Here is a 72089-nt window from a genome sequence, read left to right as displayed (position 1 = left end):
GATGGAGGGCTGTGCTGTCAGAGGGACAACAGTACTGAAAGTGTGGCTGCAGAGTCGACAGTCAGCACTGAGAGGGCTCCATACTGTTGGAGGGTCAGCACCAAGGGAGTACTGTACTGTCGAGGGTCAGCACTGATGGAGTGCCATACTGTCGTAGCTTCATTACTGTGAGAGTGCCACACTATCATAGGGTCTGTACTGAGGGAGTGTCGCACTGTCAGAGGGTCAGTACTGAAGGAGTACTGCACTGTAGGGCAGTCAGTACTGAGGGAGTGTCACACTGTCAGAGGGCCAGTACTGAGGGAGTGCCAGCACTGTTGGAGGGTCATTACTGAGGGAGCACTGCATTGTTGGAGGGTGAGTACCAAGGGAGTACTGCACTGTTGGAAGGTCAGTACTGAAGGAGTGCCACATTGTTGGAGGGTCAATACTGAGGGAGCACTGCATTGTTGGATAGTCATTACTGAAGGAGTGCCGCACTGCTGGAGGGTCAGTACTGAAGGAATGCCGCACTGTTGGAGGTGCTGTCTTTCACTTGAGACGTTAAACCCACCGGCCCTCTCAGATGGTCATGAAGGATCCCACAGCCACTATTTTGAAAGACAGGGATGCTCTCCCCAGTGTCCTGGGCCAATGCTTATCCATCAAGCAACTTCATTAACATATTATTTGATCAATATCACTTTGCTGTTTATGGGAATTTACTGTGTACAAATTAAAATGTTTGCATCTTAATAGTCACAAATTGTGTTTTAGGCACTAAAGGTAAAGGGAAAACTAAAAGATGTAAAGTTATTAAACTAGGAAATAGGAAACACATGAGTAAAACATTAGAGTTGAAGGACAGGTTAGTGTACGTGGCCTAAATCAGTGTTCTCCATACAAACACAGAGAATAAGGGACAAACTGAATGAATTGCAGGTGCAAATTTAACTTTTAGGGTGTGGCAATTACAGTGGCAGCAAACAGTTCTCGTGTTCCTATGCATAGGAGTTTAAGGTGCAGAAACAGGCCATTCGGCCCAACTGTTCTGTGCTGGTGTTTATGCTCCACATGAGCTTCCTTCCATCCATTTTCCCCTTACCCCATCTCAACTTACCTAGCAAATATGTTTTTCAAATTTTACTCCCTCCTGTAGTTCTTCACCCATCTGATTAAAATACAAAAGGCAATTGAAGTTCTCTGCAGGAAAGTATAATCTATCAGCACACTGCAAACTGTCTTGCATCGATTTTCTCTCCTTCTCAAGACCCTCAAACTGTTACATTCCTCAGTTCCCCCTGTCTTCCTTTGCTCCTACGACCTACAATCTTTCCCGTCTTTCTCTCTACTCCTAAGTTGATCTCATTTCCTCTTCAGTCTTGACAGTGCCCTGTTCTCTGGTTAGGGTTGTCAATCATAAAAAGATATAGAGAGCTGTTGCAAAAATAATGGAGTGTTGCCTACTGTAGTGAACATGACTCCAGTGAACAACTATCATTGTTTCATTGTCAAACATTGAAAGAGTCATGACTTACAATTAGCTTTGAGGTGAAAGACCTTTAGAATATCAACATGGAGCATTCTCCATTAGGCTATTGAGTTTACAAATCTTTATTGTGCCCATGGAGAGAGCCTCTGCATAAATATTCTCACAATCCATTATCAGAGTGTGCTAAGCCTCATTCGAATGCCGGTGACCCTGTAGGTCGAGAGTTAGAAAGAAAGGCCTTCCACTTCTGCAGCACCTTTCCTGACGTCAGGATGTTCCAAACTGTTTACAGGCATTGAAGTACTTTTTGAAGTGTAGTCACTGTTGTAAGAAACACATCAGCCAATTTACACACTGCAAGATCCCACAAACAGCAGTGTGAAAATGACTAGATAATCCGTTTTTTTTTTAAGTGATGTGTGTTGAGCGATAAATATTGGCAAGAATTCTCCTGCTCTCAAAATAATATCGAAGTCTTTTAGAACACTTCTCCTCATCTCCCACCCTGGTACCTCAGCCAAGATAGTAAAACTTCCCACATAGTTTTATTGATCAAGCTTTGACATTGAGCCACATAAAGGAATGTTAAGACAGGCAATCGAAAGCTTGATCAGAGAGATAGGTTTTGAGGGTGTAGTAATTATGGTTTTGTTAAATGTTGGACTGTACCTTTAAGAATAGTCCTGTGATGTAAGATCACATGATCTCTGTAATCCAATGTGTGAACAGCGCGGGCTATCTCCACAGTCAGTGTGGAGCTAGAGATGGAGTTGAGAGTACGCATGTGGTTGCTGCTGGCTGTATTGTAAATAAACTTAACCTTTCCACTTAGAAAATTGTCTACAGATCAACTCTAGTACAAATAAGTGACTAGGCCGCACTTCAACAGTCTTAAAGGGTCTTAAAGGAACTTGTCTCCAGAACTTGCCATGCCCCTAGCCAAGCTGTTCCTGTACGGTTACAATACCGACATCTACCCGGTTATGTGGAAAATTACCCAGGTACATCCTGTACACAAAAAGCAGGACAAATCCAACCCAGCCAATTCATGCTCAATCAGTCTACTTGTGTCATCAGTAAAGTATTGGAAGGTATCATCAACGGTGCTATCAAGCTGCACTTGCTTAGTAATAACCTTCTCAATGACGCTCAGTTTGGGTTCCACTAGGGTCACTCAGCTCCTGACCTCTTTACAGCCTTCGTTCAAACATGGACAAAAGAGCTGAACTCCTGAGGTGAGGTTAGAGTGACTGCCCTTGACATCAAGGCAGCATTTGACTGAGTGTGGCATCAAGGAGCCCTAGCAAAACTGGAGTCCAAGGGAATCAGAGGGAAAATTCTCCACTGGTTGAAGTCACACTTAGCACAAAGGAAGATGGTTGTGGTTGTTGGAGATCAGTCATCTCAGTTCCAAGACATCACTGCAAGAGTTCCTCAGGGTAGTGTCTTCAGCCCAACCATCTTCAGCTGCTTCATCAATGATCTTCTTTCCATCATAAGGTTAGAAGTGGGGATGTTCGCTGATGATTGCACAATGTTCAGCACCATTCACGACTCTTCATATACTGAAGCAGTCCATGTGCAAATGCAGCAAGACCTGGACAATATCCAGGCTTGGGCTGACAAGTGGCAAGTATCATTCGCACCACACAAGTGCCAGGCAATGACCATCTCCAATAAGAGAAAATCTAGCCTTTGCCCTTGGACATTCAATGGCATTCTCATCACTGAATCCCCCACTATCAACATCCTGGGGGTTACCATTGACCAGAAAATGAACTGGACTCAGCCATATAAATACTGTGGCTGCAAGAGCAGGTCAGAGGTTGGGAATTCTGTGGTGAGTAACTCACCTCCTGTCTCTCCAAAGCCTGTCCACCATCTACAAAACACAAGTCAGGAGTGTGATGGAATACTCCAAGTGCCTGGATGAGTGCAGCTCCAACAACACTCAAGAAGCTTGACACCATCCAGGACAAAGCAGCCCACTTGATTGGCACCCCATCTGCAAACATTCACTCCCTCCACCACCGACGCACAATGGCAGCAGTGTGTACCATCTACAAGATGCACTGCAGGAACTCATCAAGCCTCCTTTAACAGCACCTTCCAAAACCATGACCACTCCCATCTAGAAGGACAAAGGTAGCAGACACATGGGAACACCACGACCTGGAAGTTCCCCTCCAAGTCACTCTCTATCCTGACTTGGAAATATATTGCTGTTCCTTCACTGTCGCTGGGTCAAAATCCTGCAATTCCCTCCCTAACAGCACTGTGGGTGTACCTACACCACATGGACTGCAGCAGTTCAAGAAGGCAGCTCACCACCACCTTCTCAAGGGCAATTAGAGATGGGCAATAAATGCTGGCCTAGACAGTGATATCCACATTCCGTGAATGAATGGCCCTCTGAAGAAACAATTCACTTAGTCTCACTCCCCTGCCTTTTCCCCGTAGCCCTGAAAATTTTTCTTTTTCAGATAATGATCCCTGTGAATTCCCTTGTGAAAGCCTCAATTGACCCTGTCAAATGCTCAGGCAGCACCTTCCAGATCCTGAACACTCACTGTGTAAAAAGGTCTTTCCTAATGTCACCATTGCTTCTTTGGCAATTACCTAAAATCTGAAGAAGGGTCATACGGATTCGAAACGTTAACCCTGTCTTTCTGTCCACAGATGCTGTCAGACCTGCTGAGTTTTTCCAGCAATTTTTGTTTTCATACCTAAAATCTGTGCCCTCTGGCTCACAGATGACCCATTAATGGGAACAGTTTCTCCAAGTCTACTCTGTCCAGACCCCTCACGATTCTGAATACTTCTATCAAATCTCCTCTCAACCTTCTCTTCTCCAAGGAAAGCAGTCACAATTTCTCCAAATTATCCACGTAACCCAGAACCATCCTCATGATCCTTTTCTGCACCTTATCTAATGCCTTCACATTCTTCCTAAAATATGGCACCCAGAACTGGATGCAATACTCCAGTTGAATCTGAACCAGTGTTTCATATGGTTTTAACACAACTTCCTTGCTTTTGTAATGTTTTATTAACCATGCCTTCGACCTGCTGTGCCACCTTCAAGGATTTATACACATGTACACCCAGGTCCCTCTGCTCCTGCACCCACTTTGGGATTGTATCCTTTATTTTATATTGTCTCTCCACGTTCTTCCTACCAGAATGAATCATTTTGCAATATTTTTCATTGAGTTTCATCTGCCACTTGTCCGCCCATTTCACTTACCTGTCTATGTCCTTTTGAAGTTCTACACTATCCCCCTCATGGTTCACAATACTTCCAAGTTTCATATCATTCTCAAATTTTGAAATTGTGCCCTGTACACCAAGGTCTAGGTCACTGATAGATATCAGGAACAGCAGAAACCCTAAGACCAACTCCTGAGGAACTCTGCTACAAGCCTTCCTCCAGTCCAAAAAACAGCTGTTCACCACGTCTTTGTTTCTTGTCACTCAGCCAATTTTGTATCCACGTTGCTACTGTACCTTTTATTCCATGAGCGCTAATTTTCCTCACAAGTCTGTTGTGTGGCACTTTATTAAATGCCTTTTGGAAGTCCATGTACACCCCATCAACAGTGTTACCCTCATCAACAATCTCCAATACCTCATCTAAAAATTCAAACAAGTTAGTTAAATATGATTTGCCCTTAACAAATCTGTGCTGGTTTTCCTTAATTAACCCACATTTCCCCAAGTGATTGCTAATTAAGTCCCGAATTATACACTCTAAAAGTTTCCCCACCACTGAAGTTAAACTGACTGGCCTGTAGTTACTGGGCTTATCTTTGCAGTCACTTTTGAACAAGGATGTAACATTTGCAATTCTCCAGTCCTTTGACACCATCCGAGTCTAAGAAAGATTGGAAGATTTTGGCCATTGCCTCCGCAATTTCCACTCTCACCTCCTTCGGTATCCTTGGATGCATCTCATCCAATCCTGGTGCCTTATCAACTTTAAGCACAGACAGCCTATCTAATACATCTCACTTATTAATTTTAAATCCTTCTGGTGTCTGAATTCCCCCTTTTTCACCATGAGCAGGGTTAGCATTTTCTTCTTTGGTAACGATAGGTACAAAGCATTCATTTAATATCTCAGCCATGACCCCCACCTCCACATGTAAATCCCTTTTTTGGTTTCAATCGGCCCTACTCCTCCTTTTACCACCCTTTTACTATTTATATACCTATAAAATTTTTGGATTCCCTTTTATATTAGCTGCCAGTCTCTTCTCATACTCTCTCTTAACTTCTCTTACCTGCTTTCTCAATTCCTGAACTTTCTATATTCAGCTGGGTTCTCCATTGTGTTATCCTTCTGAAATCTGTTATAAACATGTTTTTTCTGCTTCATCTTCATCTCTATCTCTTTCATCATCCAGTGAGCTCTCAATTTGTTTGCCCTACCTTTCCCCTTTGTAGGAATATACCTTGACTGTACTTGAACTGTCTCTTTTTTTAGAGACATCAAGAGATCATCAGTGACAAAAGAATCTCTACCCTTAATGCTAATCAATCTTTTCTGTCTTTATGTGTTCACATGGCTACTTTATATTTCTAGCATTTTATGTTTTGTTCCCTGTTTTGTCTGGTCATGGGGGTCACCTCCATTTGTCCTGTACAGAGTACAATCTCCACCAGCCCATGAACTGCCACACAGTGTGGGAGGAGGTTTAATGACCTCACAAGATTGAGCAAGGTAAGGGAAGGCAATGAAACCTGAATTCACTGAAAACATGTGACATAGTACAAAGCATACAAACTACAAAGACCAATTGTATCCAAGAAAGTGTATCAACAATCTTTCTTCCTGCAGTGGAACAAACTGCCAAAGGAAATAATCATAGCCCCATCACTTGAAATCTTCAAGGCCCATCTTCATATTATTTCCATTTAGAAGTTTTCATTATCAGGGCCTAAATTTTTCATTCGGCGTGTGGGGGGTGGGCCCGACATGCCGGCATGTAAAATGATACGCGACGACATTGGGCGTGCATCCTGACATCATCGCGCTGTCTCGTGATGTTTCATTCGGCGGGCACACACCAGAGTCGGCTGTGCACCCGCCGATATATAAACAGCCTATTCAGGCCATTAACCAAGTGATTAAGGTCGTTGTTTACGCTGCCCATTCAACCTTACAGTTGACGGGCAGACGAAAAGGTCAAGCGGCCTTCCCGTTTTTTAGGAAACCTCATCCACAGGCGGGATAAGTTTTCTTAAAGTTTTACTACTGAAAAAAAAATTTCAGAAATATAAAAATTTGTCCCATCTCATGTGACACAGTCACATGAGGAGACATATTTAAATAGATGTTCAAACCATTTATTTATTTCAAAAGCACTTCAATCCCCCTGAGGCAGCTCCGTGTCTCGGGGAGATTGAAGCGCTCTTTGGTGTGCATACGCGAAAGAGCGCAGGCCCCGACTCTCCCTCCTCCCTCCTCCCTCTCCACCCTAACCGTGCCTGCGCTGGTAGCGCTGAGTGCTATGGCTTGCATCTTACGCTGGGTGGGCCTTAATTGGCCCGTCCACGTAAAATGGTAGCGCGGAGCCAATCGAGGGGGGTGGTCGGCTCTGCCCCTGCCAAGCCCAACCGCTGACTGAAAAATTCAGGCCCAGGACTACCATCTCAGCAAGTCATGCCTGGTTTAGCTAGCGCTACTCACATAAATGTTGGCGGAATATGGATATTCGACACAGCTAATGCAAAAACAGAAGGTATACCTATGCCATTCCTATGGTGCAGGAAATTATAGTGACTTTTCCCATTCCCTACCCTATATTTTTTTGGGAATTTTGCACTCTTCCAAAGGGATCTTCAGCGAGAAAGTTGAACAGTTAATTACCCCAATTCTGTCCCCTATTAAAATCTGTGGTGAGATCTGGTTTGTTGAATTAGAAAGAGAGAAGACTTGAATTTATATTGCACCTTTCACAAACTCAGGGTATTCCCCAAGTATTATGACCAATAAATCACTTCTGAAGTATAGTCACTGTTGTAATGTAGGAAATGCAGCAGTCAATTTGTGCACAGCAAGCTCCCAGAAACAGCGATGTGATAATGACTAGATAATCTGTTTTATTGTGATGTTAGTTGAGGGATAAATATTGATCAGGACAACAGGGAGAACTCCCCAGTTCTCCTTCAAAATACCGGCCACAGGATCTTTTGCATCCACCTGGGAGGGAAGATGGGGCATCAGTTTAACATTTCACCTGGAAGACTGCACCTCTGACAGTGCAGCACCCCTTCAATACTCGCACTGGGAGTGTCATCCTGAATTGAAGCCACTGTGATCACCACAGCCATTTAGACAGTTACAGGAAAGTGTAGGAAGGCTCAGGATCAGTATTAAATCAAGTAACAGGTTGCTAACTTGCTCCAGAAATGTCATTGAAGCCTTAAACCTCAATTAATTAATGACGTAAATGTTTTGACAGCCAGGCATGTGCTGCTTTTCCTGGAGCTGACGCTATTTTTATGTCAATGTTTACTGAATCTATGCACTAAGCATGGATTAAACCCAAGCATGGCTTGTGATCACACACAGTTTGGGAGATAACCATATGGATCCCTTCTTAATGCCACTTTCTGCATTTTAAACCCCATCAATTAAATTAATTCCTGATCCATACTGCCATTCTTGAAAACCCCTGTAGAAATAAGAAACCACTTTGTAAATCTAAGCCACCATGAGAACTCCAATTGCCAGTCACAGTGAATTATATTAATATTGAAGGCGAGGTATTTAAATGGAGCATTCACTTGCCCGTCTGATAAGTGTGGAATGCACTCAGGATATGGGTGATAAGATATATCTTTAAGGCACATTCCTTTAACTCTGTATTTTTGTGTTACCAAGGAACAGGTAGCAAATAAAACAAAACAAAAAACTGAAACTGGAATGGAGAATTTAATCATGAAGGTTTTATAGAGTTACATAGATTATCTAGCTTCCCCTTTGAATGTGGCAGCCTTCGGTCTCATTAAAGGCAATGGTTTATGCAGTGGTGGTCACCTCTATATTAAGTATTGCCTGACATGGCTCAGCAGCCCCATGCTGGCATGGCAGTCCCTGCCACATTAGCTGCAGAGGAAGGCACTGGGTCAAGAAGGTGCACGATACGCTGGCCTCTGTTTTCTCTGGGCCCTCTTCTTGGCCAGCTGAGCTTTTTGTTTCTGCTCATCTCCTCCAAGGTCCTTCCAAACTGTCAGCCTCCAGAGGTCATGGCCATCAGTGACCGTCTCCCTGCTGCCAGTGTCAATGAACACCCTCTTCATACCTCACTTGCAGGTGTCCTTGTAGCGAAGGTATGGATGCCCAAGAGGTCGTGACCCAGTGACAAATTCACCATACGGAAAGTCTTTGGGTACATCACCGTCATACATCCAGTGACTGTTGCTTCTCACTCTCTGTGGAGGAACAGTATTTTGCAGGTCCTCATGCTCACTAAGTACTTCCTTCTGGGTTGATATGTCTGGCCTGGTGATGGGGCAGATATTAGGTCATGATGGAATTGTTGGGAATGAGATTAGAATTGTAAATCTTGGTAAGCCTAGCTATTCGTCTGTGCAATTAACCTCTTTCATCAGGTCACTTCCCTAGAAGGTTATGCTGAAAGGTTGAAATGAAGTATGTGGGAGGAGTTCATGTGCAGCTCAGAACTATATTGCCGTTCCTTCACTGTCACTGGGTCAGAATCCTGGAACTCCCTCCCTAATAGCACTGTGGGTGTAGCTACACTACATGGACTGTAGTGGTTCAAGAAGGCAGCTCACCACCACCTTCTCAAGGGGCATTTAGGGATGTGTAATAAATTCTGGCCTAGTTAGCAATGCCCACATCCCATGAATGAATTTTTAAAAAGCATAAACACCAGCCTGGATCAGTTGGGCTGAATGGCCTGTGTCTGTATTAGAAAGCTCTATGTCAGTGGTCTCAACTTCCAGAAGCTGGTTTTAGTTTTTCAAATACTTATGACCCCTTGAGGATATTATGAGAGAGCACATAGCAGTTCTGATACTTTAATAATCCACCTAATCGGGAATTGACCCTGACTTCCACCATTGCTATGCCTTGACCAGCCTGACCTTACCATTTTGCTTCCTATTTCTCCCATTTCTTGGTTGACTTTCTATGAGTTGCAAATGCTGCTTCCCTGTGCAGTCTTGGCATTTTCACCATCAGGAAAGAACAGGCTCCTTCCTCTAGAAAAGAGAAGATGGAGGGGGTGACCTGATATAAGCCTGTAAAATTAAGCAAGTGTTTCAATAGCGTAAATTTGGAGTTGATATTTCCAAATATGGACAAGAACTAGGGGCCATAATTAAGCAACTGCCTTCTGCACCCTACACTCGTTGGCCTACACTGGCTCCTGGCCCAGTAGTGTCTCAAATTTAATATGTTCTTCGCTGCATTCAAATTCCTCCAAATGCCCTTGGCCCACTCTATTTTCGTAACCTCCTCCAGCCCTACAACTCTGAGATATCTGCATTCCTCCAATTCTGAACTTTTGTCTAACACCCACTCTGTTTGGTCCACCATTGGCAACTGTGGTTACATTAGAACACAAGGATGTGAAATATAATTTCAACTTAGAGAGACAGACAGGTTTAGGGAGAGAATTCCAGAGCTTAGGGTTCAGGCAGCCAAATCACAACCCATTAATTTTGCATTTGTATTTTTGAATTTTTCTTGGATTTCCTTTTTAATATTTAACCAGATTAAATCTGCCAACTGTGGTTACTTAAAAAGGCCGTTGCCTTTATCAAAAAATCCAGTTGGCAACAATTAAATAATTTGCTCTAATTAATGTTTTGAATAAAATCAAGGTGGTGATAAAAACCAGTCTAGTGAAACTAGCCAAGATTTTCACAAGACATGGAGCATGGGCAATAAGCTGTATTGTGAAGTGGTGACAGGTGATATCAGATAGGTCAATGCATCAGCAGAAGAGTGAATCAGCAGATAAGTACATTTAGAAAGCTGGCTGCAAAGATACTAAAATGGCCTAGTTGACTTGTGGAGGTAGGAGAGGAGGTTACTTATTTTATGTTAATGTACAGTTAACCCTTTGAGCTGACTAATTTGCATTCACGATTCCACACACAGAAGGGAGAGCTTCTTTCAGAGCAGGAACACCACATAAAGAAATTCTTACGACACGTGCAAATGGAGGAAATTTTCCTAACATGGGCTGATTAGTCTGAACCATACCATTGCAGAGCCGGCCTGGGTGGGGATCAGATATGCTGCCCTCACAAAGGAGGTCACTCATGGTTGGCCTTGCCCTCCTGCTAGGAGCAACACATACATCAGAGAGGAATGGGGTCCCACGACTGCCTTTCTGAGCCGGAGATAGTAAATGATGAGGGAAATAGCGAGAAGAGAGATGGAGCAAAGCAATGGTGGATGGAATATCCGCTGGGTTTTTTCCTGACTTCGCTGCTGCAAATTTGCCAGAACACTGATGAAGATGGCCTGGAGAAACTGCGCAAACGGGCATTCACACCAAGGTTTCCATGCAACTTACGAAGGGAGATTACACCGCATGTACAACATGTTGAAAAGGTCATTCAACCCAATATGCCTTTTAGGGATAGCAGCATGAAATCACTAGAATGGAAATGTGTCATGTGATCCAGTCATAGTTGCACATTTGCTTTCATCAGAACACACGCACACAGCTCTGATACCTTCAAGCTTTGTACCTATATATAACTGTTCTCATGTGCCTAGTCTTAATAAATGAACCTACAACATGATTACCCAATCCCTTATGAGAGATTGGTGCCTTGTGTCTTATACAATAAATAAGCCCGAGGTATTATATCAGTATAATATCACAATAGTCTATATTGGTATTTATGTTCCACAGGAGTCTTCCCCCACAACTCTTCTTCTCACCCTATCAACACACCCTTATTCCTTTCATTCCCATGTACTTATCCAGCTTCCCATTAAACACTTCTTTTTTGAAAGACCTGAATTTATTTAGCATCTTTCATGACCTCAGGATATCCCAAAATGCTGAGCAGCTAATGAAGTATTTCTTCTGATGTGTAATCACTGTTGGAATGTAGGATGCACAGGAGCCAATTTGTGCACAATAGTTCCCAAAAACAACAAAGCAATAATGACTGGACAATCTGTGTCAGTAGTGTTGGTGAGGGATAAATATTGGCTAGAACTGCTGGGGGTGAATGGCCTCCACATGTTTCCATGTTCCTGTGGCACTACTTGTCATGAAGACCTGCAGTGTCCCAGTTCTAATCATTCCATACCGTAAACATCTGACTTTCTGGCCTGATTTTACATTGTTCAAACATCACTGCAACCCAACTCTAAACCCATGTTCACCCATTTTGTAGATGCTCAAGTTTCTAGGCTAAAAGTTATTAACAAAAGTATACTGATGTTAGCAAGCATATACATCCAAGTAATTGTTGCTAGCAGACATTAGCGGGTGTAACCTGGCATTGATTGGTGTGCTGGCATCTAATGCAGGAAATTATCCCACAAATCAGGTACAGGGAACAGAACAAACATTTGTTCCAGTTACCACATATAAGCAGCATTGTCTATTAGAAGGTGCTGGAGACACAGGTGAGGTTACAAAACACTGCTTTAGCCACAAGCACTAAGTTTAGTAGAAAACAGCTCACACACAGTACAGGTAAAGTACTTCACACATATGTACTTATTGAGCAAACAACTACCTGTATTCAGTGACCAAATCAGTCTAGCGCTCACAGTGTTCAAAAAAACATGGCATTTTAAGCAAGAATCAGTCAAAAAGGTAAATGTTCCCATGTACACACCATACAAATTGGAGGATTGAGATCACATGCTGAATGATAGCATCTCGTCATCAGAAATGCAATTCCACACATTTGGATTCCCAATTCACCACATGTGTTGAGTGGTTCATGCACATTGTCAATAAACAACCTACACATAAACAATACCATGTGGCGCATGATACCCGGAAGTCCAAGGTTTTAATACTAACATATGTCAAATATCATGAAGCTGTTGCTACTGATGCTATCAGCCATCATATGGTGGAGGGCTGAATGGCCTACTCTTGTTCCTATGTCTCAGGTTTGTTTTTCATGATCCTTCTTTTAATGTTCTCATTTTTATTGATTTTGAAGGCAGTGGGAATTGACAGAGACTTAGCAATCAGTCCAGCAACTTACTTTAACAGTTTCCGCAATAAGTTGGTGTATCTCAAATTTGCGAAATGTTGGTTATTCCCCAAATTGCACCAAGTCCTATTCATGCATCACACCCTGTGTTTGCTTACTTATGTTGGTTCCTAGTCCAGCAGGCCCTCTGTTTTAAAATTCTCATCCTTGTTTTCAAATCCCTCCATGGCCTCACCTCTCCTTGTGTCTGTAACGTCTTCCAGCTTCCAATTCTGGCCTCTAGTGAATCCCCGGTTTTAATCACTTGACCATTGGCAGCCGTGGCTTCAGCTGCCTGGAGCCTAAGTTCTGGAATTCCCTCCCTAAGCCTCTCTGACCCTCTGTCTCCTTTTCAGACACTCCTTGAAAACTACCTCTTTGACCAAGTTTTTGGTCACTGTCCGGAATCTACTTATGAGGTTCAGTGTCAAATCTTGTTCAATAATAGCTCATGCCAAGTGTCTTCAGAGCTCTCACTGTGTTAAAGATGCTGCATAAATGCAAGTTATTGTTATTGTTCAAAATCTGAGGAGAATATGAGCATATACCAGTAAATAAAAAACATTCGAGTACACTGTTTAACAGCAACCTCTTTACTTGCTTAAAGGAACGTTTAGGCTCCAGTCCTTAATATTCAAAGTATTCAACACTAAAAATGCAAATGTAAAATTAAAACCAGCACATTTACTCATTTTTGATGCTTGTCTTCCAGTTAAAAGTTTGTTGCAAGAATGAAGTCAACAACTATTTCAAATAAATCTGACAAATACTTTCTAACGTCCATGTAACATTGTCAAAATGGCAATTAGTTTAAAAAAATAGTTGGTGTTTGGAGTGATACAGGCTGTGAGTAAATAGCCAATAATTCCTCACAGTGTAGCCTAATTTTGTAATCTAAGCCATTTGCACTGGCTCCTCTTTATATTCCAGACTGGGATGTTGGTTTAATAAGAGAGTAATCCATTGCTTTCACCAAACATTCACGAGCAATGTTGATAATGTCTTGGTTTTTTACATTATTTTCCAGTTTTCCAATCACAGTCAGGACTTCCAGCAATTCACTCTCAATGAGCTTTTTGGCAATTTCCACGTCCGCCTCCATCAAGTTAAAAGCAATGACCAGGCCTCGGTGTTGAACTTCCATGTTGTCATGGATACAGAGTCGCTGAAGAATTTCCAGCCACTGAGCAGTCTGTGAACAAAGACAGAGATTAAAATCCAATCAAATTTCCTTCAAAAATCCCACTCCAATCTGTTAACGGCAACTGCTGTGAGATACCACAGTGACGGGAACAATGGGAGAATCTGGGAGAAACAAAATGGAGTCATGGCCATATAAGGGCAATAGAGTTTCCAGTGCCACTGATTGACTGAAGAGTGGATTACGTCATTAGTGATGTGAATGTTAGAGACATGGTGGAGAGAGGTAAGGCCATGGAGGGATTTGAAAACAAGGATGAGAATTTTAAATTTGTTCATTGCCGGGTGCCAATATAGGTCAACACAGGGGTGATGGGGAATACAACCTGGTGCGAGTAATGATATGGGCAGCAGATTTTTGGATGAACTCAAATTGATGGAAATTAGAGGATCATTGGAATAGTGGTCTTGGTAATAGAGGCATAAGCAAGGGTTTCAGCAGCAGATGAACTGAGGTAGGGGTGGAATTGGGTGATGTTATGAAGGTGGAAATAGGCGATCCTAGTGATGCTGCAGATATGTGCTCTGAAGCTCATCTCCGGATCAAACATGACACCAAGATTATGAACAGTCTAGTTCAACCTCAACAGCTGACAGTGAGAAGAGAATAGGGATCAGGGTTTGCAGTGGGGACCAAAGACAATGGCTTCAGTCTTCCCTATATTTAATTGGAGAAAATTTGGAGACAGTGAGAGCCAGGGGCGGGAGTGGTCAAGGGAGGTGGTGATGAGGTAAAGTTGTGTAATCAGCATTCATTTGCTACAAGTAAATCATGTTTTGGTGAGACAACACCTGGAGCACTGTGCACAGTTTTGGACTCCACATCCAAGGATAGATATATTTGCCTTGCAAGCCGTACAGCAAATATTCTTCAGATTGGCTCCTGGATTGAGGGGTTTGTCCTTGGGTGAGAGGCTGAGTAAATTGGGCCTATACTCTCTGGAGTTTTGAAGAATGAGGGGCGATCTCATTGAAATATGCAATATTCTGCAGGGGTTTGAAAGGGTGGACGGTAGGAGATTGTTTCCACTGGTCAGGGAATCTTGAACACGGGGGCACAGTCTCAGGATAAAGGTGTCAATCATTTAGGACTGAGATGAGGAGAAATTTCTTCATTCAAAGGGTTGTGAATCTTTGGAATTATCTACCCCAGAGGGTTGTGGATGCTCTATTTAGGGGAGATGGTGAAGAGTGGCACTGTCACTAAACTAGTAATCAAGAAACCCAAGCTAATGCTCTGGAGACATGGGTTCAAATCCCAACAGGGCAGCTGTTGGAATTGATTTTTTTTAAATTCTGGAATTATAAAGCTAGTCTCAGTAATGGTCACCATGAAACTTCACTGATTGTTGTAAAAACCCATCTGGTTCACTAATGTCCTTTAGGGAAGGATATCTACCATCCTTACCTGGTCTGGCCTACATGTGACTCCAGACCCACAGCAATGTGGTTGACTCTTAACTGGCCTAGCAAGCCACTCAGTTCAAGGGCAATTAGGGATGGGCAACAAATGCTGGCCTGACCAGTATACCCACATACCATGAAAGAATAAAGAAAAAAATTAAGGCTGGGATCATTAAATTTTTCATCTTACAGGGAATTAAGGAATATGGGGAGTGGGCAGGAAAGTGGAGTCCAGATAGAAGACCAGCCAAAAACATACCGAATGGCCGAGCAGATGCGAAGGCCAAATGATCTACTCATGCCCCTATTTCTTTTGTTCTTAATTCTTATGTAGACGTGGAAAGTAATGTTGTGTTTTCGGATGATGTCGCCAAGGGGCACATGTAGATGAGAGAAAGGAAGGGGTTAGAGTAGTTCTGTGCAAAACTTCAGAGATAATGGTGAGTGAATGAGAAGAGAAGCTATTGAAGATGATTCCTTGGCTATGTTTGGTTAAGAAGGAACCAGGCAAGAGCCATCGCACCCGGCTGGACGATATTGGAAAGGTATTAGACGGGGATGATGTAGCTTGAGTGTCAAAGGATACAGATAAGTCAAGGATGAAGAGCAATAGTTTACCAAGGGCACATGAGTTTAGTGCCTTTTACTGATGGCACATTTAATGACATTATCATATGCAGAAGTACTGACCGGCTTGCATTTCTATAGCACCTTTCAGGATGTCCCAAAGTTCTTTCTAGCGAATATGGTACTTTTGAAATGTAGTCCCTGTTGTAATGTAGCAAATGAGGAAGTCAATTTGTGCACAGTAAGATCCCAGGCAGTTTATTTTAGTTATGCTGATCGAGGATTAAATATCAGCCAGGACATGCTACCTATTCCTCTTTGAATAGCGACTGTGGGATCTTTTACATCCACCTGAGAGGGAAGATGAGATCTTCTCAGTGTTAGTCACATTTCCCTACATTACAACAACACCTACACATCAGAAGTTCTTCACTGGTTGTAAAGCATATATGCCGTCCTGTGAAAGATGCTATATAAATGCCAGCTCTTTCTTTTGTTCAGAATTACAGCATTGAGCTGGTCTTGCAGCTGTCAATTGGTGGCACTCACCACTCTTGTCATCTTGTGGCAGAGCTCCTTCCGGCTCGCGGTAAGCATGGCAACAGCTCCTGCAGCTGCCCGCTGGACCTTTACGTCATCTTCACCACAGAGCAGCACCAGCAGCTTCAATCGGTCATTTCCTTCAGCCACAAAGCGTTCTTGAACCTTAGCAAAAATAAGAGGACTTCAGGGCTCTAACAACTGAAGTACTTGACTCAACCGTAACCTTGTTTGACACTATCGACAATATTCATCACTTCGATAACACAGTAGGACAGACCTTCCTGAAATGGTAATGATGTGTTAATGATGCACCCTGTTATTAATGAGCAAATTGCCAATGCAGTGAGTTCAGGGGATGGAGATACACTGAGTTGTAAATCTCCAGAACTTGCTGCTTGATTTACTCCAATCCTCCAATGGCTTCACACAAACTGAATGTCACCCTTAGCCTCCCTGTTATTTTTAAGCATTTGCTGGTGCAAATTCACAGTCATTCCTCTTGTTTGCTTCTGAATCCTTTAATCTCATTGGTTAAGGAGAGAGGTTGTTAGTGTTGTCATTTTGTGAGGTCCGAGATGTCCTGTTGCCCTCAGTGTGTCGTTATCAGCTCACACTCTCAGCAAGTTACGGTGCAAAAAAGTTCATGCTCAAGAGTGTGGAAAATGCTGTAACCAATAGGGCAGGCAGTGTGATATCTCGTTGCAACAAGATCAGGCCCAATGTTGGAGCATTGATTGTGGCTCAAGTTAATTTGAATCCCTATATTGATGACTTTCTGTTGGACAGAAGGATTTTATCTCCTTCCCATTAAAGTTATATTTCTAAAGCTGTTCACAGTTGATGAAGAAAATAAGCCATTTCCCCAAAATGTTTAATAAAGGTTGTATTGACTCTTTCTGTGTTGGATTTTCACTTACTTCCTTGCAGACGACCATATTGCACATACACTCAGTGGCTGCTTGTCGAATTTGGTCATGTTCCTCAAACATGTAACATTCAATCTCAGGCAACGCCTTCTCCTTGATTATTTTTTGCCTAAAAACAGGAAGACTTGCATTTATATTGCACTCCACAATTGTAGGACATCCCAAAGCACTTTACATCCAATGAAGTACTTCTGAAGTGTAATCACTGTTGTAGTGTAGGGAACAAAGAAGCCAATTTGCACACAGCAAGCTCTGAAGAAGAGTCACACGGACTCAAAACATTAACTCTGTTTCTCTCTCCACAGATGTTGCCAGACCTGCTGAGTTTTTCCAACATTTTCTGTTTTTATTGCACACAGCATGCTCCCACAAGCAGCAATGAGGGAAATGACTAAATAATCTGTTTTTTTAATGATGTTGACTGAATGATAGCCAGGGCACCAGCAATAACTCCCCTGCTCTTCAAAATAGTGCCATCAGATCTATTATGCTCAATTGAGAACACAGACAAGTCCTCAGTTTAATGCTCACCTGAAAGACAGTAAATATGAGGGTAAACTAGCCAGTAATATAAAAGGAGATTGCAAGAGTTTTTTTTTAGATATATAAAGTGTAAGAGAAAGGCAAAAGTGGAGATTGGGCTGCTGGAAAATGATGCTGGAGAAGTAGTAGTGGGGAACAAAGAAATGGCGGAGGAACTGAATAGGTACTTTGCGTCAGTCTTCACAGTGGAAGACATGAGTGACACCCCCAAAGTTCAAGAGAGTCGGGGGGCAGAGGTGAGTATGGTGGCCATTACCAAGGAGAAGGTGCTAGGAAAACTGAAAGGTCTGAACGTGGATAAATCACCTGGACCAGATGGATTACAACCCAGAGTTCTAAAGAAGATAGCTGAAGAGATAGTAGAGGCGTTAGTGGTGATCTTTCAGGAATCACTGGAGTCAGGGAGGGTCCCACAGGACTGGAAAATCGCTAATTTAACCTCCCGGTTTAAGAAGGGAGTGAGGCAAAAGATGGGAAATTACAGGCCGATTAGCCTGACCTCGGTCGTTGGTAAGATTTTAGAGTCCATTATTAAGGATGAGATTTCAGAATACTTGGAAGTTCATAGTAAAATTGGGCAAAGTCAGCATGGTTTCATCAAGTGGAGGTCATGCCTGACAAATCTGTTAGAATTCTTTGAGGAGGTAACGAGTAGGTTAGACAAAGGAAAGCCAATGGATGTTATCTACTTGGACTTCCAGAGGCCTTTGACAAGGTGCCGCACAGGAGGCTGCTCAGTAAGATAAGAGCCCATGGTGTTAGAGGCAAGGTATTAGCATGGATAGAAGATTGGCTGTCTGGCAGGAGGCAAAGAGTGGGGATAAGGGGTCCTTCTCAGGATGGCGGCCGGTGACTAGTGGAGTTCTGCAGGGGTCAGTGTTGGAACCACAACTTTTCACTTTATACATTAATGATCTAGATGAAGGAACTGAGGTAATCCTGGCTAAGTTTGCAGATGATACAAAGATAGGTGGAGGGACAGGTAGTATTGAGGAGGTGGGGAGGCTGCAGAAGGATTTGGACAGGTTAGGAGAATGGGCAAAGAAGTGGCAGATGGAATACAACTTGGGGAAGCGTGAGGTCATGCACTTTCGTAGGAAGAATAGAAGCATAGACTATTTTCTAAATGGGGAGAGAATTCAAAAATCTGGAGTGCAAAGGGACTTGGGAGTCCTAGTCCAGGATTCTCTTAAGGTTAACTTGCAGGTTGAGTCGGTAGTTAGGAAGGCAAATGCAATGTTGGCATTTATTTCGAGAGGACTAGAATATAAAAGCAGGGATGTGCTGCTGAGGCTTTAGAAGGCTCTGGTCAGACAACAAGTAGAATATTGTGAGCAATTTTGGGCCCCATATGTCAGGAAGGATGTGCTGGCCCTGGAGAGGGTCCAGAGGAGGTTCACGAGAATGATTCCGGGAATGAAAGGCTTAACATATGAGGAACGTTTGAGGACTCTGGGTCTATACTCGATGGAGTTTAGAAGGATGAGGGGCGATCTGATTGAAACTTACAGAATACTGAAAGGCCTGGATAGAGTGGACCTGGGGAAGATGTTTCCATTAGTAGGAAAGACTAGGACCTGAGGGCACAGCCTCAGAGTAAAGGGAAGACCTTTTAGGACAGAGATGAGGGGAAACTTCTTTAGCCAGAGAGTGGTGAATCTATGGAATTCATTGCCACAGAAGGTTGTGGAGGCCAGGCCATTGAGTGTATTTAAGACTGAGATAGATAGGTTCTTGATTGGTAGGGGGATCAAAGGTTACGGGGAGAAGGCGGGAGAATGGGGTTGAGAAACTTATCAGCCAAGATTGAATGGCGGAGCAGACTCGATGGGCTGAATGGCCTAATTTTTGCTCCTATGTCTTATGGTCTCCAATAGCACAGCACTCCCTCAGTACTACACTGGAGTATCAAGTTAGATTTAGTGTTCAAGTCTCCGGTGTGGGACCTGAACCCATAAGCTTCTGACTCAGGGACAAGATTGTTACCAACTGAGCCACAAGTGACACACAAAAATATATCAGAAAATAGGACAATGTTAGTAATTGAACTATAAACAGATGGGGTGTGAGGCCCACTACCTGTACTTAGCCTTTGGAGTCGCCTATAACTCTGGAGTGTCCCCGTGTTTCTCTGCTACAAGAACCTTCCCTTTATCAGATTTGCCATCTTTCCTTGGTCTCTGCTTTTCTGCTGTAACCATTTATACCATCTTGTCTCATATACTTTGTCTCATTACCTCTCACCTTTGCCTTGCACCATCATTCATTTTCTCATTTAATTTCCCCTGCCTTCCACCATATCATGGGCCTTCTCTTTTGCTCTCCTCCCTCTCCTCCCTCCTATGTTACAGTTCCCTCAGAGAGTCTGAGTTGCTGTGGCAACCTGCGCTTTTCCATGCATGTTGTAGTCTGGAGCTATGGATAGTGATGGTAGAGGATCCAACTTTCTTTCCATCATATGGCTGACCAGGAATCTCGCCTTCTCTTACCACCTGCCATTGGAGTGTGTTGGAAGGATTTGCAGGTTGATACTCAACCTGTTTGGCTGCGTTATGAAAGCGCTTTGCTTGGCCATCAAGTCCTGGGGTAGGACTCGAGACCAGAGCTTCTGCCTCAGGGGCAGGGATGCCACAAGGTGTTCATTAATATAAGATAGTGCCTAATAAATCCCATAGGGAATTAAGGAGAAACTTAAGGAGTGGTGAGAATGTAGAAGTCATTGTCACAGGGAGTAATTGAGATGAAAAGCATAGATAGATATAAGGTGAATCTAGATAAACACGTGAGGGGGAAAGTAATAGAAGAGTATGCTGTTAGAGTGAGATGAAGAGGGTGAGAGCTAGGTTTGCAGGGAGCATAAACACCAGTAAATTATGAGCAGAATTTTGCCTTGTCAGGTGGGCTCTGGGGTGGGTGGGGGCAGATGAGAAGCTGACTGCCACCCACAATCAGGGCTGAACCACGATTTCACACTGTCAGGCCGATTGAGGCCTGTCCAGCATGAAACACGAGCTGCAGCGCTCAGCGCTACCTGTGCTGTGGGTGGGAGGGGAGGTGGGGCAAGAGCGTCAGTTCATGCATGTGCTCAAGTACATGCTGGAAAAGGGAGAAGGACAGTTTTCAAAATAAAAAATAAAGCTGTTAAAAACGTTACAACCGTAAGGTTGGACAGGCAGTGAAAACCCGACGAGCTAAAAAAATTCAGCCCTATATGTAACTGGCATTGATCTTCTGGTCAGTTAATGTCTATTGGCCCGGCATAGAACATGTGTGTCATGTGATCCAATAATGCATTGAACCTTTGTGAAATAAGAGGGGAGAAATGGGTAATTTAAATTCTAAATCAAAAGTAGATCAACTGCTTTCAATATTTTAGTTAAAACACTGAAAATGAGGGTTTTCTGAACATTTCTCTGGGGCTGGACTAGATTCATTTTGATGAGAAAGAAATATATGTCACAAATTTCACGTACAAAAATGTTTTGCATATTTTGAAATTAAAAAAAGCATTTAGGCTTTTTTTAAAATTCTTTCATGGGGTGTCGGTGTCACTGGAGGAATTACTGTCGAGGCGTTCAAAATTGTGAAGGGTTTTTGGAAGAGTTGATAAGGAGAAATTGTTATCACTAGTGGGTGTGTCTGTAACCAGAGCACAGGGATTTAAGGTAATTGGCAAATGAGCTAGAGGGGAGATGAGGAGAATCTTTTTTTAAGCAGCGAGTTGTTGTGATCTGGGATGTGCTGCCTGAAAGGGCATTTGAAGAAGATTCAATAATAACTTGCAAAAGTCTAGCACAGGCTTGTTGTGCCGAAGGACGTCCATCTGTGCTGTCAGATTCAACACACAGACACACACACACACACACACACACACACACAGACACACACACACACACGTAAAATTCCAAAACAGCGATTGGCAAAACCTTATTTGCGTAATTTAAGAAACAATAATGAACGTGCCTTAGCTTCTCACTTTTTGCTGAAAGGTTTGTGAGACTCATTAGGGCTTCATAGTTTTGTAGACCATCAAGCTCTGTGTTCAACAAACTGACGAGTGGCCTCACAACTTCATAGATCTGAAAGGAAAGTGCCAAAACATGCATTTTCTAAGACAAATTTTACACAGTTAGATGGTTTTTTTTATATGTTCTAATCACATGGTTATTTTTAAGATGCCTACACACCCCATAATGAATGAAGCAACCTTATGGGGCTCTGCTATTGTGCCGAGTTAATTTATTCAGAATGACTCCAATTCAGAACATTCTCCTTGCTGGGCATTTCAGGCTGGATTTTGCTCCCTGTGTGACTTGACAATGCCAACCTTTCATTACACTTGCACTCACCCATTGACTTTTTATGGGCTTTTGCACTGGGAGTTGCTGTCTGCCCACTATCCAAAAATCTCAGCACCCTTTAGAGGGCGTCTCAAACCTCTGTGAACAGGACAAGCAACATTGTATCTCCACAACCAACCAGACTTTAATGAGCAGCACAGAGTCTAAACCAGGAAGTGAGTTAAAATAGTTAATACAACAGCAAATCAAGTACAGAAAGCAAAATAAAGAGAGAGAAAAAGGATGCAATTTAAAGACAGCGAGACAAAATTAAAAAGTTAAAAAAACACACTTCAAAAAATTTCCAACAATAAAGAAAAGCTGAAGGCATGCTCTCCACACTTGTTAAACGTAATTTTCAGTGCCAGAGAGTTTGTTTAGCCATGGTTAAGATATATCATTCTATTAAAGATTCACTAACACTCGAATCAGCAAGTCCTAACTTCCTGTTGACTTCAGTGAGTATCTATCAATCAAATATAGCAACTTTATGCTGTTCCATGCCTTTCAATGTCGAGTCTCACAATAAGACACCAATGTAACGAAGCTTGTGGAGGAGTAAGGCAACTCAGATGGCAACTTCTGATTTCCATGTTTAATTGCCCATGTGAAACTGCTTAAATGTGCTGTCCGATTTACTTCTTAATAGAATGACAGCCGATAGTCTCACCTTACTTTTACAACTAAATCTGGCCACTGTATGAACATAATTTGCCTGCTACCTGCAATGGCCTTTTTGGAGATAATCTTCATCCACCATTTCTGCACTTGCTGCTCTGTCAAAATGCCCCAGTAATGTTCCAATTAGGAGACAGAGAGAGAGAGATCGTGCTCTGTTCAGTTTTACCTGTCATGGTGCAGCAGCACTTTAATCAGATGTAAACAGCTGCTTCAACTGCCTGAAATGGCAGGAGCGTCCTACGATTCAAGTGACACCTTTGTAAGTGACCCCTATGGTTATGCAAAATGGTCAGCGTCAATCGTCCAGTACATACAGCTGCATGGAATGGGCAGGAATGGTACATGTAGTGGAGGTTGCATTTAGAAAAATGGTTACATGTTGGCCTAGTTTCTCTCCTGAAATCGCCCATATTTCATGGAGTAATGCCTAGCCCCAAGAACCAACAGATGCTCAGGCTACTCTCCAGAATGATACTCTAGGACATTGACCTGAATTCAGCTTATCCTGCATTTATTTTGAGTGTGGAAACTAATCTTCTCAGGGTTGTGCAGCTGATTAAATGTGCCTCAAGGCTTGATAACAAATTCATTCTTTTAATTGTATTAATTACATAGGAGCCCTTCTGTGACAGGGAACCTGAAGAAAGCAGAGGATTAATTTGTTAAAAACTTAGCAACAAGCTGGACCTACTGTGACAAAAGACTTCCAAAGGACTCACCCCAAAGCTGCCTTCTTTCCCAAAGTTTGTTCAGTTTAAAAATGCTTCCACTAAGCCCAAACAGTTTCCAACACTACTGAGTACCAGTGAGACTACTTTTCACAGAATCACACAGTGCAAAAGAGGCCCTTCGGCCCAACGAGTCTGCACCCGGGAGCCTGGCTCTTAATGTGCAAAGAAAAAACTTCAACGTTAACTTAGCTGCACCCTTCTCATTTGGGCTTTCAATGGGTTATGAACAAGATGAGACAAGCTAAGTAAAAGATTTAAAGTAAAATAGAATAGTGCGGATGCTGGAAATCTGAAATAACAACAGAAAATGCTGGAAATGCTCAGCAGACCAGGCAGCATCCGTAGAGAAAGAAACAGAGTTAACGGGCAGAATCATGTGCTCTCGCTGGCGGCCTCGCCACTGTCTGATCGGCTTGTGCTTGAGCGGGACTTCCTGAAAAGAGGCAGCGGGGGTCTCTCACCTGCTCTCCAGCCAGGAGGTGAGGCCCCGGTGCATCAGCAAGATTCCGCCTAGCATTTCAAATCTGGGACCTCTCATCTGAACCAGGAGAAGTTAGAAATGTAGCAGGATTTGAGCAAGAAGCAAAAGGAATGTCTGTGATACAGTGAAAGGCAGGAGAGATTGAATGACAAAAAAGTTAAACGCATATATGGACAAGTGAAATGTCAACAACTTGGTGACCTCACTCGAAATCTTCAGGAGACTTCAGTTGCCCGTTAATTAATTTTAGTTCTCAAAAACATTTTTGAGCTTTTTTTTTAAACACATTAATTAATATAAGGCAGCAGAAGGTAAGAATGAGAAGTGGTAACTCAGTCCATCCCATTCTTTAAGTTAAAACAGAATTACCTGGAAAAACTCAGCAGGTCTGGCAGCATCGGCGGAGAAGAAAAGAGTTGACGTTTCGAGTCCTCATGACCCTTCGACAGAACTTGCGTTCAAGTCCAAGAAAGAGTTGAAATATTTCAACTCTTTCTTGGACTCGAACGCAAGTTCTGTCGAAGGGTCATGAGGACTCGAAACGTCAACTCTTTTCTTCTCCGCCGATGCTGCCAGACCTGCTGAGTTTTTCCAGGTAATTCTGTTTTTGTTTTGGATTTCCAGCATCTGCAGTTTTTTTGTTCTTAACCCATTCTTTAAGTTCAAGCTTACACATTTCCGCATCTCATTCTTACAGAAATTCCCTCTTTAATTTTTCACAATATTACACCATATTCTCTAAACCATCTATAAATAATGATATTACCATTACAAAATGTTATATCATTATTGATAAGGGAAAAAGTAAATTCCAAATAATTGCTGAATATTGCACGCGAGGGTTCTCTCGAAGGGTCACAGGTGAAATATTAAATTCTTTGACCTTGATTTTGCAGTCAGAGGGTGAAGCAAGGGCACTAGTCGCTGACCTCGAAGAAAGTTGCCCACAAAGATTTAGTGATTTCTGTGGCGTGGATCCCGATGCCAGTTTAGCACCCAAAAAAAGAGAAAGACCTGCATTTATATAGCACCTTCCATGACCATTGGACGTCTTAAAGCATTTTACAACTAATGAAGCATTTTAAAGGAAACACTGCAGCCATTTGCACACAGCAAGCTCCCAGAAACAGCAATGTAATAATGACCAGATAATTTGCCATTGTGATTTTGATTGAGGGAGAAAGATTGGCCAGGACACTAGGGAGTTCCATCCCTCATGTTTCGAACCCACCCAGGATTACAGGTATCTCCGGGACATACAACGCTCCTTGGACTGCTGTTCTCGTTGCATCCTGAGATCCACACTCAGTGCCATGTGCCACCATATGAACTCGACCTCTCCCTCCAGCAGCACCGCCACATCCTATTTCTAAGCTGCCCGCGTCCCCAGTTTCATTTTATTCTTCGTCTCATCCGCGCCTCAACAAGAAACTTTGTCTCTTTCATTTAGGTGCTAAGGAACGCAAGCTCCAACAACTCATTGATACCAATGCCCATCCAGGACCCTCCACCCTTGCCTGTCCCTCTGTCCCCAGCCCCGGCCGTGTATTCACCATACCATGACCTTCCCCTCTCCAACGCTGAACGTTCAGTGCTCAGCAAAGGACTTAGTTTCATACACTTGTGCCCTCATCTCAATGAATTTCGGGCTCGGCATGATGCTGAACTCTTCTTCTGCCACCTTCGACTCCGTGCTCACTTCTTTAGGCAGGAGTCCTCTCCCCGTTCAACGGATCCTTTTACCCACCTCCAATATTCTCCCTCCATCTGGACCCCTCCCTCTGGATCCTTACCTTCTCTTGATATTTTCATTGAGAACTGTCGGCGTGACATCAGTCATCTCAATTTCTCTGCTCCTCTCACCCACTCTAACCAGAGAGTTCTCTCTCTGAACTTGCTGCACTCTGTTCTCTCAGGTCCAACCCTGACATTGTCATTAAACCTGCTGACAAGGGTGATGCTGTTGTTGCCTGGCGCACTGACTGCTACCTCGCAGAGGCTGAGCATCAACTCGCAGACACTTCCTTCTACCTCCCCCCCGGACCATGACCCCACCACTGAACATCAAGCCGTTGTTTCCAGGACTGTTACTGACCTCATCTCCTCTGGAGATCTTCCTTCCACAGCTTCCAACCTCATAGTCTCCCAACCTCGGATAGCCCGCTTCTACCTCCTACCCAAAATCCACAAATGGGACTGTCCCAGCAGACCGATCGTGTCAACCTGTTCCTGCCCCACGGAACTCATTTCTTGCTATCTTGACTCCATTCTCTCTCCCCTTGTCCAGTCCCTTCCCACCTACATCCGTGATTCCTCTGACACCCTACATCATTTCAACAATTTCCAGTTCCCTCGCCCCAACCGCTTCCTCTTCACCATGGACGTCCAATCCCTCTACACCTCCATCCCCCACCGGGATGGTCTGATCGCTCTCCATCTCTTCCTCGAACAGAGGCCTGAGCAACCCCCATCCATCGCTTTGGACCTCCGTCTGGCTGAACTTGTTCTCTCACTGAACAATTTCTCCTTAAACTCCTCTCACTTTCTCCAAATAAAAGGTGTGGCTATGGGTACCCGCATGGGTCCCAGTTATGGTTGTCTCTTTATGGGGTATGTGGAACATTCCTTGTTCCGGTCCTACTCCGGCCCCCTCTCACAACTCTTTCTCCGGTACATCAATGATTGCTTTGGTGCTGCTTCATGCTCTCGTCTGGACCTGGAAAAATTTATTAATTTTGCTTCCAATTTCCACCCCTCCATCATTTTCACATGGTCCATCTCTGACACTTTCCTTCCCTTCCTTGACCTCTCTGTCTCAATTTCTGGTGAAAGACTGTCCACCAATATCCATTACAAGCCTACCGACTCCCACAGCTACCTCGACTACAGCTCCTCACATGCCGCTTCCTGTAAGGAGTCCATCCCATTCTCTCAGTTTCTTCACCTCCGTCACATCTGTTCTGATGATGTCACTTTCAAAAACAGTTCCTCTGACATGTCTTCCTTCTTCCTTAACCAAGGTTTTCCACCCTCGGTGGTTTACAGGGCCTTCAACCATGTCCAGCCCATCTCCCGCCCAACCACCCTCACACCTTCCTCTCCCTCCCAGAAACATGATAGGTTCCCCTTGTCCTCACTTATCACCCCACCAGCCTCCGTATTCAAATTATCATCCTCCGTCATTTCCGCCAACTCCAGCATGATGCCACCAGCAAGCACATCTTCCCTTCACCCCCCACCCCCCCTTCTACCCCCCCCCACCACCACCCCCCACCCCCCCAACCCCACCGGCACCCCCCCCCGCCCCCCCCCCCCCACCCACCCCCCGCCCCAGCGGCATTCCACAGGGATCGTTGCCTCCGGGACACCCTGGTCCACTCCTCCATCACCCCCTACACCTCAACCCCCTCCCACGGCATCTTCCCATGCAACCACAGAAGATGCAACACCTGTCCCTTCACTTCCCCTCTCCTCACCATCCAAGGGCCCAAACACTCATTTCAAGTGAAGCAGCATTTCACTTGCACTTCCCTCAACTTAGTCTACTGCATTCTTTGCTCCCAGTGCAGTTTCCTCTTCATTGGAGAGACCAAACGCAGACTGGGTGACTGCTTTGCAGAACACCTTCGGTCTGTCTGCAAGCATTACCCAGACCTCCCTGTCGCTTGCCATTTCAACACTCCACCCTGCTCTCAAGCCCACATGTCCATCCTTGGCTCACTGCATTGTTCCAGTGAAGCTCAACGCAAACTGGAGGAACAGCACCTCATCTTCCGATTAGGCACTTTATAGCCTTCCAGACTGAATATTGAGTTCAACAATTTTAGATCATGAACTCTCTCCTCCAGTTAGAAAAGGTGATTTTTTTTCCTATTGTATTAAAGAAATTTGACATTCCACAAATATAAAATTAGTTTTTCAGGGTCAGTGAGGCTGTTCCGCAGTAATTATGTTAAAAAGCCAGTTACTCCTCTTTCAGCAAGGTGTAACTTTTTCAAATGATTTTTACAGAAAGACGAGCAGCATAAGAATGGAGGTCCTCATCAGTTTAGTGATTTCCAATTGATTGTAGACTGTGGTGACCTCAGCAGCACATCCTGTGGAGAAGCATGGAATCACTGAGAGCAACTTTGGGATTTCAACATTTAACTGCACATGTATGAACTCCAGAAATTCCTGTTAGCTTCCGAACAGTAGCCATGGCAAATACTAACAGCTTCACATCATTACCGCTACAGAATCTGGGTTTTCCTCTCTCAGAGGCAGCCTACCCGGTTGTATATTCCTGGCATGATTTACTCACATTCAAAGCTCATTTCTTCAGAGGAATGAACTGTATTTTGAATTGCGTTAGGACTCTGCTCAACTCAGTACCATGCAATGATCTAACTAACCAATACTGTTTTTGTGAAAATGAGAAAAGCAATCAAGGTTTTATAAAATTCCTTAAGCATGAAGTATTGAGCTACAATGTGCTACCAATCAAATCATTGAGATAATTCCTCTTCATGTATTATTGACTTTATTTTCAATTCAGGCCTTCTGACTGAAAAATGATAAGAAAAACTTATATTTATTCAGTGCCTTTCACGTAGTAAAATGTCTCAGGCACTATAACAATAATATCTATGCTCATCTGATACATAAAATTATAAAGTGAATGAAACTACAGCATGGTTCAAATCTCCACAAGCCTCGCCAATTTGACTGGGCCGGAAATTAACCAGGGTTCCTTTAAAGTAAGTTCTCGCTCAGTTTATCAAGAAATCTGAATCAAGGCTGGTGCATTGATCCCTGACCATCACTCAACATTTACTTCACTCAGTTACTGTAAAAGTATATTTTCACTTACCCTTTCGCCAGGGAAGGCTATTTCTGGGTCAGCGACAGCAGCAATCTTAGCAAGAGCGTGGGACGCCTTAGTTTTACCAATGTCAGTGCCGTGTATGGCAAGAGGCAGTAAAGTCTGCATAAGCGAAAGAACAAAGTGAGAAGAAGCAGCTTGTCGAGAGATGATGAAATCTTAAAAAGTTACAGCACAGGTGGAGGCCAGTCAGCCCATCACACCTATGCTGGCTCTCTGAAGAAGCTATTTTCCTAAACCCTATTTCCAAACCCTTTACACAAAACCTTTGAAATGTTTCTTTTTCATTGATTTCATAATGACAAAATGATATCTTTCACTTTGATTATTATCCCTAGTAATCCTCTAATACGACGTTCATGACCAAAGGCGTCTGTTTAAGCAATTCTAGAGCAGGCTGAGGGAATGCAGAGTATTGCATAGATCCAAGACTTTTTCTCTTTTTTAAACATTTTTTGCATTTCCCTTCCCTGGCATTTTAAGCCCATTGCGCTTTATGCCTCCCATTGTCTCATTTCATCCTGTAGCTAATGGGTTGGGAAATTCTGCTCCATGAATTTCACAAGATAATGGAGATAGCTTTGGATGAAAAGGATTTTCCCTTTTATATTTCAGCAGAACAAAGAAAATTCGATTCAATAATGGCTGGGCAGGAGCTATCCAGACTGCCCAATAATTACTCAACACTGCATTGTGGAGCATAATATACCCCCATGTCTCCCAAAGCAGTCCTTTATTAATTGTGGGGTGAGCTGAAATATCAGACTGTGTGTGCGCACTGATTATTAAAGTTAAGGTGAAAATATGGCATTAACCGTACTTAGCCACGGTGTATTGCATCAAAGATTTAACCACATATATTGTAATTATCAATTATTTCATTTGTAATTAACTATTGATTACTAATTACTTCACCAATTAATTATTAATTGCCACTGATATACATGAACAACCCAATCTGGTTACCCACTCACTATCATGATTGTGAACATGTACAGATATCATTGAAGGTCTTGTGGCACAGGAGGTAGTGTCCCTGCCTCTGCACTAGAAGCTATGAGTTCAAGTCTTACCCCTGGACTTGATTGCCATGGAAGGTATGTTCATGATGTGGCCAAACAGGTTGAATGTCAAGCAGCAAATCCTTCCAACACTCACCAATGACAGGCAGTAAGAGTGGGAGGGATTCCTGGTCAGCCATTTGATGGAAAGAAAGTTGGAGCTTCTACCATCACTAGTCATAGCTCCAGATAATAACATGCATGGAAAAGTGTGTGTTGCCAAAGCAACTTGGAATCTCAATGAACTATAACACACCATCACAACAGCTATCATTGGTGTAACTCCTTTCAATTCTAGTTAGCTGCAATGCAATGCCCAACTTCAAGTATTAACGCCACACGCAAGGATGGTTTCAGAACTGGGGAATTATACTTAGCAGAAAAGATTGAATAAGTTGAGATTCTTTTCTCTCGGAAATAATTACAATATACGTAGTACATGACCTCGTAAAGAAAGGTCTTTAAAATAATTTTTAGATGTAGAGGAGATGTTCCCACTTGAGGAAGAAGCCAAAACGACGGCCATCAATATGAGATAGTCACTAATAAATCCGATCGGGAATTGAGGAGAAATGTCTGAGCGCTGAGAATATGGAGCTCGCTACCGCAGGGAGTGGTTGAAGTGATACTTTTAAGGGGAAGCTGGATAAACACATGAGGGAGAAAGGGATAGAAGGGTAAGCTGATAGGAAGAGATGAAGTAGGTGTAGGAGGAGACTCTTGTGGAACATAAACACCAGCATGGACCAGCTGGGCTGAATGGCCTGTTTCTGTGCTGTTAAATTCAATGTGATTCTATGTAATTACCTTTCCACCACCTTGTGCCACAATCTTACCACGATCTCTAACATCCTCAACCAAAGCAAGGAACACCCTAAAGAATCAAAGAGAAATTAGATTCAGAAACAGCTTAGAAAAGGGTACAAACCCTAAGAGTTCCTTTTTAAGTGAAAATGATATTCAATTATACAACAATATGGTACAATGCTTTAAATGATGCACATTACACAAGATACAGCGTGACAGTTGCATATTGTTGAGATGTTGCCTGTAGCTCAGTAGGTAGTACCCTCACCTTGGAGTCAGAAGGTTATGGGTTCAAGCCCCACTCCAGAGACTTCAGTAGGAAATCCAGGCTGACACTCCCTATGCAGTTGTGATTGAGCCAAACCAAAGCTCTGTCCACCCTCTCAGGTAGGTGTGAATAATCCCAGGGCCACTATTTAGAAGAGGAGCTGGGGAGTTCTCCCTGGTGTCTTGGCTAATGTGTATCCCTCAAGAAAATCATAAAAATGCTTTGGCATGTCCTGAAGTTGTGATAGATGCTAAATAAATGTAAGTCTTTTTCTAAGAGAATGTCCCTGGTAATTGGTAGTTGTACCTGTTTGTAGGCTATGTTGATGAATAGTATTAATGTGCCAGCCTGGCACACCTTGCCTCTAAGCCAAAAGGCCATGTATTGACACCTCACTGCAGTATTTGGACACATATCCTGACTGGTCAATGCAGTATTGAGGGAGTGCTGTATTGTCAGAGGTGCCGTCTTTCAGGACCGACATCAAATTGAGGCCCAAACTGCATGTTCAGGTTTAATTGTGCATCCAATTCCCTTTGAAACTTTGGCCAAACAGAAACATACATCTTACCTAGCCATAAGCTCCTTGGTCTGGTCTGTCAGAATAGCACTATCTGCCTTCAGCATAACAGCAAGGGCTGAGACAACACCAACCTTGATCAAACGTTTGATACGCAGCATCACAAAGTCTTTTTTATCCTGTAAAAACAAGAGAGGCCATCAGTTCACATTTACAATAATCTCACATTTTCATATTTCCTCTCGCTTTCAACCATTATGTGTAAAAAAAATGTGTGTGCATGTTTGTGTGTATGTGTGTGGGTATGGGTGTGTTTACGTGAGCGAGTGTATTTGTGTGCGTGGGTGTGGGTGTATGTGCGCGTGCGTGTTTGTGTGTGTGTGTGTGTGTGGGGGTGTGTGTGTGTGTGTGTGGGGGGGTGTGTTTGGGTGTGTGTTTGTGGGCATGCGTGTTTGTGTGTATATGTGTGTGTGTTTGGGTGTGTGTGCACGTGTGTGTTTGTGTGTGTGTGTGTGTGCATGTTTGTGTGTATGTGTATGGGTGTGGGTGTGTTTATGTGAGCGAGTGTATTTGTGTGAGTGGGTGTGGGTGTGTGCGCGCGCGTGTGTGTTTGTGTGTGTGTGTGTGTTTGTGGGGGGTGTGTGTGTGTGTGTGGGTGTGTGTGTGTTTGGGTGTGTGTTTGTGTGCATGCGTGTTTGTGTGTATATGTGTGTGTGTTTGGGTGTGTGTGCTCGTGCGTGTTTGTGTGTATATGTGTGTGTGTTTGGGTGTGTGTGCGCGTGTGTGTTTGTGTGTGGGTGTGTGTGTGTTTGGCTGTGTGTGTGCACGTGCATGTTTGTGTATATATGTGTGTGTGTTTGTGTGTGGGTGTGTGTGTGCGTGTGCGTGTTTGTGTGTATATGTGTGTATGTGTTTGGGTGTGTGTGTGTGTGTGTTGGGTGTGTGTGTGTGTGTGTGTGTGTGTTTGTGTGTATATGTGTGTGTGTTTGGGTGTGTGTGCACATGTGTGTTTGTGTGTGCGTGTGTGTGTGTGTGCATGTTTGTGTGTATGTGTATGGGTGTGGGTGTGTTTATGTGAGCGAGTGTATTTGTGTGTGTGGGTGTGGGTGTGTGTGCGCGTGCGTGTTTGTGTGTGTGTGTGTGTGTGGGTGTGTGTGTGCGGGTGTGTGTGTGTGTTTGGGTGTGTGTTTGTGTGCATGCGTGTTTGTGTGTATATGTGTGTGTGTTTGGGTGTGTGTGCCCGTGCGTGTTTGTGTGTATATGTGTGTGTGTTTGTGTGTGGGTGTGTGTGTGTTTGGCTGTGTGTGTGCACATGCGTGTTTGTGTATATACACGTGGGTGTGTTTGGGTGTGTGTGCGTGTTTGTGTGTGGGTGTGTGTGTGCGTGTGCGTGTTTGTGTGTATATATGTGTATGTGTTTGGGGGTGTGTGTATGTGTGTTGGGTGTGTGTGTGTTTGGGTGTGTGTGTGGGTGTGTGTGTTTGGGAGGGTGTCTGTGTGTATATGTTTTGGGTGTGTGTGTGTTTGGGTGTGTGGGGGGGTGTATATGTTTTGGGTGTGTGTGTGTGTGTGTTTGGGTGTGTTTGTGTGTGTGTGTGTGGGGGTGTGTGGGTGTAGGTGTGTATGTGTGTGGGGGTGTGTATGTGTGGGTGTGTATGTGTGGGTGTGTATGTGTGGGTGTGTATGTATGTGTGCGTGTGGGTGTGGATGGGTGTGTGTGTGTGGGTTGGGGGGTAGGCGGGGTGATGCAATCAAGGTCTCAAAGCTGTATATACTTGGACTCGGTGGATCACACTCTCCCCTCAGACTCATAAGGTTCTGGACTCAATTCCCACTCCAAAGACATGAGCAGAGAAATCCATACTGACACACCCAGCTGTCCTGAGGGGGTGCTGCACTGGCAGAGGTGCCATCTACCCAATGAAATGTTTAAATGAAAACCCATCTGCCCTCTCAGGTGAATGCAAAAAAATCCCATAGTTATCGTAGTGAAGAGTTCTCCCTGGTGTCCTGGCCAATATTTTTTGCTCAACCAACATCACAAGAAGAAAGATTATCAGTCGTTGTATGCGAGGGCATGCTGGGTGCTAATTGGCTGCTGTGTTTCTTACTTGCAGCAGCGACTACACTTCAAAAATACTTTGTCAGCTATAAAGTGCTTTGGAATATCTTGAGGTAATGAAAAGTGCTAGATCAATGTAAGTCTTGCTATTCTTTTACCTTTGGATGGTCTTCAGGCACATGCTGTTTTGACAACTTCGCCAACTCAACCAGCTCTGGAATTTTCTCTTTTACATCATAACTGTTTGTGCAGTTCACCAGGATCGAAGCGACTGCATAAAGGATTGTCTTGTCAGCGGACTATCAGAAAGAAGGAATAAATAGATGAAGATTAAGGAGGAGATTTGATAGAGGTGTTCAGAACCCTGAGGGGTCTGGACAGAGTAGATAGGGAGAAACTGTCCCTGCTGGTGGAAAGATTGAGAAGCAGGGGGCACAGATTAAAGGTGATTGGCAAAAGAAGCACGGACACATGAGGGAAAAAAAAATTCACGCAGCGACTGTTTAGGATCTGGAAGGCCCTGCCTGAGGGTGTGGTGGAGGCAGATTGACTTGCGGCTTTCTGAAGAGAATTGGATCATTATCTGAAGAGAAAAGAAAACTTGCAGGGCTAAGGGGGAAAGGCAGAAGAATGGGACTAGGGGAGTTGTCCTTGCAGAGAGCCAGCATGGACATGATGGGTCTTCTGCACTGTAACCACTCTATGATAAGAAGCAAAAGGCTCTGTAAACCTTCACTCTATTTAAAGGCTGCAAAATTCAACAGGATTTTTTTTTAAAGTGAAGATCATTATTAAAATAAAAGCGATTCCCTTGTGGTGGAAATCTATTAAGAATGCAAAAGAATCACATCACATGTTGATTTAGTCTGGACAAATCAAATTGATAACTCAGTTGCTTTAATCTCTTTTCAATCTTATTTCGACAATGACTGTGGAAGGCCTTGTTGGAGATGATAATTATCAACGAGCAGACCAACTCCACACAGGAGAGGCAAAACCAGTTCTTCCAGCTGAATAAATATCACATCCGATTGAAACACAGGAACTCATCAAAACGAGATAAAAAGAGAGATTCGTGATCAGAAGTGAATATTTTAAAGTCCATTCTTTCACTTAAATTTCATGAAGATTTATTCCAGCGAGTCTGCATTTGCTTCCTAAATTGGATACAAACACATTTTAACAGGGACTCTCTCCTTGCAATATTGAAATTGATCAAATTCAACATTCAGGCTAAATAGGTGACTAGTCATCAAACTTCCTCTCACATCCATCTAATGTAATCTGGTTACTGAATAGCTTTGGCTGCTGGCGGGTGCTAACTATCCTTCAGAACTTTCAATATGCACACAACAGAAAAACTTGTATTTAAACTGAGATTTTAATGTGGTAAAACATCTCAAGATGCTTCACAAAAGCAATATTAGGCAAAATTTGACACTGAGCCACTCAAGGAGATATCAGGATAGGTGGCCAAAACTTGGTCAAAGAGATCACTTTTAAGGAGTATCTTAAATGAGAGAAAAGAGGTAGAGAAGTAGAAAGAGAGAGGTTTGGGGAGGAAATTCCAGAGTTTAGGGCCCAGGCAGTTGAGGGCATAGCTCAAAAGCCTGAAATTAGAGGAGCACAGTTGCCTCAGGGGATTTGTGGGGCTGGAGGTCACAGAGATAGGGTGGGGAGGCCATAAAGGGATTTGAAAACAAGGGTGAGAACTTTAAAAACAGGGTGTTGCTTAACTAGAAGCCAAAGTAGGGTCAGCGAGCGTAGGGATAATGGGTGAACAGCATTTGGAATGAGTTAGGACACTGGTAGCAGAGTTTTGGATGGCCTCAAGTTTATGGACAGTGAAAGAAAGGAGGCCAGCCAAGAGTGCATTGGAAAAGTCAAACCGAAAGGTAACAAAGACCTGAATGAAGGTTTCAACAGCTGACAAGCTGAGACAGGGTTAGAAGTTCTTGGGACAAAAACAGTTATATATTGAGCCAGGCATTTAGAATTAGAACTGCGTGAGCTGTTAAATATGGATCCTTTATTATCTCTTCATAGCAGACTCCCTCTGCTGGCATATGTGTGTATGGTAGCCTCAAGTGGACAAAATGCACATTGTAATTTTTAATACACTACGTGGGGGGGTGGGGGAAGGGTGGGTTGGGCAATGGAAATAGGTGAGCATAGTGATGGCTCAGATATGTGGTTGGAAGTTTGCTCAGGGTCAAATAAGACACCAAAGTTGTGACAAGTTCAGTCCAGCCCCTGACAGTTGCCAGGGGAGAGCTGGAATCAATGGCTAAAGAGTTCAGTTTGTGACAGGGACCAAGGACAATAGCTTCAGTCTTCACAACAGCTGAAAAGATGATATTCGGACAAACAAAGTGATAGAATCAAAGAAGTTATATCTTTTTTATGCAACAAATTTAAAAATTAATGTGATTATATTTCTTGAGGGATTCATCTTTCTTTAATATGAAGTGGGAGTATCACTGTATAGTACATGGAAATTAAAAAGTGGAGACCATCTACCTTTGACAACTCAAACATTGCCTGCATTGCTGGCTCATCCTCTACGAAATCATCCTTCACATCTGCATCCAATGTCAGGTACGCCATGCCTTCGATCGCCCACTTTCTCGTGCGAATATCAATATTTTGGTTGCACAGCCACCTGAATAAGGAATTCAGCTGCTTTAGCAGTAAAACTATTTCTTTCTATTCACATTAACTTATTTAATTCAGATTGTTTGCTGAGAAAACAGGGACATTCAAATCAGGCATAGGAAAGTTAAGTACTGATGTTGGTTAAGTGATTTGCTCATGGCAATACCTGGTGTACAGATATATTTGCGTAATGTCAGAATTTTTCATCCTTTTAAATCAAGTTTCTTCTCCCTTGTCTTCCTCATGTATAAAAGAAGAATTTTAATTTTAATAGTGTCTTTCATAACCTCAGGATGTCCTAAGGCATTTTATAGCTTTCCTGTTTTAATATAAAAACCTTGGCGGTCAATTTGCATGTAGCAAACTCCCACAAACAGCAATGTGATAATGACCAGATAATCAGGAAGTTTTTTTTTGGTGATGTTGATTGAGGGATAGATATTGACCAGGTTACTAGGGAGAACTCTTCTTCAAAATATTGCCATGGGATCTTTTACATCCACCTGAGAGCACAGTCTCTTGGTTATACATTTAATCTAAAAGACAGTAGCCAGGATTCTCTATCTCTGCTGTTGGGGGTGCGGTGGGCCAATCACAAGCCCACTGACTTTTGGCGGGACCAGACAATCCACCCAGTATCTCCGACACTGCAGCACTCCCTCAGTACTGCATTAGGAGGGTCAGCTTAGGTTATGCACTCAAGCCTCTGGGGTGCGACTTGAACCCATGACCTTCTGATTTAGAAGCAAGAAGGCAATCCATTGCCCCACAGCTGACACACCTACACCCAGGCCAGAATTTTCACGTCGACGTGTGGGGGCGGGCCTGACGTCACAAGGTCTTTCGCTCGGCGGGCGCACGACGGATCCGTCTGCAGCGCCCGCTGAACTGTCAAAAGCCTGTTAAGGCCATTAAAAAAACCAATTAACGTAATTAACTATGCAGTTGGCGATCGGCTCCGCGCCCACCCACACCTGTTCCCACCCAACCCGCCCGACAGGCAGAAAATTCTGCCCATGTAGGTATATAAGTATATCCATATAAAATATTCTGAAGTACTTTTATTTATCTTAGCCTTCATATATAACCTAATTCCTGAGAATGTTACTTTTAGCTATAGAATATAAACTGACCTATTTCGGTCCCCAAACTCGCAAATCACCAAATCATGCAAATTACGTGTAATTTTTGATTGCTCATATAGCAACACAAAGCTTTTCATTTGCTTAAATATTTGGTTAGTTGTTCGATTGGAAACACCAAGGGGAGAATCTTCTCCCTGTCGGGGATGGAAGGGTTGGGCGGGATCGGGTGTGGGCGGATGCACAGCTGATTGCAGTCCCTGATAGGCTGCGCGCCGCCATTTTACCTGGGTGTGCCAATTAAGGCCTGCCCAGCGTGACCCACACCCAGTAGCACTGAGTGCTCCCTGTGCGGGCGATGGGGGGAGGAGGCTGGGTTGGGGCCTGCACTCTTTCACACATGTGCACATAAGAGAACAGAAATTTCCCTGAGGCACAGAGCTGCCTCAGGTAGATCAGTTTGATACGTAAAAATTTAAATAAAGGGAAAAAAATTTTAGGGCATGTCCCCTCATGTGACAGTAAATTTTATTAAAGTTTAAAAACCCTCATGAAACCTCATCCCGCTCATGGATGAGGTTCCATGATAAATGCGAAGGCCGCCTGGGCTTTTCGTCTGCCCGACAACCTTAAGGTTGGACAGGCAGCTCTGTTAATGATTTCAATTGGAATTTAAATGGTCTTAATAGGCCTTTGACAGTTTGGCAGGCACGCAGCCGACTCCGTGCACACCCACCAAATTCAAGATCTGAATGACGCGCAGTGACATCGGGACGCACGCCCAACTCCACCACGGGTCATTTTACGCATTGGTAAGCGGGCCCCTGAAGCTCCTGTCCCAAGAAATTTTATAAAGGGAGATAAATGTTTTTTTTTAAATATCATGCAACCATTTTTAACACTGTTCTTTACAAGCCCTCTGGACCACCATCAATTCAATGTCCAACAAGGGCAATTAAGGATGGGCAAATGCTGGCCTAGTCAGTGATGCTCACATACCATGAACGAATGAATAAAAGCCAATATATCACGTAAAACTGGAGTTAATAAAAAACAGTTTTATAATGTTCCACCAGAAAAAGATAAAATGTGGAAGCCTATTGACTGACCTACATTGGCTCCTGGCCCACCAGCACCTCAAATTTAAAATCCTCAACTTTGAGTTGAAATCCCTCCATGGCCTCGCCTCCTCCCAATCTCTGTAATCTCCTGCAGAACTACAACACTCCAAGATCTTTGCACTCCTCCAATTCTGGCCTCTTGCACGCTCCCAATTTTAATCCCGCCACCAATAGCAGCCATGCCTTAAACTAGCTGGACTCTAATCTGTAGAATTCCCTCCCTCAAACCTCTCCGTCTCTCTAACTCTCTTCAACAGTGCCCTAAAACCCATCTCTTTGACAAAGTTTTAGTCAGTCACCTGCCCTTTAATCTCCTCATATAGCTTGCTGTCAAATTTTGTCTGATAACACTCCTGTTAAGCATCTTGAGTTTGTTTTACATTAAATGCAAATTGTAAACCTAATACTTGAGGTACTTACTTTCTGCACTGTTTTGCAAGTTTCTCAGTGGATCCCTCAGAGAACTGCCTCAGACCGTAGTCAGTCCCTCCTGCTGATCCAAGCTTGCAGAGACCCTGTCAGGGACACACACAAGATTTTTAATATATTTAAACACCAGCTCTTCAAATAGGAAACCGGCAGCCACATATCACTAAAAATTACAATCAGCCCTTTCATTAACAGATCAACGGAGTTTATTTCAGGAGCTGGAATAATATGTGTTCTGAAAAAATCAGCTTTCATTTTATTCCCATTGAAGAATGACAGAAGTCATCAAACTAACTTGGCAGGAAAGTTCATTCCTTCATTTGTGAAAATATGGAAATAAAAGCCACCAACCATATGTGGAAATAACCTAAATGTTGTTCATTTTATTTTAATAGATTTCATAGATTATTTTGCTGAAGAGCAGCCATATTGTAAATAATGTTAAACTCAGCTCATTCCAGCTGAGATTAAGGAGATTAAAAGTTCATGGCCTTAATTGAAAAGTGTTTTATTGAGGACCGACTGAACAGCCTGGGGTTTGTTTTCCCTGAGAAGAGATTGAGAGGTGGTCTGAAAGATGTCCTTAAAATTATGAAGGAGTTCGTTAAGGTAGATTTAGAGGAGATGTTTCCACTTTTGGGAGAGACCAAAACTGGGGTCTATAAATATGATAGTCACTAATAAATCCAATGGGGCATTCGGGAGAAATGTCTTTATGCGGAGATTGATGAAAATGTGGAACTCGCTGCCACAGGGATTCGTTGAGGGGAATAGCACAGATGCATTTAAGGGGAAACTAGATAAATATGTGAGGGAGAAATGAGTAGGACAGATTGATAGGGTGAGATGAAGAGGAGATGGGAGGAGGCTCATGTTGAGCATAAAAACCAACATGGACCAGTTGGGCCAAATTACTTGTTACTGTGCTGTAAATTCCATGTAATTTGTAAAATAAGCTCAGTAAAATACAGGGGTGCTTTGAATAGTGTGCTATACAGAGCACAAAACATGAATTGGAAAGAATAAAGAGATCGAGACAATGTTGGCTGATATTAAAGAGGCAAACTGCAGATACCACTCAAAGCCAGGTTAAGATTGGAGATGTAAGAAATTTGAATGAATGCAAACGTTTCCCAAGCTGTTACATTACTGAAACCTCACAAGAATGTGAATATCACGTGGTTAATTTGTACGATACATTTTAAATTGTGGAGTGAAGCTATCCGTTACACATTTATGGCATTGGACAAATTTGCTCAGCCATTTCCACGTGAGCTAAACAAAAAACTACAATTGCATCCACATTTTTCATTTCAAGATAATATCAGGCATCATTCTATTTAGCCACATGATAAGGAAAGAGAGAATATTGGAAGTAATTTGACAATAACGGAGTTTCACTGATGTTACAAAACAATTCTTCTACCCAGAGCACAAAGGAGTAGAATTTAGACCTTGGTGAGACAGATGTTAGTTACACCCAAAACTGCATCCATTTGAGTGCATTTTTTGCCCAAATTTCCGCTCAAATTTATTTGCACATAACTGAGTGCAAACTCTGTCACAAACCAGTGCAACGAGGCAGAATTTTTGAATGCATTTTTTTAAAATTGGTTTAGGAAATAATCCTTGATATATTTAAGAGGTAACATGGTGCAGTTTGATTAGTACCGATTGAAAATTGGTTTATCAGAAAAATTAGCAGATTAAATCACAGTGTCAATTCACCACCTGTGGTTTTAAATTACTGTAAATAACTCTTTTTTAGAAAACTTTATAGAATCATTTGATAGTTAGATTGAGATACATTAGTTAGTTTCTTTGTAAATTAAAACAAAAATTACACCCAGAAGCATTAAAAGGATTCCTATTGGCGTTCTTTTGTCTAAAAGAGCCAGCTTGATTTTTGGTATTCTTCGAAGCCCTGCAAATGAACACAATTAGCAGAAACCCCATGGTTATTGATTCATACCAGGGGTGTGACCAGTTTGCTTTAGGGTTGGCTTCTAGCTTCAAATTTTTTTCAACCAAAAGATTGCAGAAACACAATTTGCACTGAACATTATTCCTCCTCCTTCAGACACCATGCTTTAAGCAGGCATTGATGACCACAGACTTCCATTGGATTGGTCCATGATTATGCTTGATGAAATGCCACAATAGTTTGCCATTGCCTTCTGCAGTATAACTGACCAGGTCACTCTCCCACTGTTACTGCCTGCCATCAGGTGTATTGGATGGATTTACAGGCTGATAATCAACCTGTTTGGCAACATTACAAACACACCTTCCATGGCCATCAAGTCCTGAAGTGGGACTTGAATCCAGAGCTTCTGGTCCAGAGGTAAGGACACCACCTCTAAGCGTTTTACAATTTGCGCACCAGATTCTAATCAAATCAAATCAAAGACTTACTTATTTGAAATCAACTTCTATCACGGCCGAGATTGAGTATATTTTACAACTGATCATTTTTCCAAGTTAAGTATCAAAATACAAAAAGTGATAGAAAGAGTCAAATAACATACTAATCATTAGATTAGGATCTTCACATTACATTTGGCCCAATTTTGAGCAAATTGCACTGAAAACCAGTGCAACTTAGTGGCAAAAAATTGACAAAAAGGCTGCAAAACTCCTCAATGAAACTTACCACCAGCGCTCTGATTTTGATCTTTTCAATTGTTGACTTCTTATATATGTCCTTCAGTAAAGTGATTCCATTAGAAATGATGAAATTTGCTCTGCTCGCTTTGCTTGCTGCATGGATGATGGCCTCTATTGCCACCAACTGGTCAATCTCCCTCTCTGAACCACACAATGCAACCATCATCTCCATGACGCCTTGCAGGGCCAGAATGCTGTTTCCAACATCAAAGGGTCCCTGGAGGAGTGCGGACACGCACTGGATCGCGTGCAGGTTCTTTTCCATGTTATGAGGATCAAACTTGCTCCTGCAGCATCAGTAGATAGACATAAAAAAAAGTAGTGTTTGTTTCCTCTTTGGTCACACCTTTCAGCCCTCTGTAAACAATAGATCACCCAAAACACTGTTGCCTATGTCCTAACTCACAGCAATACCCATTCACCCATTTTTGACCGTCATTGTTTCCTAGTCTGGAAAGGCCTTGATTTTAAAATTGCCATGGCCTACCCCTCCCTATCTCTGTAGCCTCATCCAACCTTACAACCCTCCAAGATCTCTGCAGTCCTCCCATTCTGGTCTCCTGAGTGTCCCCAATTTCCCCCATTTCAACACTGGTGGCCCTGCTTTCAGCTGCCTGGGCCCCACACTGTGAAATTCCCTCCCTAAACTACTCCTCCTCTCTACCTCTCTTTCCTCCTTTAAGACTCTCCTGAATCAAGCTTTGGGTCATCTGCCCTAATAACGTTATGCGGCTCAATGTCAAATTTTGTCTGAATTCACTCCTGTGAAGTGTCTTAGGATGTTTTATTATGTTAAAGGTTCTCCATAAATGCAAGTTGTTGTTTCAGTGCTAGTATTTCATGATATTCGATGTAGCTGTGGGTCTGGAGTCACCTCTAGGCCAGACTGGGTGAAGATAAAGCACTATCGTGAACCAGATGGAGTTTTAACAACAATCTGGTACTTATTGAGTCATCATTACTGAGACTAGGGCCCAGATTCTCGCTCCCAGGAGGCCGTGCAAAGATGGGAGAATTGCTGGCTCCCCGAACCCGACCTTTAAAAATGGCTCCGAAAACATCAGATTTTTGGTGTGGGGGAGCGGGCTGGATTGGAAGTTAGGGCGGAAAACCCGAGAAGAGCTGAGGTGGATGCTGAGTGCAGAGCCAGCCTTGAGGGGGGAGGCCTGCCTCAGGGATCCGGCACTGTGTCCAAAGTTTAAAGATAAAGAATAAAACATGAAACATTCCTCCAGCCCTAACTCCCCACGCACTCCTCATGCCTCATTCATGCCAACCTTTACCACCTCATACCCCCCACCCATCCCCATAACACCTCATACCCTCCATGCCAACCTATGGCCACACCCCCCATGGCCCTTTATAGCCCCTATGCCAACTTAGCGCTACATCATGTCAACCCATGTCTCCCACCCACCACCCTTTGCCCTTACACCGACTATGCCAACTCACCTTGTACCCATCATGGGCAGCCTTCAGGACCCATGAGGAGAAGAGATAAAATAAATTCTATGGGGAGGATTTTTCCCTTGTTGGGCGTGCGCCCGCATGCCAAGCTGAAAATCCAGCCCTATAAAATTCCAAATGTCTATGCAGACTTCACTATGTTGAAAAAAACCTCTCATTCATAAAATTCCATTTACTAAATCCACAAAGCCTTAAAGGGTTGTAATCAATGTGTAAAACAGAAGTCCAAACTGAATGGCTAACCTGATTCATTATGCTACTTACGTTATATATCCCTCGCAGATTTTTCGAAAAGTTGCTCTTTCCTCATCACCTCGAAGATCATTGTAAAGATTGTTGAGTAAGATGGAAGCAGTGAGGCAGGTGTTCTCAGTCAGTGGCAAGCAGTTGGGCAGTTCGGGGATCTGTCCTCCTACTTTCAAGATCTTCTTCAAGCCTTGAGGGAAAATCTCATTTGTGAGTTGGATAAGGAAAGGAATCGGCTGATTTGGATTTTACAACACTGTCTTCCTTTTATCATGCCACTAAACCAACTTAAGTTATAAAGAAACAAACAATTGTCAACACATCACAAACACCCAAAATCTGAAATAAAAACAGAAACTGCTGAAAAAACTCAGCAGCTCTGGCAGCACTTGTGGAGAGAGGAAGAGAGTTAATGTAGATAGAGAGAAACTATTTGCTCTGGTGCAGGGGGGTCCAGAAAAAGGGGGCAGATCTTATAACTCAAGGGTGATGTCAGGAAGCACTCCTTCACGCAAAGGGCAGTAGGAATCTGGAACTCTCTCCCCAAAAAAGATGTTGAGGCTGGGGATAAAGTGAAAGGAAATTTGCAGAGCCAGACCTGATGTCTCGTTTTTGATTGACACAACACCTTGGGGAACTGTTGTACCAACTCTTAGTATTGGCACAAGCAGAGAAACATTCTTCTACAATGTTCTGCTGGCAAAGAAACTCTGTGCAGGCAAAGTTGTCCAAGTTATACAGACAGAAGTACAAAACTATGAAGGGTGTACACACCAATATCAATCGTATCCAAGCTTTTGGTGTTGTCTTTAATACCCAGGTCCTTTCGAGGTACATTTCTGATCAGCAGATTAAGCGCTTGATCCCGTCCATGTCCTGAGACATGTTTGTGAGTCAGCATTTCTAGAAGATGTGTGATGATCATCTTCACATCCTTAGAGGTATCTACGGAAAAAAGAAACAGATTCACAGCAACTTAGATGCCATCAAGAATCTCACATCAGTCAAAAATTCAAATATTTGGGGAGGGTAGTGAGAAGAGTTGCTAAAATTCTACCAAAGGTGATGGACTTGAAGTACATGGAGTCATTCAACAACCTGGGACTGTTCTCCTTAGAACAAAGAAGGTTACTTGATGGGAGGAGTTCAAAATCATGAAGGATTTTGGTTGAGTTAATAAGGAGAAACTGTTTCCAGTGGCAGAGGGGTCAACAACCAGAGGACACAGGTTTAACTTTATTGACAAAAGAACAAGAAGACTACACAGCTTGAAAGGGTGACAGAACAAATTCAAAAGGAAATAGGATAAATACTTGAAAGGGCAATGTTTATAAGGCTGTGGCAGAAGAGCAGGAAGTTGATACTAATTGGATTGCTCTTTCAAAGGGCCAGCATATAGACACAATAGACTGAATGGCCTCCTTCGCTGTTGTGTTGTTCTATGGTGCTAGGGATTCCAGCTCTCAATCTTATTCAAGAGTTCAGAGAACCCAAGTCACAGAGATTATTTTTATTCATTCATGGGGTGTGGGCATTTCTGGCATTTATTGTCCATCCCTAATTACCCTTGAGGAGGTCTAATGAATACAGGTTGAGTATCCTTTACCCAAAACCCTCGGGGCTGATTGCATTTCGGATTTCAGATAATTTCAGTTTTCGGACACCACATATAAACTTACATTACAATAGCCTAAACCTTGGCTAGCTATAGCCTAAAGTAAATCAAATGGATAGAAAAGTAAGGTGTATCACTGAATAGTCCATACAGGGTACGTGTAATAAGTTCATCACAAAAATCACCAGGTAAACAGTGAAGACAAACAACTGGACTTCCCGCGCTAAATGTCGATGAGGTTCAAAAAAAGTGCGGTTTTTGGATGTATTCAGGTTTCAGATCTATGGATAAAGGATATTCGACCTGTAATCTCATTGTAAAAGATCCTCTTTGAAAGAGTGATCATAATACAATTCAATTACATATTAAATTTCAGAATGCCATGCTCCCATTTCAAACACAAGTCTTAAACTTAAACAGAGCTAATTACAGAGGTGTAAGGGGGAAGGCTGGCTAAGGCTGACTGGGTAAATAGACTAAAAGGTATGTCAGAACTTAAACAGTGTGAAACATTGAAAGAGACAATACAACATGTTTAGCAAAAATACATTTGATTAAAAACAAAATGTTTAAAACTATAACTAAAGAAGTCTTAACAACGCACATAGTATGATCAAACAAAGTCAACATTTTATGAAAAGGAAATTGTGTTTGACAAATTTATTAGAGTTTTTGATGATGTAATTAGAAGGTAGATAAAGGGGAACCAATAGTTGTAGTATACTTGGATTTCCAAAGGGCATTATGTAAGGTGCCATACATAAAGTAAGGTTAATACATAAGATAAGGACTCGTGGAATTGGGGGTAAAATATTAGCAAGGATAGAGGATTATTTAAAGGACAGGAAGCAGAGAGTAGGGATAAACAGGGCATTTTCAAGTTGTCAGGCTGTAACTAATGGAGTGTTGCAAGGATCAGTGCTTGCAGCTATCTACAATCTATATTAATGACTTTGATGAAGGTGAACCCAGGTTTGCTGATGATACAAAGTTAGATGGGAATGTAAGCTGTGAGAAGGACACTGTGGTAATCTGAGGTGCGATACATCTTTAAGAGAATGTGAGCAAATTGACCACATGAATGTAAGACCCAATAGCTGTGTAGTGCCGGCTACCATGTTAATATTAGTCTAGAGTGGGGTCTGGTTGGGGAAGCACACATCATGTTAGTGCTCTGTTGTTTGTGTAAATAAATAGCATGTGCTTCATTTCATATTAGTCTCTGTGTTTGCAATAAATTATAATCGACTCGCCCAGCTTCAATTTTTAGCCCTGTCAAGCCCCTTCAGAATCTCGGATGTTTCAGTGAGGTCACTTCTCATTCTTCTAAACCCCATGGAATATAGACTCAATTTACTCATCTCTCATCCAAGGCCAACCCTCTCAGCCCACCAGCCAACCTAGTGAACCTTTGCTGTACAGCCTCCAGGCAAGTATATCCTTGCTTATCCAAACCAAAACTGAGCATGGTACCTCAGGTGTGGTCGCACCAAATCCCTGTAACAATTGAAGCAAGTCTTCTTTGTTCTTGTACTCCAGTCCCCTCCAGTAAGTGGACAATTAGCTGATAAACGGAATTCAGCGTGGGGAAGGCAAGAATCAAAAAGCAGAATATTTTTTAAAAGGTCTGAAACTTCTAAATGCTGATGTTCAAAGAGATTTGGGTGCAACCATCTGAGGAACAAAGAAAATTAGCATGCAGGTACAGCAAGAAAATGACATGCTGAGCTTTATGGCAAGGGGACTGGAGTACAAGAACAAAGAAGACTTGCTTCAATTGTTACAGGGATTTGGTGCGACCACACCTGAGGTACCATGCTCAGTTTTGGTTTGGATAAGCAAGGATATACTTGCCTGGAGGCTGTGCAGCAAAGGTTCACTAGGTTGGCTGGTGGGCTGAGAGGGTTGGCCTTGGATGAGAGATGAGTAAATTGAGTCTATATTCCATGGGGTTTAGAAGAATGAGAAGTGACCTCACTGAAACATCCGAGATTCTGAAGGGGCTTGACAGGGCTAAAAATTGAAGCTGGGTGGGAAACAACCCTTATGTGGCCATTAATCGCTGTAGTGTTGGCGTGGGTGGGAACTCAGAGGGAATCCCGTTCCTAAAATTTCACGCTTATCCCCCCACCTAAAAACTAACCAGCGGCGGACCATGAAATTCCAGCCCAGGGATATGGAGAGTGGGAGGGAAAATGGAGTTGAGGCAGAAGATCAGCCATGATTGTATTGAATGGCGAAGCAGACTCCAGGACCCGAATGGCCTACTCCTGCTCCTATTTCTCAAGTCTTAATGAAAGTCTCTGCATTCCCCAGGGGTCTGAAGACCCTAGTTTGAGAATCACTTCCCTAGGACATCACAAGTACAGCCAGGCAATAAATAAAGACCTAGCCTTCGGCAACAATGCTCAAATAATAATTAAATTGTAACAGGATTATGTATGGCATGATTGCCTCTATGCTGATTGTCTAGCATACTTTGAAACTGGTTAATTGTCTTCTGTTGTGGCTGTAAGCAGATCTGTGGTCACCATTTTACATACCCAGCACCAGAGCTTCATCCTTCCCACGATGTTCCTTACTATCTACTCCTTCAAAGTTATCAAGGATTGTTTGGAAGAGACTCGACACTGCCAATGCAATCTCTTCATTGTCCAGGGCCATGAGACTACAAATTTTGTCCAAGCCTACAAAATGCAATACAGCAATCGCCTAGAAACATAAAATTACAATCAGATTAGTGCTCAACCCTCCCAATGATGCCACAGAACACACTCTGACATGAAGACACAATGCCATTCTGCCCCTCCAACTGTTCTGCCATTCAATGAGATCATGGCTGATCTGCATCAGAACTCTAACCTTCCACCTGGGCTCCATCTCCCTTAATACCCTTGGGCTAGCAAAAAACTATCAATCTCAGAATTAAAACCATTAACTGACACTAAAGTTCTCAATCAAAATCTCCCATTAGCCCTCTACATTCCAGAGAATACAAGCCTAGCTTATGTAATCTCCCCCCATAATTTAACCCTTGGAGCCTTGGTGACATTCTGGTGAAGTTGCACTACATTTCTTCAAAGGTCAATATATCCTTTCTAAAGTGCAATGCTCAGAACTATACACAGATCTCCAGATGTGGTCTGAACAGATGCTTCTTCTTTATATTCTGCCCCTCTAGATATGGTCTAATGTTCCATTAGCCTTTTTGATTACTTTTTGTACCTGACCAATACATTTTAGTGATGTGTACATGAACCTTTAAATCCCTTTGGACCTTCACTGTTGCTAGTTTATCACCATTAATATAATACATGTTTCCAAACCAGATGAACTCATACTGATATAAAAGCAAAATACTGCAGATGCTGGAAATCTGAAACAAAAACAAAAACAAACAGGAAATGCTGGAAAAATTCAGCAGGTCTGACAGCATCTGTGGAAAGAGAAAAAAACAAAGTTAACATTTCAAGTCCATATGACCCTTCTTCAGAGCTGAGGTCTCACACTGACCTGTGTTGAAATCCACCTGCTAGCTTTGCCCATTCACTTAATCTATCAATGTCTCTGTAATTCTATGCTCCCGCCTACTCTACTTATTGCTTTTTCAATCTTTGCATCATTAGCAAAATTTGATGTTTGCCTCTCTATTGTATTATCTAAGTCATTAAAAAATACAGTGAATAGTTGTGCCCCAACACAAATCCTTGTGTTCCTTTTCAAGTTTGAGGACATACCCTCTGTTGTAAGGTTGTTTGGGATCTCACTAAGAGGTCTGGAGGCTTGTGTGGTTGAACATAAGCTGTTTATTGCTAACGCATAACTACATACTTACCTCCAAGGTAAGGAGCTATCTTCGTACCAACTTCCCTCAGACTCTCCCTACACACGGTCTACCATCAAGTGACTCTCTACATCATAATGTGGGCAGTCCTATTTCCCCAGTATCACATTAACCCTTACTAACCTGAACACTTTTCTACTGCACCCACTGTCTCAACTCTCTGTTTTTTAACTGTCTAACCAAGCTCCTAACCAGGTCAATAATTCAATTCCATGAACTTTCATTTAGCTAATGGTCACTTATGACAAATCTTATGAATTTGAAGTTTGGAGGCACTGCAGAGAAAATTATTGTCCTCAGAGCAGTGAATCAAAGGTTTAATGAGGGTGTAGTAATTATAGTTTTGATAAACATTGAACTGGAGCTTTAAGAATAATCATGTGTTGTAAGATCAGATGATCTGTCTAAACCAAAGTGTTAGCAGCACAGGGAACCTCTCGGGGGGAGTTGATGCACATGTGTAGTTGCTGCTACTGTATTGCAACTAAAGTTAAATGTGTTCACCAAGAAAGGTTGCTGGAAAATCAACTCTATAACAAACTGGCAATGAGGATAAATCAGATCCAGTACTGTCCCTTGTCCAGCGATTGTGAGTATCTAAGTTCATTAAAAAGAAAGGAAGATATACTCATCTGAGATGCCACAGTTTGGCAGAATCGATCCCTTTGAACCAGCCACAGCCGACTGGTCCCAAAATACGGAACGTCTTGCATTCTACCTCAAGCCAATGAAATCATGGGGGAGGAAAAGAGGAGATCGACTCTCCTGAGTATTTGTGGGAGCAAAATCTACAGTTTAATTTGAAGCTTGACGGCCCCCAGTGCCCCAGATTTGAAGACCTTCAGTGAATTAGTGGACCTCATTAAGCGGCATTTTCAACCCAAGCCTTCAGTCACAATGCAGAGGTTCAGGTTCAATTCACGGAATAGAGCCCCAGGGGAGACCATTGCTACCTATATGGTGGAAGTAAAACAACTAACGGAATATTGTGATTTCAGTGAAACCCTGAATGATATGCTAAGGGATCGTTTGGCCTATGGCATGCAGGAGGATGCTATTCAGCAAAAATTGCTGGCTGAAGTGGACCTTGACTTTAAGAAAGCGTTAGAAATAGCGCTTGCAATGGAAAGTGCTGTAAGGGATGCACAAGTGATTCAAGGTGCGCGAAATGGCATCATTTTCCTAGTTGGGCGGGAACGGTCAGCCAAAAGTGGCGTAAAAAGCCGGGACTCCGATGCAAAGCGGGAAACAACCCCCACTAACCGAAAATGTTGAGAAAACAGCTTAGCAGCAAATTCGAAAACTAATTTTTATCAACATGGAAACAATCATACTCCTAATAATTGGCAATTTGAAAAGGTAGAGTATTATTTTTGTCACAGAAGTGGATGCATATTGAAACTTTGCAAAGTTGATATTAAAACAGGCTTCCAGGCAACAAATGAAGTTCAATGAACTATATAGCGTGGAAGAGCCAAAAACAACCAATTCTGACATTTGAAACAAAAACAGAAAATGCTGGAAAAACTTAGCAGGTCTGACAGTATCTGTGGAGAGAGAAACAGAGTTAACGTTTCAAGTCTGTATGACCCTTCTTCAGAGTCATACAGGCTCAAAACGTTAACTCTGTTTCTCTCTCCACAGATACTGTCAGACCTGCTGAGTTTTTCCAGAATTTTTTGTTTTTGTTTCAGATTTCCAGCATCTGCAGCATTTTGCTTTTACAATTCTGACATTTATTCATTATTCAACATGAAAGTTGGGAAGACAGAGCCAATTATTGTCACAGTGCAAGTGAATGGTGGACCCTTAAAAATGGAAGTAGACACGGGCGCTTCTACCACTGATGTAGGGGAACACACTTTCATATATTTAAATAAAGGTGCTCAGCAATTAAATTTGGGACAAACCTCTGCCAAGTTGAAAATGTACACAGATGATGAAATCCAGGTAAAAGGTATCACCAGAGTGACTGTTTATTATAGGCACCATACATCACAACTACCAGTGATGGTATTAGAAGGCAGAGGACCAAGACTTTTAGTTCGAAATTGGTTGTGGGAGATTAACCTTGATTGGCCAGTGAGATTTCAAAAGGAAGCAGGAAGAGTTCCTGAGTTGGAAAAGGAACAAGGCATGGTCCTTCAGAAAGAGCCTGGAGAGTCCAAGGACTGCAACTGGATGAAAAAGGAACTTTTAGCAACCTGAAGAACTGCAGAAGAAACTCAAGGAGACTCTGCTGAATGACAGAATTCAAGATGAAGTGAGCGAGCTTCACAAAGAAAAGGAAAACCTGTTGAAAGACCTTCACACACAACAAGGATCCCTCAGGTCAAAGTTTGTACCTCTGGGAAATTGCAAAGAGAAATGAGAAGAATTTAACACCTCTCTGAATAAACTGAAGAATCAATTGGCAGAGAAGATGCAGCAATGTTCAAGGTTCCAGGAGGAAACCAACAGATACAAGAATGAGGCAGAAGAGCTGAAGAACCAGCTGAATGAAGCTAAAAAGGATTTGAAAGCAAAAGTCATAAAACTTTCCAAGATACGAGTAGATAATGAAATCATGGGCAGCTCAACTACTGAATTAAGACAAATTGAGATGTCACCTGAGAGAAGTCTGGCCAACAGTGAAGTTAAAATGAAGGCAGACACTAAACGCTGTGGTAAAAGAAGGAGATCAAAAGGAAGAAGGTCTGAAAAGACCATAGAAGGTGGGAATGAAAATGTTACCAGGTGAATTGTTGGAAACTAGACTTTGGTCATTTCCTATTTCACTACAGAACAACCCACAACACTATGACAGGAGCATCACCTGCAGAATTACTGATGAGGCACCATCTTCAAATAGGACTAAGCCTGATACGTCCCAATTTGGAGGGGAAGGTGGAGAAAAATCAAGGGAACCAAAAAGCAACTTATGATTTGCATAGTCGTGAGCGATAATTTACTGTTGGAGAAGCAGCATATGTAAGGAATTTCGGTGGAGGACCATAGTGGTTACCTGGTAAATTATGGTAAATGGTCCTGTGACCGAACCATTGTCATACCACGTGGAAGTGGAGGGCTGGATCACCTGTAAGCATGTGGATCATTTAAGAAGAAGGGAGATACCCCAACAAAATGGTGTTCCACCTGTAACTATTGCTGAACCTGTGATTCCTGTTGAAGTTGCTCAACCAAGGACAGACGTGCCCGATATCTCTGTCGGAGTGGAAGATACTGAACTGCCTATGCCTAATGAGGTACCTGATGTTAATGCAGTTCCAGAGAATGTAGTTCCTGCAAAAGAATCAGTTGTCATGGAGCTACAACATTCCACATCGATCAGGAAACTACCTGAAAGACTGAACTTGTAATTTCATGACCTGTGTAAATATTGCAATGTCGTGAGATAAATATCCTTGTAAACACAAAATGTACAGAAAAGTTAAAGGGGAGGGATGTAGTAATTATAGTTTTGATAAAAGTAGGACTGTAGCTTTAAGAATAATCCTGTGTTGTAAGATTCACATGATCTGTGTAAACCAATGAGTTAGCAGTGCAGGGAACCTCTAAGGGAGAGTTTCTCTTTAGTTATGGAGCTTGATGCGCACATGTAGTTGCTGCTGCTGTCTTGTAAATAAAGTTAAATATGTCCACCAAGGAAAGTTGCCTGGAAAATCAATTCTATAACAGAAGGTATTCAAAAAATATAAAGGGTTTTGATGAAGTGGACAGGGTGGAACTGTTTCCAGTGGCAGGAAGGTTGGTAATTAAAGGACACAAGTTAAAGGTAGTTAGCAAAAGAAGAAGTGACAATATGAAGAAACATTTTTTAAAACGCAGAAAGTTGTTAAGATCTGGAATGTGCTGCCTAAAAGGGTGGCGAGAGCAAATTCAATAATAACTTTCAAAAAGCAATTGGATACCTACTTGAAGGAGCAAAATTTTGCCAGGTTATGGGGAAAGAGCAGGGTTTTTTTTAATTCATTCATGGGACGTTGGCATCGCTGGCTAAGCCAGCATTTACTGCCCATTCTTGAGCACCTGTAGTCCATGTGGTGTAGGTACACCCACTGTGCTGCTAGGGAGGGAGTTCCGGGATTTTGACCCAGCAACAGTGAAGGAACGGCGATATATTTCCAAGTCAGGATGGTGAGTGGCTTGGAGGGGAACTTCCAGGTGGTGGTGTTCCCATGTGTCTGCTGCCCTTGACCTTATAGATGGTAGTGATCAAGGGTTTAGAAGGTCCTGTCGAAGGAGGCTTGGTGAATTCCTGCAGGGCATCTTATAGATGGTACACACTGCTGCTACTGTTCGTTGGCAGTGGAGAGAGTGAATGTTTGCGGATGGGGTGCCAATCCAACGGGTTGCTTTGTCCTGGACAGTGTCAAGTTTCTTTGGTGTTGGTGGAGATTCACTCATCCAGGCAAATGGAGAGTATTGAAGTCTTGAAGGTGTTGGATAGGTAAGATGTAGAGAAGATGTTTCAAACTGTGAGGAGTCCAAAGTCAAAAATATAAGACCATCACCAATAAATCCATTTAGGGATTCAGTAAAAACTTCTTTATCCAGACAGCAGTGAGAATCTGGAGCTAGCTACCGCAGGGAGTGTTTGAGGTGAATGAAGTGAATAGAATCGATACGTTTAAGGGGGAACCTAGATAAACACATGAGGGAGAAAGGAGTAGAAGGATATGCTGATAGGGTGAGATGAAGACAGGTGGGAGGAGGCTCATGTGGAGCATAAACGCCAACCAGATGGGCCGAATGGCCTGTTACTCTGCTGTACATTCGATGTCATTCAATATAAGCTGACACTACTCACCCGTGACTTGTGGCGACTGCACATGCCTGAAAGTGTTCTTATAGCAGAAATCATCATCTCTGGTTTTTTGGTTTCAATCAATTGCATCAGCAGATTAAGACCATTGTTTTGGAAAATCCGTTCAGCTCCTGCATCTTCTCTCGACAGTACAATCAAGTTATTTGCAGCCTGGTAAAAATAAATCAGTAAAAGGGAGAAAATTTAACATTTGAATGGCAAAAAATTGTGCGAACTAGTAATCTTAACACAGCTGGCAACAGAGCATAACTTGGCATTATGACTGATTGAGAATATCCCCCTGTTGAAAAGTCAAAAACTGTAAACACCATTGGGTGGAGTTGTCCCAGATTCGCACTAAGTGCGGTAGTGGGCGTGAAGAAAGACGTATTACCCGCCAGCTGGAGTGGTGGTTTTTTGTGCCACATCGTCCCCTCCCGCCTCATAAATAATGCAGTGCTGGATCGCTGGCAGAGCAGCCTATGATTCACCTGCCCTCCCATCACACCATGCCGCAAGTAATCCGGGCGTCCCTGCACAGAACTAACTCTCTCCAAGGGATCAGAAGCTGCTAGAAAGTCATGGCTGCCAAAGGGAGGAAACATGCTGCCCCCAAATTTAGCGACGCCTCCCTTGCTGGACGCAGTGGAGGCCCACCGTGAAGTCCTCTACTCCCTCTCTGGGTGAAGACCATCAAGGTCACCAATCCAGCATGGCAGTGGTGGTCAGTGGCAACACCCCAGAAAAGAGGACAGCCACCCAGTGCCAAAAGAGGATGAATGATCTCCTCCATTCCGCCAGGGTAAGTCACTCTTTTCATCACTCTCGACTCACACACTCACAAACCCATCACACATCCACAAGGTTCTCACTCACTGTCCGTTCAAGGGACATCACCATTCATTCTCTCACAACACCTTCATGTGTCCTGCAGGTCGTGTCCTCATCCCGTCCATGGCACCACTGACCACCCACACTTGCCAGGCATTCTTCTCATCTGGCCTGGCAGGCATCCTGCTTACCTTCTCTCCGTCTGTATGCAGGACAATCTGGCACACAACATAAGGCAGAGGTCACAGACTGGAGCAGGAATGCCCGACATCAAGGTCTTCACCGTCTTTAAAAATACAGTCATCCAGCTGGCCGGCGATGTTCTGGACTCTTCCTGTGCTGACAGTGAGGGTGATGCTCAACCAAATGAGGATCCAGCAGTGCAACATCCATCAGACAACTTGAGGGGGTCCACGAGCAAGGTCCTTGACTCAAGCCCCGAAGACACCTCAGAAGGAGAATCTCACAACACCCTAATTGAAGACCCATCAAAGCACTCACCCACATCCTTCACCAGCACAGAGACACACACCTCAGTGGAACCTAGTTCTAAAGTAGCCCCAGGGCCACAATCTGGTGAGCCCATCACACTGTCTGATCCACAGCAGGCGGAGGCAGGGACTGCCCAGGTTCCCGGCACTCGGAGGACTGCTGGAGGCCAGAATGTTGCTGAGTCCGAGTCAGATGATGAGTCTCTGGACTCGATCATGTCACAGTTGCTGGAGCTGCAAAGGCAAGATAGGGAGCATCCGGAAGGGATGTACACTGCACTCTTCTGATTGCAAGGCACGATGGAGGAGTCCGTCCACCTTCAGGCTGAGGTGAAAGCGCTGGCATGCCAATGCATCGAGTCAACAGTGGTAGGATGGCAGCCACCATGGAGACCTTGGTGAAGGACATCGGTCCTGCACTTCTGCACCGGCTGACTGCCATCGCTGACGCCATAATTGGTGCCAACAGTGTCAATGCGACGGGGGTGCAGGGCAGCTTGCTCTCCCTCCAGCTTCCCCATTCTCCTCAAGGAGTCAGCCAGGAGCCCTCAGACATCCATAGGGAGGAGGATCAGCAGGTGTACCCAAACCCCCCCAACTCCCAGGAGCGATTCACCCAGGTGACTCTGGGAGTGCCCGACCCATCCGGATTACCTCTTCCTGAGCCTCTAGTAAATCCAGGTTCACAGGCTGAGGAGGGTGCCACTGCCACACAGCAGGACCCCAAAAGCAGGCTGGGGCCCTCCAGGTCTCAGCCCTCCAGAGGACATCTGCCAAGGTCATCATAGACAAAACGTAGCAGTCAGCAGGCTGCCTCCATCTCTGCTGTGGATGTCCAGGGAGCACCAAGATGTAGCGGCAGGGTTAGGAAGGTTAAGAAGTTGTAACTCTTTTCGAGTTAAAAATATTAAACTAAATTAACAAAATTAAGGATAAATCAGGCACAGCCCCTAATTTAGGTCAGCTGTAAAACCAAAAACAAAGTTTAAAGGAAACTTACAACTTTAAACCAAAATGTGATAAAAGGGGTCAATAAAACACCCCAGTCCCCATGGTGCCCACCGAGCATGGAAGGCCTCGAGTGTGCCGGCAGACACCACGTGCTCCCTTTCCAAAGACATCCGGCCGCGAACGTAGCCGCGGAAGAGGGACAATCAATCGGGCGGGGCTCCCTTGTCGATCGCCCGCTGCCTGGACCTGTTAATAGCCAACTTGGCCAGGTCCAGGAGCAGGTTCATGAAGAGGTCCTCCTCCTTCCCGACCCCCTTCCGCACCGGGTGTCCATAGATCAGGAGCGTGGGGCTGAAGTGCAAACAAAACATTAATAATAGGTTCTTCAGGAAACTAAAAAGGGAGTGCAGCCTACCACACCCTATATATGCATGGTCCACGGACTCCACAAGACCGCAAAAAGGGCATGTGTCCTGGGAGTCCGTGAACCTATGCATCCTACGATTATAGGGGACTGCTGCATGCAACACCCTCCAACCCAGGTCCCCGATAGAAAGGGGGAGGACACCTCCGTAGAGGGCCTCTCATCGGGGGCCTCCACCGCCGGACGGCAACAAGGCACGCCAGGGCGTGTCTGGGTGGCGGACAAGGGCGAGAAAATGGAAGGTGTGCAGCAGCAGTCCGTACAAAAAGCTCCTCCGTGCCGTGCACGGCAGGAGGGTTCGGGGCCTGGGGCCAATGTGGAATTCTGACTGAACAGGGGAACGCTCAGACGGAAGACCACCGCGCACCTGGGCCACCTCAAGACCTAAAATAACATCAGGTCCGAGCACGACCGTTCTCAGGTCTTGGATGGCATCAGCTGCGACCTGGACACTCACAGACACGCGACGCGCCAACTCCTGTGGGAGCATCCAGCCCAGTCCTCCGCCACCCAGCACGTCCCCGATTCTGGTCACCCCTGCAGCCACAGCCCTCCTCTCCGCCAACCAGTGAAAAGGACGGAGGGGCGGATTCCTGAGCAGCGGTTCTCTGACGATAGCCGCTACTCCTGACAGGGGAGAGCTGCGTCGCGAGGTGACCATATTCCAGACTTTGATCAGGTCCTGGTAAAAGATGGGCAACGCCTGCAAGGAGCCACCGAGGCCCCTCTGCTCTATAAACAGGAGCTGCACGTCAGCTGCACAGCCTGGGCACAGGTATTACTCACTTGGACATAGTGTTCACTATTGTAAATAAACTCCCAAGAATGTCCCCTTGCTTGTGGCTCCATGAGGGATACTGGTCTAAACCTTAATAAAGACATTGTAAAGGGCTGTGAGCACCTCCCCCAGTGACATGGCCACCTTTCACAAGGGGACTCTACAACTTGCCCAGTTGGCCAATTGCTCTGCTTCCCCCTAAAATGCTCATTAATTTGCAGTATGTGCCATAGGGGTGAAATGTTTTGGAGCATTTGGCGGTGCTTTCATGCTTTTGCATTGCTTGAGTGGGCAGGAAAGCTTCAGAGGCCCAACTCCAAGCGAGTCAACGGAGCTGCTGCTGAACGGTCTCAGCTGTGGAAGAATGCTCACTTTTGACAAGCTTTTCCAAGTGCGTGGCGACTTCCCTCACACCCACCACCCTCCCTCCACACCCCTCTACCTGTCCCACACCCGGCATGATGCCCAACGCTAACTGGACCGGAAAATTCCGGCCATTGTTTCCTTACGGTCCTGTGCTAAGAACTTTGAGCTGGAAAGTGGAGGAAGGGTTCAAAGTGGGAAAGAGAAAGTGAGAGAGATAAAGAAAAAAAAATGAAGGAAAACAATAAAAAAGAACTGCACTTATATAGCACCCTTCATGACTTCTACGCTTTATAACCAAAGAAGTCCGTTTGAAGTATAGACATTGGCTGCCATGTTTCCTACAGTATGACAATCTACGCTTAGCATAGCACAGCAGTGTGATAATGATCTCAGTGATGTTGGTTGAGGGCTTAAATATTGCCCGGGACACTGGGAAGAACCCCCTGGCTTTCTTCAAAATATCAGGCATGGGGTCCTTTACATCCTCCCGAGTGGGCAGATGGGGCCAATCAGAAGACAGCACTACCAACAGCGCAGTGTTCCCACAGTACTGCACTCGGAGAGTTAACCTAGAATTCGTCCACAAGTCTCTGGAATATGTGGGCTTGAATGCATAGCATTCAGATCCAGAGTTGCGAGCTCTACCCACTGAGCCATAGCAGATCAGATTTGGAAATAACCCTAAGTGGCCAATGACACCAAAGCAAATATTTTGAGTCATTTAGAAAAAAGGAATTGAACAGAATTACATCAGTTGACAATAACACAGTCATTTTTTTTTAACAAAGTGAGCACTGATTTTCCTAATTATGTTTATTGGAATTGATAAAGACCTGCACTGAAAAAAGTGATGGAAGGAGTCATCAACAGTGCTATCAGGCTGCACTTGCTCAGCAATAACCTGCTCACTGATGCTTAGTTTGGGTTCTGCCAGGGCCACTCAGCTTCTGACCTCATTACAGCCTTGGTTCAAACACGGACAAAAGAGCTGAAATCAAGAGGCGAGGTGAGAGTGACTGTCCTTGACATCAAGGCAGCGTTTGACAGTGTGGCATCAAGGAGCCCTAGCAAAACTGGAGTCAATGGGAATCGGGGGGAAAATCTCCGCTGTTGGAGTCACACCTAGCACAAAGGAATATGGTTGTGGTTGTTGGAGGTCAGTCATTTCAGCTCCAGGACATCACTGCAGGAATTCCTCAGGGTAGTGTCCTAGGCCCAACCATCTTCAGCTGCTTCATCAATGATCTTCCTTCCATCATAAGGTCAGAAGTGAGGATGTTCGCTGATGATTGCACAATGTTCAGCATCATCTGTGTCTCCTCAGGTACTGAAGCAGTCCACGTCCAAATGCAGCAAGACCTGGACAATATCCAGGTTTGGGCTGACATGTGGCAAGTAACATTCATGCCACACAAGTGCCAGGCAATGACCATCTCCAACAAGAGAAAATCTAACCATTACCCTTTGACATTCAATGGCATTACCGTAGCTGAGACCCCACTATCAATGTCCTAGGGGTTACCATTCACCAGAAACTGAACTGGACTAGCCATATAAATACTATGGTTACAAGAGCATGATAAAGGCTAGGAATCCTGCGCTGAGTAACTCAGCTCCTGACTTCCCAAAACCTGTCCACCATCTTCAAGGCATAAGTCAGGAGTGTGATGGAATACTCCTCACTTGCCTGGATGAGTGCAGCTCCCACAACACTCAAGGAGTTTGACATCATCCAGGACAAAGCAGCCCGCTGGATCAGCACCACATCCACAAACATTCACTCCCTCCACCAACAACACACAGTAGCAGCAGTGCGTACCATCTACAAGATTCACTGCAGGAATTCACCAAGGTTCCTCAGGCAGCACCTTCCAAACCCACGACTGCTACCATCTAGAAGGATAAGAGCAGCAGGTAGATGGGAACATGACTACCTGGAAGTTCCCCTCCAAGCTACTCACCATCCTGATTTGGAAATATATCACCGTTCCTTCACTGTCGCTGGGTCAAAATCCTAGAACTCGCTCCCTAACAGCACTGTGGGTGTACCTACACCACGTGGACTGCAGCGGTTCAAGAAGGCAGCTCACCACCACCTTCTCAAGGGCAACTAGGGATGGGCAATAAATGTTGGCCCAGCCAGTGATGTCCACATCCCGTAAATGAATTTTTAAAAAAGTTTTTAATTGTGATTTTTTAAAATTTGTATCAGCACATTAAAACTTAATTTAGGATTATTTTATAAAATATGTTACAACAACTCATAGTGTCAGATAATTTGGGTTTGGTCCTAGTTACACTTGAAATGGTTTCTGCAGATTCCCAATAAGCTGAGGTTTGTCAGAATGTGCAGTGCAGGTTTCCATGTGATTTGGAAGCCAATTGCATAGAAAGCAGGAAGTTTATAAGCAAACATTAATTCACGTAGAAGTGAGTGGTCCTGTCCCGAGATTGACCTAGGGGTGGATTTTATGAAGTACGGTGGTCCCCGTGTGCCCACTTACAATCCCAACAACTGCCATACAGTAACTTAATGCTGGGAGCAGCATTAATGCTGAAAGGCAAGACATCCACCCACCCCCAGTGGAAAGTCACGTCTGAGAGAGCTGCTGGCCAACCGGAAGACTAGTAGCTCTGGAGTCCTAGCAACTCCACCAGGAGTGGTGGCCACTGCTGGGACTACAGGCAATCCCACTAAGCGAAGAGCCCAGATAAGTCTCGCCAGGGCCTGCCAACCTGGCCTTGGCAAGGGGGGGTCTGTGGGGATTGGGGGCCAGGTTCAAGAGGCCAGAAGGGAGGGTTAAAGGAGTGGGGGGGAGGGGTGACCTTGATGTGCCTCCGATGGGCCCAAGAGGTCCTCAAAAGGAGGCTCCCCTCCCTGCCTGACATCAGTTCACACAGCTAAAGCTGCCGGGCTTCCTGCACGGTGTGTCTCTCTCCCTGCTGCAGGTAAAATACTGGCAGAGGTTAAGGAGAAATAAGGTGTTCAAAGTCATGTAGGGTTTTGTTAATAAAGAGAAACTGTCCAATTATCGAAACCCTTCAACATTTTGAACACCTCTATCAATTCTCCCAATCTCCTACTGTGCTCTAAGGAGAGCAATCTTAGCTTCTCAAGTCTCTCCACTTAACTAAGGTCCCTTATCCCTGGTACCATTTTGGTAAATCTACTCTCGACCCTCTCCGAGACTTTGACATCATTCCTAAAGAGTGATGCCCAGAATTGACCACATTACTCCAACTGGGACCCAATCAACAATTCATAAATGATCAGCATACCATCCCTGCTTTGGCACTTTGGACCTCTTTTTATAAAACTATGGATCCCATTAAGAGCCTTTTCAAATGTTCCTGCCAGCTTCAAAGATATAAGTACATTTAGATCCAGGCCTCTCTGTTCCATCCCTGTGGTAAAGTGAGGTACCCTGTCCCTTTAAGAGAATGCAAGTGTACTGATCATGTGACAGCACTGACGAATCACTGTACAAAATGAGCAACTGGGAACGGTAAGCCTGTTAGACTGTACCTCTGGAGGTTTCCGTGTGAGCACGTATGATCTGGCACTCTGTCCTATGTCTCAATGAACCATCACTGTTTATTTTTACACCAGTCTCTCCTCATTATTGGTTGCAAGCAGCAATTGATGAGAATGTAGTTAGAGTTTGGTTGACCAACAAACTCATTTACCCAAGTCATAAAATTCCCCTCTTTAAAATTGAGCTACTTAGTTCAAATACAGGAATGTGGGGAGGCCAAGAAAGAAAAGAGCAAATCCCGCCTTCAGCCAATGCAAAGAAAATTGAAAACTGGACAAACCTTTTCCTTCCTTTCTTTGTCAATGTCTTCATCAAGTAAGACCTCAAACATCCGTTCCACCCTGGAATCTGTGGAGAACTGAATCTTTAACTGTTGGAGGAGAACGATGTATAGTCATTTATTCAACACATAGCCAGTAAAATGTTTAATTTGATAAATTAGATAAAAGGCAAAGAAACCAGACTATAGAAGAACCATTTCCCAAGGTTTAAAATCACATAGCAACATCTGTTTAGGAATTGACTCTTCATTCATTCAGTGGGTAATCTCAGAGCTTACATGCAAGTATGGGACTGCTACATCAATAAACGTAGAATCACACAGAACTTTATGGCACAGAATCAGGCCATCAAAATTATATTGAGCAACTTGTTTCCATTTTTATTTTGAAAAGTAGAATCCGTTTTGGTCTGAAATTTGGTAAATGGTGAGGTGAGCTCTTAAAAACATTTCCATTTGTTTTTCAGAGGGTTTGGGTGGGCATCAGTCCAATAGTACAGGACGTCGTCAATGATTTATTATCTCGTGCTCGCTTTCAAAATGTAGCACTAAAGCTACGCACTGTTAAAAATAAAGCAATGAATTCTGCACCTTATCCTGGATGTCATGATTCAGGCGCCTCAATGTTTCTTGAAACGTCTTGTTTTTGGGCTCCATCGTTGCACATCTCTGGACATCTTTGAAAGCTTGATCAAGCTTCCCCAGTTTCTCCAGTGCCTGACTACGCCTGTAGAGAGCTTTGATGTCTGACGCATCTACATCAATAGCTAACAAAAGAAGCAATGTGTGTTTTTTTAAGATAAATATTTATCACCTTTCTTTGCAGCACAGCAGCAATTTGTATTTATATAGCGCCTTTAACATGGTGAAACATTCCAATCCATTTCACAATAACATTTTCAGACAGAGTTTGACATTAAGCCACATAAGGAGATATTAGGACCAAAAGCTCGGTCAAAGGGGTAGGTTTTAAGGAACCTATCCTTTGTTTTAAAGAACAAAAAAAGAGGAAGAGAGATGGAGAGGGTTGGGGAGAGAACTCCAGAGCTTAGGCACAGCCTCCAATGGTGAAGCGATGGAAATTGGGGATGTACACGAGGCCAAAATTGGCAGAGTGCAGAGATCTTAGAGGGTTGTGGGGCTGGAGGAGATATTACAGAGATAGGGAGGGAAAAGGGCCATGGAGGGATCTAAAAACAAGGATGAGGATTTTAAGATCAAGGCATTGCCAGATTGAAAGGCAGAAAGTCACTTTACCTCTTGAGGCATCTGACGCTGCTGGCACATAGTTTTCCTTTAAGGAAGAAGAAAGAATGAGGTTTAATTACGACCAGGTTTCATTACATTTCTGAGCCATCTTTTGTACAATTCACCATAATACAGTAGCGACATGGGGCAGAGCTTAACGTCCCGTGGGCGGGTGTGTGCCCAACCCGATCGGGTGTAAAATTGTGGGGGATGACGTTGGGCGAGCATCCCTCCGTCATCGCGCATTCACACAAAATTTCGCTCAGCGAGAGTGCAAAAAGTTGGAAGCGCACCCATCAACAATTAAGGGGGTAATTAAGCCCAGTACCAGTGCAATTTTCTATGATCTTTGTGGTCCGTCCAACCTTACGGTTGTCGAACAGGCGAATCAGCCAGGCGGCCTTTACATTTTTCATCAAACCTCATCCAAGGGCAGAATGAGGTTCCTGTTAGGAAATAAAATTAAAATAAATACCTGGGGACGGTATTTTAATGAGGTATGCTTTCAGGTGCTTGATTGTGATGCATGGACATTGTTTTGCAGCTTTTTACAGCTTTATTTCATTATTTGCAGGTCTGCAGCTCCCTGAGGCAGCTGTCTGCCTTCGGGGAGCTCTCTCGCAGCGCACACCTGCACCCACGGTGACATCATCGCCCGCCCTCTTCCCGCCCCCACCCCGGCAGCGCTGAGCTCCTCAGCGTGCATTTCACACTGGTTGGCCATTAATTAGCCAGCCAGTGTGAAACTGCGGTTAGGGGCCGAATGCGGTCGGGGACCTGTTTCCCGGCTGCTCCCGGGCCTGCTCATCGCGTGTGTCGAACGACCGAAAAATTCAGGCCATAGGCTGAATAAACAGCGAACAGTTTACGACCCTCCTGCCTCTAGAAACAGTTTCTCCTTATTTACCCTATCGAAGCCCTTTGTAATTTTGAACACTTATGTTAGATCTGCCCATAACCTTCCTTGCTGTAAGGGGAACAATCGCAGCTTCTCCAGTCTCCCCGAAGCATCAAATCCATTGTTTTGGACTCTGGGACATTGACAGCCACGATGGTCATTTCAGTTAATGCATAATAGCAAACATCAACAAAAGGTTAAGAGTTTTTGAGATAACCCTGCAAGTTTATCGAATGACAATTTTGACATTGATCACTGGAAAGTAATTAATTATGTATAACTAATTATAATTAATGTATATTAAATGTATAATTAATGAAGTATAATGAACAGTGACTTTACTTAGGAATAAATATATTCTGTTTTCTCACTGGGTTTCAATCCTAGTTGATGTTAATTCTGGAACAGTCAGATCCCACAGTGAAACCTGGCTTGATAGATCTCAACTTTTATGTTTTTTTTAGAAACCATGGAGGTAAATTGCTGAACAAATTGACAGGAGTCTGCTGATAAATTTTTAACATAAAGAATAAAACATTTATTAAACAAGAAAAATGAACTATTTTACACCAGACAAAAAGGTTGGAAAGATCTCAATACAAAGACAAGAAAATGATTCGAATATTCACTGTTCCTTCATCCCAGCCATATCCTTACCACCACATGAAAATTTGAAAAGATAAAACAATTTATCCTGTCTATCTTATATTCTAATATTCAGGGTAAGTACCCGGTACATGTGAACCAACTGGCAAACTGTGGTCAGACACACCACACTCCAAAGTAATTGACAGATGTGACCAAAGTAAATTTTATGGATTTGTCAACAACCCACCCAGAAAATTGTCACACTGTGAGCCAACCAGTCTCACTGAAACTCTGTCTTTCTCACAAGGGTTTCCAACTTACACATTTAAAACTCGCCTAGGAATTCTTTCCCACGCGTCGCCCTCCATGGGGCGGCTTCAACAAGGATTCGCCCCCAGGATTTCAATCTCACCTCCTGAGATTCTTTTCTCCTGGATCCCCGTGTACACTCAAGCTTCACATTCCAAGCACACTTTCAGATCTTCAGCCGTGCCAAGCAGAACACCACTGCTCCAAAGAGTACCACAGCACGGAGTCACCAACCTTTGGCTGTCCTCTCGGATCTTCAGCCTTCTAAGTCCACTTTGCTTCAAGTCTGCTCCTGCAGCTCTCTCTTTTTAATTCAGAGTAAAAAAGTATCCCATTTGATTGGCACCCCATCCACAAACATTCACTCCTTCCACCACTGATGCACAGTGGCAGCAGTATTTATTATCTACAAGATGCACTGCAGCAATTCACCAAGGATCCTTAGACAGCACCTTCCAAATCCACTACATAAGAACATAAGAAATAGGAACAGGAGTAGACCATTCAGCCCCTCGAGCCTGCTCCATCATTCAATAAGATCATGGCTGATCTGATTGTGTTTCGATTTCCACATTCCCATCTAACCCCAATAATCTTTGATTCCCTTGCCAAACAAGAACATATCTACCTCTTCCTTAAAAATATTCAATGACCTCGCCTCCACCACCTTCTGAGACAGAGAGTTCCAAAGTCGCACAACACTCTGAGAGAAAATTTTTTTTCTCTGTCCTAAAAGGGCGACCCCTAATTTTAAAACAGTGTCCCCTAGTTCTGGACTCACCCACAAGAGGAAACATCCTTTCCACGTCCACCTTGTCAATGCCGTTCAGGATCTTGTATACTTCAATCAAATTACCCCTCACTCTTCTAAACTTTAGTGGAAACAAGCCCAGTCTGTCCAACCTTTCCTCATAAGACAACCCACTCATTCCAGGTATCAATCTATTAAACCTCCTCTGAACCACCTCCACTGCATTTACATCCTTCCTTAAATGAGGAGACCAAAACTGAACACAGTATTAGAGGTGCATTCTCACCAATGCCCTGTATAACTGAAGCATAACACCTTTACTTTTATATTCAATCCCTCTCGTAATAAAGGATAGCCTTCTTAATCACTTGTTGTACCTGCATCCTAAGTCATTTTTTGTGTCTCATGTACTAGAGCTCCTAGATCCCTCTGCAGCTCAGAATTATGCAGCCATTCTCCATTTAAGTAATACGCTGCTTTTCTTTGTTCTTCCTGCCAAAACGAACAACTTCACATTTTCCCACATTAAACTTCATTTGATAGATCTTTGCCCACTCAGTCAACCTATCTATATCTATCTGCAACCTCATCATGTCCTCTTCACAACATACTTTCCCACCTATCTTTGTGTCATCTGCAAATTTACTATGTCTTCACTCCCCTCATCTAAGTCATTGATGTAAATTGTAAATTGTAAAAAGTACAGACCCCTGTGGGATGCCACTCATCACATCCTGCCAATCAGAAAAGGACCCATTTATGCATACTCTCTTCTTTCTACCAGCCAGCCAATCTTCTTTTCATGCTAATATGTTATCCCCCTATGCCATGCGCTTTTACTTTCCATAATAATCTTTGATGAGGCACCTTATCAAATGCCTTCTGTAAATCCAAGTACAGTGCATCTACAGGCTCCCCTTTATCCACTGCGCATGTTAATCCTTCAAAAAACTCCAATAAGTTGGTTAAACATGATTTTCCTTTCACAAAACCATGCTGACTTTTCTCGGTTACCTTGAGCTCTTCTAAGTGCCCAGCTATAACCTCCTTTATGATCAATTCTAATATTTTTCCCATGACAGATGTCAAGCTAACAGGCCTATAGTTTCCTGTTTTCTGCCTTCCTCCCTTCTTGAAAAGAGGGGTTATATTTGCTACTTTCCATTCTGATGGAACCTTTCCAGAATCTAGCGAGCTTTGGAAAATTCAATCATATTGTGGTCGCTGCTACCTAGCGATGCTTTTACTCTGAGGTTATTAATTATTCCTGTCATGTTACTCAATGCCAAGTCTAATATAACCTGCTCTCTGGTTGGTTCCAGAACATGCTGCTCTAAGAAACTATTTCAAAAGCATTCTAAGAACTCCTCACCCAGGCTACTGCTGCCAATCTGACTTTTCCAGTTGATGTGTAGATTAAAATCACCCATGATCATTGCCCTTTATCACAAGCACACAATATTTTCTCTTGAATACTTTGTCTTACACTGTGGCTACTGTTAGGGAGCCTGTAGACCACTCCCACTAATGACTTTTTTCCCCTGTTATTCCTCATCTCCACACAAACTACATCCTGATCTCCTGAACAAAGGTCATCTCTAATTATTGCACCAATGCCCTCTTTGATTAACAATGCTACTCCTCCACCTTTACCTAGCTTCCTAAAATTCTTGAATGTCATGTACCCTTCAATATTAAGGACCCAATCTTTGTTGTCCTACAGCCACGTCTCCATAATTGCTCTCAGATTATATTTATTTACTTCAATGTGGGCCATCAATTCATTTACTTTGTTATGAATGTGATGTGCATTCAGATGGAATGCCTTCAGTTTTGTCTTTTTGTTACCTTTGTAGCATCTAGTTTTGACTGTTGATGTATTCTTAGGTTTTTTTCTCTCTGTCCCTTCCTGCCATTCTCTGACCTTCATTTCTCATATTACTATTTTGCTCTCCTGTCTTGACTCTACACCCTGAATTGCTACCTCTACCCACATTTGATCCTTCACCCCACTTACTTAGTTTAAAACTCTCTCCACTTGCCTAATTATGCAATTTGCGAGAACACTTGTCCCACCACAGTTCAGGTGTAAACCGTCACAACGGTACAGATCCCACTTTCCCCAGTACTGATGCCCCAGTGCCCCACAAACCAGAACCAACTTCTCCCACGCCAGTCTTTGAGCCACGCTTTTGTCTCTCTGATCTTATTTGTCCTATGCCAATTTGCACGTGGCTCAGGTAATAATCCAGAGATTATTATCTTTGGGGTTCTGCTTCTTAATTTGGTACCTAGCTCCTCATAATGACTTTGCAGAACCTCTTTCCCAGTTCTACCTATGTCATTGGTAACTACATAGACCTGGAAAATTGGATCCTCCCCCTCCCACTGCAAGTTCTTCTCCAGTCCTGGGCAGATGTCCCAAACCCAGGCAACATAGCCTTCTGGACTCTCACTCTTTGCTGCAGAAAACAGTGCCAATCCCCCTCACTATACTGTCCCCTACTACCACTACATTCCTTTTTGCTCCCCCCGCTTTCATAGCTTCCTGTACCACAGTGCCATGGCCAGACTGCTCATCCACTCTGTAGACTTCACTTTCATCCACACAGGTTGTGAGCACCTCAAACCTGTCTGACAATTGCAAAGGCTGAGGCTCCTCCCCTCTGCCTGCTCAGTCCCATTACCTGCCTCACGGATAGTGGCACCCTCCTGTCCCTCACTGCTGACCAAAACAGATGGCCCTCTTCTAAGAGGTGTGACTGTCTTCTGGAACACAATATCCAGGTATTTCTCCCCCTCCCTTATGTTGCGCATCTAGAAGGACAAGGGCAGCAGACACATGGGAACACCACCATCTGGAAGTTCCCCTCCAAGCCATACACCATCCTGACTTGGAAATATATCGCCGTTCCTGGGTCAAAATCCTGGAACTCCCTCCCTAACAGCACTGTGGGTGTACCTATGCCACATGGACTGCAGTGATTCAAGAAGGCAGCTCACCACCACCTTCTCAAGGGCAGCTAGGGATGGGCACAAAAACGCTAGCCTAGCCAGCGAAGCCCACATCCCATAAACAATTTTTTTTTAAAGTTGCTCTGCTCCTTTTTCTCAACTTTGTTTAACAGGATCTCTGTCCTTGACCTTTACCTGGGACAGTCTTTAGGGATCTGTTTCTGTCCCACTCCCTTGTTTAGGACCTTCTTCTTGGTTTGGGACCTCCCCCTGCCCCCTCCCCCATACCCTGCACCCTGGGACACCTTCTCGGCAATGATGCTCCTCTTCAGGCCTCCTGACCTGCACACATGGGACCAGTTCCCAGTCAGTGCATGTGCAGAAGTCCTGGGGCTGCTGGGAACTGGAGTTCCTGAACTCCAAGGTAAGCAAGTTTTGCAACACTTGTAATTAAATTGTTAATATGTACATGAGGACCGTGTTTATGATTTCACTACAAATAGTGAACAGAAGAAATTCTGCCACCCATCCTCCAGATTCTATACTCCTCCAGGAAACTAAAGTTCAGGTGCAAGATTGACATACGTGACATTTCATTTCACACTGCAATCAGCCTCCCACTCTCAGCTGAGTTTGACCACCCACATGTATGTCAATTACTCCTTAATTGTTAATATCAGTGTGTAAATGTCACTTCCATTACATTGAGATAACCAAAACACAGAGTGAATGAGCATTTGCCAGGAACGGTTGCAGTCGTTTAGAAGGAAATGTTGTGATGTGGTGCTTACCTTTTTCAAATGGCTTGCTGCTCGGTTTCTGTAAAGTACAGCGATGACTTTCTTGTCCTTGGTCAGTTGAATAGCTTTTGTGTAGTATTCAATCGCTTTGTCATAGTCCTCCTTCTGAAAGCATTCATTGCCGTTCTCTTTTAACTGAAGTGGGTCTTCCATCTGAAACCAATGTAAAGCAGGAAGGCTATAGGAAGAGATAACTAACTGTACTGCGAAAAAGCAACAGCAAAGTAAATTTCAAGGGCAGCCATTCAATTGTCCTGCCTGTTTTGTTCTTTACCATGTGACGTATGGAACATGATGATGTCGACACAAGGAGGGAGCTACCTGGGCATACGCAGAATTAAAACATTCCAACTCTGTACAAGCTTCAACCTCCCAATTCCCAAGATAGAGAATAGGGATTTACCTTCTATGCCTTAAACTAATCATTGAATTCTCTGACCAGTGGAGGTGTTAATTACTGGGTATGTACAGCATCATTCATAAAATCATACAGGATAGGGGGATGTCATTTGGCCCATTGTATCCATGCAAGCTCTTTGAAAGAGTGCTCCAATTAGTGTCATGTTCTTTCCCCATTGTCCTGTGAACATTTTTCCTTTCAAGCATTCATCAAATTTCCCCTTTGAAAGTTACTATTGAATTTGTATCTCCTATGTACTGCAATGAAAGTGTCAGCCCAGATTTTATACTCAAGTCTCTGGAGTGGGACTTAAATCCACAACCATCTGACTCAGACCTGAAAAAACAACCCACTGAGCTATGCAATTCTGACACTTTGTAGGCTGGTGTTATGCATTCCTATTAACAAAAATCACATTCTCATGAACCTCACATTTTAAAATTATAGGGCAAAAACAAATCTGTTCTGTTTCTTTTTCAACTGTAAAAAAATACAGCCCTAACTTCAAAAGCTCTAATAGAAAAATACCATTATAAAGCTGTTCGACCAATCACATTAAAACGTTCCCCTGCTCAATTGCTACAGGTTGGAATTCACTGTGATTTGTAACGTTCAACTCCTCAAAAGGAAATCGCCAACCCGTGGATTCCGTGACACACAAAACAACTTCACTCCTTACCACAAACCCAAAGTTTCTTCTTCAAATAATCTGGCCTCCCCGAAATGGCTCTGAGCCATACCTAGCGATGAACTTAGCCAAGGGTATTAGTGTGTAAGGTATACAGTTTCAAGCAAAACTCAAGAATCACATTTGTAGCAGTATAGCTCCGATTGCTCCCTTTTGCTAGCACTTCAATGAGCTACTTCAGTTCCATTCAACACAAACTTAACCTGGATTAATCAAAGTTGATTGAGAAAAAACAATGGGCATCCAGCTGCTTCTTAACTTCATGCCCCAGATGTGAACTTTAATTTTGCTTCTTGCAAAACTAAATTGAACACACACACGTGCACACTGTTGACATGGGTTTTGTTGGCAGCAAGATAGTTTGTTAGATTAAATACATGGTTATATTGCCATGAGGTTGCCCCAGAAAGATCAAACGTTCCTCCGGTTCAGATCATTTTGAAGTTATTATTTACATTTCAGCAAGACTTTCATCAGAAAGTGAAACAAAAAAAAATCTCAAACTCTCATTATTGAAGGTTAGAAAGCTGAGCTTACACACTGCAGGCAGGAATGCTGTCACAAGTACTTTTAGTTCTGTTCACAGTCTGTGTCAGAACCAAATAACTTCAAGAAAACATGAGGGACTAACTTCATCACCGTCAATATAAATACAACAGAGACAAGGAAACTAGAATGGTTTGCAGAATTGTTATTACTGTCCAGCTTACCATTTTTGAACTATACTAGAATCATTAAATACACCAAAGGAAAGCTCCACTTGTAAAATTCACAATAGCACATGCTTGATGGTATCTTGCTAGCTTCAGTGCCTTGCAACCTACCATATTTGGGCAGCATTTGCCGACAGTGTGCCCTCACTCACAGCTGCCCAAGCAGATATTTAATTGTTGGTTCAGTTACCCGCAATCAAAACTTTAAAGCACTTTTGCAATTTTATGCAATTTAAAATAGAAAGAGCTTGAAATGTACAAGCCAAGGCCCATTAGGTCGCAAAATGAGTATAAAGCAGGCTAATGATGATTCAGGTGGAGATCCTGCACCAGAACTGTGAAAGGATTTATCCACAAAGCAATAATCCTTCTATTGATCTGCCTGATTGCCCTGCTTTGTACTTGTTTTAATTTCAGGATTTCATCATTTTTACCTGTATCTTTTCAGGTGTTTGCCGTAACTGATTGAAAGAAATTCAAAATGTTGCAAACGTTGCTCCAAGCGGCTGCTTACGTCTGCAGTGGACTTACTGAACGGGAAGCACCAACTTGATTGGTATATTGTGTGCTGCGCCACACTTCTTTGTACACTTCTAATCTGACCTGTTCAGTCCATATATATCTCACTGAAATGGGCCAAGGCCAGAGTAATGATAAAGGCATCATTGGGGGCATTTATTGCCCACAAAGAGCTATTATTTTAACAACAGCTTTGCCATTGTCAGTAGCAGAAACTAATAGATACAATCTGAAAATAATAATACCACATGATACTACCCACAAGGCCATTTGGATTTAATTGTCTGGGAATAGTTTATTTGTAATGTTTACCAGACCCCTTCTAAATGAAGTTAGCACTGTCCATTTCTATTTCAAGGACAGGGAGACAGCTGAGGATTGGGAACAAGTGCTGTGACTGACATAGAGACAACTGTTAGCAGCTGCTCCATCCAGAGTGTTCTAGTAACTTCCTGAAATGTGATTTTTTTAAATACTTTCACAGACATCAATTACTAGGTTTTATGTAGCAGCATCTCCAGATTCTCCTGAACGTTCTGCAGGATGTGCAACCCAACTTGTAAACAGCTAAGGGTGCTATGTATACACCAGTTGTTGTTTTTGAAGGGGTGAAAGGTTTAAAAGGCTGGTAACTCTTGCGTTGCAATTAACATGGGTCCAGCTAATTGATTAACATGGGGAGATTTTCTGTCTAGTAATCAATGAGTATTTGGAATAAGTTAGGCATGCCTAATTGGAAACTTGGGGCAGATTTTTCGCTCGGCATGTGGGCATGTGCCCAACGCACTCGAGTGTAAAATAGCACACGGTGACATCGGGCGAGCGTCCCAACGTCATTGCGCACTCACACTATATTTCGGTCGGCAGGTGCGTGCTAAAGTTGGAAGCGCGTGTGGGCGGACAATTAAGAGGGCCATTAAGCCCATGAACAGCGCAATTAACTA

General features: G+C 43.4%; 1 protein-coding gene across 5 annotated transcripts; it reads right to left on the bottom strand.

Annotated features, from left to right (window-relative positions):
• Nucleotides 1-13265: 13265 nt before the first annotated feature.
• On the bottom strand, nt 13266-71214 carry unc45b (unc-45 myosin chaperone B). Of its 5 annotated transcripts, none has more exons than XR_005942827.1 (20): nt 71061-71214; nt 68817-68978; nt 62534-62570; nt 61868-62043; nt 61277-61366; nt 53623-53790; nt 47512-47680; nt 44128-44298; nt 43372-43543; nt 41627-41927; nt 38965-39059; nt 36207-36348; nt 33845-33985; nt 31676-31803; nt 30837-30903; nt 28957-29070; nt 21832-21950; nt 17320-17435; nt 16409-16564; nt 13266-13880 (listed from the first exon to the last, which is right to left on the bottom strand). XR_005942827.1 is itself a non-coding variant. In XM_041186302.1 (20 exons), the coding sequence occupies exons 2-20, from the start codon at nt 68976-68978 to the stop codon at nt 13608-13610; spliced, it is 2796 nt and encodes a 931-aa protein (XP_041042236.1). In that variant the 5' UTR covers nt 68979-69003; nt 71061-71214; the 3' UTR covers nt 13266-13607. The 5 variants fall into 5 exon arrangements, 4 of the variants coding, with proteins under 4 accessions (XP_041042236.1, XP_041042235.1, XP_041042237.1 ...); XM_041186302.1 differs by having other exon boundaries at nt 17320-17437; nt 21835-21950; nt 68817-69003; XM_041186301.1 differs by having other exon boundaries at nt 17320-17437; nt 21835-21950.
• Between the last annotated feature and the right edge of the window lie 875 nt (nt 71215-72089).

The sequence above is a fragment of the Carcharodon carcharias genome, chromosome 4 (genome assembly GCF_017639515.1).
Source record: "Carcharodon carcharias isolate sCarCar2 chromosome 4, sCarCar2.pri, whole genome shotgun sequence".
Classification (NCBI taxonomy): domain Eukaryota; kingdom Metazoa; phylum Chordata; class Chondrichthyes; order Lamniformes; family Lamnidae; genus Carcharodon; species Carcharodon carcharias.
This window is presented reverse-complemented; position numbering and strand designations above follow the sequence as displayed.

What these genes read in the sequence shown, in the direction of transcription:
- unc45b (XM_041186302.1), bottom strand. Translation starts at nt 68,978, where the DNA reads ATGGAAGACCCACTTCAGTTAAAAGAGAACGGCAATGAATGCTTTCAG. An exon ending in ATATGGTCGTCTGCAAGGAA is followed by an intron (nt 16,565 to 17,319) that starts GTAAGTGAAAAT and finishes ATTTTTGCTAAG; the next exon opens with GTTCAAGAACGCTTTGTGGC. An exon ending in GCCACAAGATGACAAGAGTG is followed by an intron (nt 13,881 to 16,408) that starts GTGAGTGCCACC and finishes CTTTGTTCACAG; the next exon opens with ACTGCTCAGTGGCTGGAAAT.